The sequence below is a fragment of the Diadema antillarum genome, unplaced genomic scaffold (assembly GCF_040938485.1).
Source record: "Diadema antillarum isolate AM-2024a unplaced genomic scaffold, OU_Dant_1.0 scf00000075, whole genome shotgun sequence".
Classification (NCBI taxonomy): domain Eukaryota; kingdom Metazoa; phylum Echinodermata; class Echinoidea; order Diadematoida; family Diadematidae; genus Diadema; species Diadema antillarum.
The window spans coordinates 4629536-4680742 of record NW_027270964.1 but is presented as its reverse complement, the minus strand read 5'-3'; the positions used below and the strand labels follow the sequence as shown (position 1 = coordinate 4680742).

Here is a 51207-nt window from a genome sequence, read left to right as displayed (position 1 = left end):
CAACGTGGATTTCACAATGTCAAACAAATTATAATACATATCAAAATGATTCATTATACCAATAGACATAGGTTCAAGTTCAACAATAGTTCCTTAATCTATCTCCAACATAATCAACAGAACACACGTACGATGTTAATGACACAACAAATTCAATGTGAATGCAAAATTGAAATGCAGGTACACCTTCAAAGTGAATTTCGTAATGCCATATAAATCCATAGTACATAAATATTCTACAATGATACTGATAATCATGACTGACTAATTGTTTACTTTTTTTTCTTACAAAGTTACACTTGATTGTAAACCACTGGAGTAAAGTGCAGTACTAACTAAATAATGTGCACAGTTGCAGTCTAAGAAGCTGTTAATACTAACAAAAAACTGTACTAAAATTGCAGCTTGATTTACCCACATCATCTTCTATTTCAACTACCAATAATGAAAGTACTGAAGTATAACATCGGAGGAAAATTAAATGACGTCTTTCTTGTTAAATACCTAAACCTGCACAGTATTGTTTCACTTACAGATATCAAATATATCATTAAAAAGTTAAGCCATTTCATTCTATAATGTACAGCTTATTTCAGGGTACACCGAGCACTAAAATGCAGAAGAAAGTAGCACAGAAACGTATGCATGATAAGTATACAAAACAATATTCAAGATTTCTATCTTAGTTTCTCAGTAGTTATATTGTGACAAGGTTTATATTAAAGAAAAAAAAACATCCACATAAACAAGCAACGACAGAAAGCCATGATCACAGTATAACAATATAAACCATTAAAATATTTCTAATTAAGTATTTACAAAGGTTAGCAATATTATGAATATACAGTGCGTTACCAAAAAAAAAAAAAAATTGATTTCAAATTTGTGAAGATTGTGTTAACTTTACACCAGAGTGAGTAGCAACATCTTAAAACCACATATCTCTTCTTTCCAATGATATCTTATTTATTCATACACGGTCATGGATGGCTGAGTAATCATTCTTTTTGGACATAGCGTCAAATTGGACTTGTGACCAAGTTTAGACACTGCAAGAATCAATGCACCTTATTAGAAATTAACTTAGCAAATGAAATAATGAAATTAATAATCGCATTTTACCATTGTCTTCTTTCGGATATCTCTTTTTAACATTACATCACATGCCCCTCAACATGGCCACAATTTCTTTCTACACAGAGATTAGCTCTTTTCTCCATCTCACGCACAACCCTGCGAATCATTGGGGCTTGGTGGCGTAGAGCTTCAAACTCATCAGTGATTCTTCGTCTCAGAGTTGCAATGTCAGGTGGAGGGGTAATGAACATTTGGCTCTTGAGATAACCACAAAGAAAAAAGTCACAACAAGTCAGATCCGGAGATCGTGGTGGCCACTCCACATCATGATACAAGGCAATCACCCGATTTCCAAATATCTCAGCCAATCTGTTTCTTACTGCAACTAGTCGATGGGCTGGTGCGCCATCATGTGCCCACCATAGGCGTCTGAACACACCCATTATTGTCGCACAGGAAAATTTTCCATTAATTCAGGAATCACAAAATTTGTAAGTATCCATTTCCGTTCATGTTGTTTTCAAAGAAGAAGGACCCTAGGAGCAAACCGTTTCCACAAAGTCCAGCCCAGACCAAGACATTCAGCTTTTCTCTACGAAAATCGATGTCATGCATGGTGTAATCGTGGTAATGCAGAAACTAAAACTTGGTCCAAAGTCCAATTTGACCCATTGTCCAAAAAGAATGATTACTCAGCCATCCATGACCGTGTATGAATAAATAAGATATCATTGGAAGGAGGAGATATGTGGCTTTAGGATGTTGCTACTCACTTTGGTGTAAAGTTAACACAATCTTCACAAATTCGAAATTAAATCTTTTTGCGGTTTTTTTTTATACGCACTGTACATCGAAAGATAATACGGGCTTGGGTTCTGCGCATTTATCCCATTTAAAGTATAGCGACAGTGAGTTGTCTTGGGAGAGTACGCGGTGACAAAAACAAAGGCCCTACATTTCTTGCGTTACATGCGAAAAACTTTATCATTGTATCCAGCCAGTTATGGTTTTTGGTATCTTGTAATATAGGCAGCGTAGGACAAAATGGTAGGGTTGCAACGAAAACGCACCTACACTGTAGGATGATTGCCATCTACTCGGCACCCAGAACAAAATGGGATTAATATCGAAGCAGAGGTTATAAAGGCGCAAGAGTATTTGCATAATACAAACAAGTATTTTATTATTAAAGGTAAAGTATAAAGGTAACATAATCTGGACAATCTTTTCATGATGTCCTCTACGCACAGCCAGCTAATATACTATAGGCCCTGAAAGGAAATATGGCTGGTGTGATGGGTTATGTTCTTCATTCCAAAGTTTATTAGGAAACACGCAAAATCCCTATTCCCAGATGTTCGTTCGACGAAAATCACGTAGGATTCCTTAATCCGAACCCCTGTGTCTGTTATACCAAATGTCCGTAATTCCGAACATCACACATGGTTCATTGCTGCGAAGGTTAATGAATCCGAATAAAAAACAAACAAACAGCAACTAAAGGTAAGTTATTCCGAACGTTCATGTATCGAAAACGAAATAATGAAATTCATCGGCAAGTGACACATACACAAAAATGGTGCGCATCAAGGATCCTTCGGCTTTACGAGCCTTACTTCATTTTCGGATTAACAAGCATTCGGAATAAAGAACCTTTATAATCAATTTCTGAATAAAGACGCTTCGGAATGACGGACCTTATGTCATTTTTGAACCTTCAGCATAATGAATCTTCACTAAAACGAAACTTCAAAATATGAACGAGCCTTCAAAAAAAAAAAAACCTTGGGAATAACGAACGAATAACAGGAGTGAGTAGAAAAGTCTGTTCCGCTGAATAAGGAAACCTTGTGATGTAGACGCGAAATGTCACTAGATGACGAAGACGTCTATTGATTAGGTGCATTAAGGTAGATTTGCCCCTCCACGACCGTGGCGTAAGGGTTGTACTCTGGCTGCGGTGATCTCATCGTGGTATAGTCTTCATCCTCTACGCCCCCTTGGTTGTCGTTAGAGTAGGCCTCGTTACGGTACGTCCGGTGATCTTTCTGTGTCGCAGTTGTGTTTTCAGCAGTCCTAGATGGAGGAGATTTCCTTCTAGCACTGTAAGGAAAGAAAGTCGTAAATCAATACACAATAGTCATGTATCATCGTAAAAATCTTAAAGATAATTGAGATGGAAAAAAGGGATTTGTTCTTTGTGTGTTTTTTTAAAGACAATTTCACAACAGAAGGAAACTGAGCTGTTAGCTTTTCATCTGCACACAGCAACTGATTTTTTTTTTTTATAATTATGATATCTTATATACTGTATGTGTATGTAGGATCGATTCATTTAGCATTTTGGTCAATTGCTTTCTTTTTGTCACACATGTCTCTTTGAATAAATGGTAGAGAAGTCAGTCATATATAGAGTGGAAAGCGAATTTGCTGGAAACATGATTTTTCTCAAAAGTTCTGATGATAATATAGGGCTCACACGGGTAAATATTTCCTCATAGAGACATGTGCTAAAAATCATATTTAAAAAAATCTGTAAAATACCTGGGAGAAATGAGGTGTTTTATCTTCACTAACCTTAAAGAGCGAGATATACCCTTTCATCCACCAAATTTCCAAGGGGGTTCTTCAGCTCAAACTCTGTCCAAGGGTTCGCAAAGCCAGACTACGAGTTCTTGTCACTCAAAAAATTACCTATTTTCTGTACATGCACCCAATGAATTTCATAGTCCCTTAAAATTTCATGAGAAAAGCTTTCATTTTCCAACAAAAACGCACTTTGTGGAAGAATTCATACTCAATATCTGCAGCTATTCAGTTTTTTCTTTTGGTCAAACTGCATTTCTGATTTTTAATCATTTTTTTTCCTTCATTTATTTTAGTATCTTTGGTACGAATGTGTGAAGCGGTCAGGGACATACCATTTTATCTACAGGTGTGAGCCCTGTAAATGACTCACAAGGACGACACCTTTTGTTATTCTGTGTTAACGTACCATACGAAAACCATAATTGGGATAGTTGCAACGTGCCCAAACATCGATACGCCAAAGAGTACCCATGGGAGGAGTGAGCACGTAGGAGTTCCTTGGGAAGCTGTAAAGGATGTTGTCAGAAAAACAAAACATTGCATTAGGAACCAGACGATGCAATTATACTGCCTGCTACACTGTGCTCAATATTGAATGACAAAAAAAAAGGGACAACAATTCAATGATGAAATCATGATTATAGGACTAAGGACTTATTAGATTTGCGTGAATCAAGTCAAAACAATGGGTTTTCTGCATGAAAATCATTCATGAACACTGAATAGAAAAGACAACCTCGTGTGAAATGACTGAATATCGTTTTACCATGTATAGGTTTTCTAAGCAACATGTCAACAATTTAATTCGATAAGTCAGAAAAGGAAAAAGTATTTTACATAACTATCTGCAATCATGTCTACTTTTCCTGTATAATACCGTCGGAAAAATATCGTTTACAATAAATTGACTGCAGTATATTTGATGTGAAAGCTGCCTTTTCAAGTTTCTAAGAACGTGACTTCGTACCCTCGTCCTGGGCATTGTCCCCGGGGGTCCTGGTTACTACCACGTTACTCTCTCGGCTCTCGCTATCCTTGTTCCCAGCCGTCATGTAGATGCGATATTCCAGGCCCGTTCCAAGACAAGTAAGAGTGTGACGTGTGACTGAGATGTCATCAAGGCGACGAGCTATGACGTCATCCGAGTGATCGATGGCGTAATAAATGATGTAATGGGTGAAGCCACTTCGGCAGTCCGACTGGGCATTGTCAGGTGACTGCGATAATTGAAATTATACATAGTAAAATGTTTCAGATCAGTTTCAGTTTCATTTTTTTTCTTCACTTGGAAAATTGAAATCTTTAAGAAAACATCAGAATTTTTCACATGAAGATATAGACAAGAGTATTCAAAAGAAATAGATAATTATAATTGTGTGCATGATATCCATACACGTATGCATACATTTTGCACGTATGCATACGTATGCATAATTTTCTGTAAATAGGATTTAAAACCACAACAAATATACGCAATGTTTCTGTGTCTATCATTTCATTTCATCCCCATTATCTTCATCATCACCACCATCATTTTCATCTTCATTATCACATTTTCCCCTCATCATTACCCTGCCATCATCATCATTATCATCATCATCATAATTCACATTACCTTTATTCGTATCTATGCAATAGAATATAAAACATAATGCATTTACAGTGTGTTATATTTTGTAGTATTTCCCCATTCCGCAAACAATAAATGTGTATTATGTAGATAGGTCCCTTGGCTGCCACTTGTTCAAGCTTTTGCTTATAGTGGGAGTCCTTCTTCCGCATAATTTCTCATGTAATTATTTGGAAATTTGGTAATACGACTTATATCTTGTTAATGGAATTAATTTACTCATCAATTTTTCCTTCTTTGAATCAAACATTGTAATTTGCTTACTGATATTCTATGTGATATTACTGAAAAGAATCTTGATTTATGTATAAAATTGTGTTGGAAGAAAAATAAATCAAACACACAAACAAACATTTCATCGTATCTTAAAGCATATTCTTACAGGTGGAAGAGACCGTTATCGATAAGGGATTTGCTCGAGTGGGATAATGGTCTCTGGTGTATAGGCGATGTATAGCAGCTCAAAATTCTCCATTATTTTTAGATACAGAAACAAAACACATACGCACAGATAAAAGATTGAACTTCCAAGTATTTTGAGTATTATAGTAGACGGCGAGTTGTAATGTTCTCAAAATTTTCTGTAGATTTTGATTTTTTTTTGCTATTTCCCCTATTTTGGGGGTGCTGAACACGAATCCACTTGTTGCCATTTTTCTAACCGACGTCTTCACCCGTTGCCATGGCAATGCATTATTCTCCTTAAAAGAACATGTATTCTTCATTAAACGTCATGAAAACATGATGTAAACACCAAAATATGTCATAATAAATCCTTTTTAATCAGACTTGAGAAAGAATACAATTTTCATAATGTCATGGTTACCTTATAGCAATGACGGTTACCATGGCAACAACTATTTATAGAGAAAAATCATATTTTTCATGAAAAAGCAAGAAAACATGACAAGGTTGAGTGGAATATTTATCATAAATTACTATGTAGATTATCAGGTTATTTTTCCACTATGTTAATTTCACATCATTTTCGTTGCTATAGCAACAGCATGACAAAAGCTGCCTTTTAAAGAAAAATAAGCATTGCGGTTGAAAGATGAAAAGCAAGAATACGTCCATAGATGATAAATTTCTGTATAGTGAGATTTTTTGAGCTATTTCCTTTATTTTGTCGGTGCCAAACACGAATCGATCTATTGCCATATTTCTAAATGACATCTTTAGCCGTTGCCATGGCAACAAATTATTTTCTTTGAAATAACATATATTCTTCATTAAACATCACAAAAGCATGCTAAAAACACCAAAATAAGTCAATATAAACATATGCTTCAATCAAATTAAAACTCACAATTCCGACTGTCACAACAACCTCATAGCAATAACGGTTGCCATGGTAACAGCTAATTTTTAAAAGAAAATGATTTTTTATATAAAAAAGCATGATAAGATGAAAAGTTTGAGTAGCATACTCATTACAATTGCTATGATAATTATCAGCTTTTGTCACTACGTTCATGCCACATTATTATCGTTGCTATGGCAACAACTTTTTTCCCTAGAAAGGAGAAGTACCCCAGTAAAAGAAAAACTAGATAAATATTTAATCAATTTTTGTAGAGTTTAATTTTTCGGCCCTTTTCTTTTTACTCTTTTGGGAATGCTGAAAAGGAATCCACCTATGGCCACTTTTCTAAATGATGTCTTCAGCCGTTACCATGGCAACAAATTATTTTCTTTAAAAGAACATGTGTTTTTCATTAACATCATAAAAATATGTTGTTAAGGCCAAAATATGTCATTATATACATTTTTCCTCAATTAATAAAAACAATCCCTTTTTTCAATTACATTGATACCTCATAGCAATGACAGTTGCCATAGTAATAATTCTGAAAAAGAAAATACTGATATTTTAAAGAAAAAATTGAAAAAAATGACGAGATTGAGTACCATATTCATTACAAATTACTATCAGCTCTTGTTTTCACAACGTTCATTCCACATTATTTCTGTTGCCATAGCAATAACATGAGAAAAATGTTTTTTTAAGGATTAAAGTTCTGTAGCAATCTGTAGGAAATTACTATAGAGGAGGTATCATAGTCATTGAAGGTTATCAAATGACTTGGAGACATTAATGCTGTAACAGAGTACATCATGACGAGAAAATTGGAACTTTCGGGGAGGTTTTTAGACATTTGTATTGCTTATTATTTGTATTATATGTTTCCTGAGTATATCTATGGTTTAAAAAAATCTATTCCTTAACATGTTGTTGCGATATAGGAACAGAAATGATGTGAACAGAATTATATATGGCTAATAGTCTTGCTCATTTGTAATACTTCAAAAGTTAGGCCATAATTTCACATTTTTTCTTGAAGATTTTTTTCTTTAAAAATTGATGCATTTCCATGGCAACCATGTTAAATATTAACCATTATTTCGGATATTCAAGGTTTTAGAGGTGCAATGTGATCAGAAATTCAGGGAGTTGACTAAACTTTTGTGTTTTTACTTATTTGTTATTTGTTTAGTGTATTCTTTCCTTCCTTATCTAATGAGTAACGTTAATTTTTTCTTTAAAGAGTAGTTTTCTCATGTTAATTCTATAGCAAAAAGAACGAAGTGGATGACTATAGTGAAAAAAAAAGAACTGACAGTAATTTGTTATAAATATGTTACTCAATCTTGTAATTTTTTATGTTTTTCATAATAAATTGTTATTACCATGACAACTGTCATTGCTATGAGGTAACCATGAAATTGAAAAATCGTGGTGTTTTACTAAATTAAAGAGACATGTTTATCTTGACACATTTTGGTGTAAACAGCATGTTTTCATAATATTTAAAGAAGAGCACATGTTCTTTTAAAGAAAATAATTCGTTGCCATGGCAACGGCTGAAAACATCATTTTAAAAAATGACCACGCACAGGTGCATTCCTGTTCACCATCCCCAAAAGAGATGAAAAAGCACAAAAGATTTAAACTTTTCTGAAATTGATCACTTGTTTGTTTTATTCTTTCTTTCCTTTTTAATGAAACAGTTCTTCTTTCTATGAAAGAAAGTTTTCCTCATGTTTTTGCTATAGCAACGATAATAATGTGAGATTAGCAGAGTAAAAAAAAAAAAGCTGACAATCATAGTTAGACCCTAACTGGTAATGAAATAAGTTTTTCAACCAATCTTTTCATGATTTCATGCTTTTTGACAAAAACAAATCATTATTTTCTTTTAAAAAATAGCTGTTACCATGGTGACCGTCATCACTATGAGGTAGCTGTGATATTCGGAAATTGTGATATTTAATTTAATCAGAGAAACATGTTCACATTGACATCTGTTGGAAATTACAGTAAGTTTTTATAATGTTTAATGAGGAATGCATGTTCTTTTAAAGAAAATAATTTGTTGCCATGGCAACGGCTAAAGATGTCAATTAGAAATATGGCAACAGGTGGATTCGTGTACGGCACTCCCAAAATAAGGGAAAGAACACAAAAAATCTAACTCTTACAGAAATGCATTATCTACGGATTTACTTCATTCTTACTTTCCTGTTAATTGAAATACCTATTTTTTCATTAAAAGGCAGTTTTTGTCATGTTGTTGCTATAGCAACGAAAAGGAAGTGAAATGAACATAATGGGAAAGCGGTGATAGTCATGATAGTAGTAAGCAATCAATATTCCACCCAATCTTGTCACATTTTCTTGCTTTTTCATGAAAGTATCACTACTTTCTTTAAAATAGTTGTTACCATGGCAACCATCTTTGCTATGAGGTAACCATGGCGTTATAAGAATTGTGATTTTTAATTTGATTGAAGAGATGTTTAGATTGACTTATTTCGGTGTTTACTGCATGTTTTTATGATGTTTTTAATAAAGAATACACGTTCTTTTAAAGGTAATAATAAGAAATTATAATAAAATTATAATAAAGAAAAATTGATCATTTATTTATCTAGTTTTTCTTTTAATGGGATAATAATGTGGCATGAACGTAGTGAAAAAAGCTGATAATTATCATAGCAATTTGTAATGAGTATGCTACTCAAACTTTCCATCTTTTCATGCTTTTTGATGAAAAAAATCATTTCTTTTAAAAAATAGCTGTTACCATGGCAACCATTATTGCTATGAGGTTGCTGTGACAGACAGAAATTGTGATTTTTAATTTGATTGAAGCGTGATACGCTTATATTGACTTATTTTGATGTTTTTAGGATGCGTTTGTGATGTTTAATGAAGAATACATTTTATTACAAAGAAAATGATTTGTTGCCATGGCAACGGCTAGAGATATCATTTACAAATATGGCAACAGGTCGATTCGTGTTTGGCACCGACAAAATAAAGGAAATAGCTCAAAAAATCTCACTATACAGAAATTTATCATCTATGGGTCGACGTATTCTCGCTTTTCTTTCAATCGCAATGCTTATTTTTCTTTAAAAGGCAGCTTTTGTCATGCTGTTGCTATAGCAACGAAAATGATGGGAAATTAACATAGTGGAAAAATAAGCTGATAATCTAAATAGTAATTTATGATAAATATTCCACTCAATCTTGTCATGTTTTCTTGCTTTTTCATGAAAAATATGATTTTTCTCTATAAATAGTTGTTGCCATGGTAACCGTCATTGCTATAAGGTAGCCATGACATTATGAAAATTGTATTCTTTCTCAAGTCTGATCAAAAAGGATTTATTATGACATATTTTGGTGTTTACATCATGTTTTCATGACGTTTAATGAAGAATACATGTTCTTTTAAGGAGAATAATGCGTTGCCATGGCAACGGGTGAAGACGTCGGTTAGAAAAATGGCAACAAGTGGATTCGTGTTCAGCACCCCCAAAATAGGGGAAATAGCAAAAAAAAAAATCAAAATCTACAGAAAATTTTAAGAACACCCCAATATTGTGACAACTCGCGGTCTACTATTAAGGGAATATAACAAGAATGGAATGAATCATAGAGACAAAGAAGGGGATACATGAATATATTAAAAAAAAAAATGAGAGAAGACAAGAGATGGTAATAGTTTTTAGTTAGAATGGAGCTGTATCCAGGAAAAAAAAAACCTATTAGTTTCTAGTTAAAGAATAATAGTAATTCCACTCTAAACCAATGTTTATGATCTGTGAAACGAGAATGAATCGATGAGCAAACTTGTCATTCGATTGACACTTACTTACACCTGCATGCTCATATATGCCTGAAATACTTAGAGAAGACTACGAATGAAAATGATCTTATAACTTTGTCTTTTCAAGCTCGGCGTTATAGAATACTTGAAATCCGGTTTGAGAATATTTCACAGATATCTATGAAGTTATCTTCTGCATTAGACTATTGTATAAAGAAAGGAGGAAATGCGTCGCCATATGAAATAAACAACTCAGCGAATAAATACAGTCGCCCTACAGTTACCCTTCCTACGTTCTTCACGTCCATTTATAAATGTGTTCCCTGTATCAGCACTTTACAGTCCGGATGGTAATCAAAACTGTTGGAGTATTTCAAGACTTCAACGAAGTGGATACTGTCGAATAATCAGCAATAAATATAAGACATAAATATTGCAAAACATTTAGCATTCTAGGAAACTGAATTATGTATTATGTAAAAATTCAGCTCTTTAGATCCCTACTCCACAGAGTAGCCTACCTTCCAGGTGACAATCAACTGCTGTGGAAGAGTTTCGTTCGATGACACATTTACTTCCAGAGGAAATCCACTTGGCTCTGTAAGAAATTAAGCAGATAGCTAACATCCTGCATTGTAAAATGGCATTCTTATCGTATCTTAACCAAATGCATCGTCTAAATATCCTTTCTGCATGCACATTGTGAAAGTATCCATCGCAAATATGTTGGGGCCTGGAATTTATGAACTCAATTTTATAAACACCGACGTTCGCTGTCCAATCGGCAAATTGTGTCCTATGAACACTTTTGCAAACTTTAATTATTTATACTTTTTATGTTGGAAAACATTTGGTTGATAAAAAAGAGAAATTAACCGACATGGCGGCTGATCCGCTCAACATATCCCTAGGTATAATATGATTTTTCATATGTATAATATTCTCTTAAACATTTTTTTTTTTATTTCAAGCACCTCTTCTTGCTTTTTTCGTCTCTCTCCCCTTCTCATGATTTTTTTTCACATCCTATTCAATTGTTATCCTATATCTTGAACGCTATTAAAAGTGATCTATGTGTTTATTCTACTGACACTTTTTTTTCCTCATGCCTCGTTATGAGGTCTTCATTTCCGTTTTACCGGCAATAACTGATTTACATAATTATGTCTTATAAACTTCAAGCTAGATAAACTTAAAATGCTCCTTCTAACTGCAGTGAAAGAGAACTTAGTTTGTTTCTTATCTTACTTTGTCCCCACATTGGCACGTTTCACTTGAGACTATTTTGGCAATGAGTAGAGATTGCTTTACTCAACCTTGGAAACAGATCCATTGGCTTCGGCATTCTACATCACTGAATGGTCAGACTTACTCGGGCAGAGTGTGGCTGAGAAGACAGGGGCCGACCTTGTTCCGGTACCTCCAGTTCCCTCTCGTACCGGCGCAACGCTAAATTCGTAGTCCGTGTCCGCGTCCAGGGAGCTTACCGTGACTGACGTCAATGAAGTCGAGACTCTAGACACTTCTGACCACTCCTGTGATGTTCTCCTGATGAAGACAGCATAAGCTACCAGGGGAGGATCTCCTGTATCCACTCCGGGTGTCCATGGTAACCATTCGAGTTCCACTGTCGTCTGGCTAAGACTAATTACACGAGGTGCGTGTATAAGGACTGGTAGCACTAAATCAAAGAAAAGATTATGTGCATCTTTAAAAACAGTGCACAGCCATGGTGACCATTGTATGTATATAAAATATGCAAATCATACAAACACAGATTTATTTGCATGAGACTGTTTCTGATACATGGGTCCATTCTATATAAGACAAACAACGTCGACACAACTTGCGTAAACATAGCAAACGATTTCCCCTAAATATTAATTACATTCGTCGGAAGAGTAACACTGAAATGAGAAAAAGTTAAGCAAAAATGATGCACCCTGTGTTTTTTTTTTTTTTTCCACTCTGTGACCAGAATAAGACGATGCCTAGGAACGCAGAAGTTGCAAAGGTTGAACAACGAGGTCGCTGGACTTGTAATCAAGATCAAATACTCTCCGGTCTGAATGTCTTTGGAAAAAATATTTGAACCAATATTTTTCTCTTCATCCAGGGAATATGGTACTTTCCCAAACTATGGTATTGATAATGGCAGAGTCTTTTTGGAGATCAGCCCTAAGGGGGGGGGGGGGGGGGGGGATGTTTTCGGACATAAAAAAACCGTTGTCAGAATGGACGAGATCTATAGCGAGTATTAACTTTTGAAGCAACTTTTATATTTTTTGTTGTGCATGTCCTTGAGAACATTGGAAGGGAAGGATAAAACCAAACTGCAGGTTGATTTACCATGAAAACTAAGTCGAAAGATGAAGTAAGCAAAGCCAGTGGTTCCGATGACTCCACAACTGTAATTTCCCTCTTGAAGAGAAGAAACCCTAAATATCACAACACGCTCAAGACCCCCTGCCTCTATTGTAGTCCCATTCCTATATATTCCGGTTTGGTCATGTCTGTCGTCCTGGTTCGAATACCTGTAGAGACCGACATCAGTGTCAGAGGGTAGTGGATTGCCACGAGCTCGACAAAAGAGCAAAGCTTGGGAGATGGGATTGACCTGTACGTGCCTGCTGATCACAACAACGCCTGTGAAGACAAACCAATAATGCTCTTCAAAAAAGATGCACTTGTTTATAATATTTTTGTTTGAAAAGCAAAAGAGTTCAATAGAAAGATAAACTACAGAATTCTGTTCCCTTTTTAAACATGAAATGTGACATTTTGGATGTTCGACACCTTTTGCAACGAACCCACTGAACCACTGTTTGGGTGTATGTATCCATGTAATATATTTCAGAATTTTAAAGACAGGTAACGTATTGCTTCGTGGAGTAGGAAGGCTGGCCGGAGCGGATATGTTCGAGAAATCCTAGTAACGAATTGTGTAGAGCTTTATCACTTATCTCAATATGTATACGTAAACAAACAGCAGGGGAATATCGACAGGAGTCGACCGTTACCAATGATTCGATGGACGTATTCTCTAGCCAGAATGTGCCCCGGGCCGTGAGGGCAGCGAATGAATCGTTACCCTGTCTGTAAGAAGATGTATGCGTTTCAGTGATGTCCCTTGTTTTGTTTTCTGCCAAACTTGAGGTTCATTCCACATGATAGTTGTCACATTTGACGTCATGAAATGTAGTAGCTGGATTTCGTTGTATCTTGACTTAATTAGTATCATATCAGGAATACGATTTTCCTCTAAACAGCCATACACTCATTACATGTTGGCAATGACGATCATAAATATCATCAAATGGAATACAATACAGAAGCAACAGAGAACACACCAGTTTGGCAATCTGGTTCAAGCCAATTCAGCAGACACTGGCCCGCACACGACCCCGTCACTTTGTTGCACGCTTCATCCCGGCAATGACAGGCTTGGGCACAATTCTCGCCGTAAAACCCATCTTGACATTCTGCGAGGAATACAAACACGAGCATCATTGAATGTCTTTAACGTAAATTGATCGTTAACTATGAACCCTATCATATTTACAGTCAAAATAATCTGCATCATGCGGAAAACGTGACTCACTACCGCAAGACAATCTCATATGCAACAGTAGAGAGGTTTTCTCGAGTCTAATTACTGTTGGGTACCGTCCCTTGTCCCTTCTTGATGGGGGAAGAATAATAACTGGGCTATTGCAGGGTTCTTTTGGAAACAAGAAGCAAAGGTATGTTTTGTGAACAATTTGTAGTAATGATCTGTATATGGTGAATCTCTGCTTAGAGTAAATCTCTGCTCAGAGTACAATGTATACCATGAACATCAATATTTTACTGAGATAGATGATGAGCGTCAACTAGGTGCAAACTGTATGCTTGTCAACAAGGACAATCTTACAGATATCAACCGTTACTCCTTTTGCTACCGCACTGTCATTAATTTATTACCTGAGGAGCAATGAATCTGTCCACTTTCAACACGATATCCTGCTGCACAGCGCCGTTGAGGGCACTCTCCAGTATTCTTATCACAGGACGCGTCGTTCTCACAGTGGCATTTGTTAACGCACTGCACACCGTAATATCCAGCGTCACAAACATCAGGAACTGGAAAAAGAAAGAAAGAGAGGATCACGTGGTCTATAAAAAACACTGTGCCGCGAGGGTCTGGAGTCGTTTGTTGCGACAAAGATTGTCGCCCCGTGTGGGCGACAATCTTTGACGGAGCTTATGGGGCGCCAAGTGTTCGCTTGAAAATTCCGTCCAAAAAGACACGAAATTACCTTAAAACTACAGAAATCATACACTGAAATCCATTTCGTTACAAAATGAAATTGTACAGACAATTTCGTAACAAAACAATTTCATTTTGTAACGAAATCTGGTTTAATTACAAAATTAGGACGACAGTTATCCATTTTGTTACAAAATGAAACAACAAATTTTATTTTGTAAACAAAATCTCATTTTGTTACCGAAAAGACTTGTGCTTTTTCATTTTGTGACAGAATAACATGGCAAATATAATTTCGTAACAGAATCTTATTTTGTTCCAAAAAAAAAATCATTTCGTGTACGGAATTGAACTACAAAACAATTTCGTGCACGGAATGGTTCTACAAACTGCATTTCGTGTAGAGGGTCTAACAGAACTGAACTACACTCCCTTTTTTGTACGGAATTGAACAACAAAAGTAATTTCCCTGTAAGGTACCATACGAAATGAATTGCGTCGCAGACGAAATGGATTTCGTTGCACACGGAATGCATTTCGTACCATATCAAATGGATTTCGTACTCTCTAAAAAAGAAAGAGTGAAAATGTTCACTCTTGAAGGAGTGAATTACAGAAAAGAGTGAGTTTTGAGTGAAATTGGAGTGAATTTTGAGTGAAAATATCTATTTTCACTCATTTTGGAGTGACCTCAGGGATCACTCGAAAATCTTGGAGTGATCCCTTAGGTCACTCCAAAATGAGTGAAAATGAACATTTTCACTCCAAAATCACTCTAATTTCACTTAAAACTCACTCTTTTCTGTTATTCACTTCTTCAAGAGTGAACATTTTCACTCTTTCTTTTTTAGAGAGTACCATGCGAAACAGATTTCGTGGTACACAGAAAGGATTTCGTGTACGGAATGGCATTCTGTCAGTCTCTGCCGAGTAAGGGATATAAGAAGGACGCTGATTGGCCGCCTTGTTGATCATTCATGCGTCATTAAAAAAACTGCCTGTGTCATTCCCACTAGGCAGGAGGGATAATGCGTGTAGGCACACGTGCCAATATGCACTTAGCTGACTCAATACAGCACTAGTTTATATGAATTTTATGAAAAGAAATAATAAATTGTGCAGGAATTATGAAAAAAATATTGTTTCTGTGTATTTCATTCATAAATCCTCTTCATTTCAAGCCATCTGTAATCGCATCTTACCCACTTGCGAATCGACGTGTCCATAATGTCCTCGAGCCCCCTAGATAGCTCTGGAATATTCCATTCAATGATGGGGGGTTTATTTTGCAACGTTATCTAATAACTCTCATGTAAGCAAGTTCTTGCTATGGCTAATCTATTTTGTAATGCATCATAATCTATCTATGCTTAGATAACCTAATTCAAATTTGCAGAGACATAGAAAAAGATTTGTTTTACAATCGTGATACGTTCAACTACTCATTTACCCTGTGCTGAAATCCGCATGTCTGCTCCGCACATGTTATCACTATCGCTCAAACTTCCATCGCGATGGCTTGTGTGTGTGACGTACGTGTGTGGAGAAGCATGGGGCTGAAAAAACATGCAGCTCCATGTGGTGTGGTAAAAAACAAATCGGACGTTCGAAGTCGTACATTCAAGAGCTAAAACAGACAAATAGCGAATTCAAAGTCCACTGAACAGGTCTTGACACTGTAATGTATGTTCCAAAATCATGTCTGGCTTAGTTTTGAGAGAATTATCTACACGCACGAGATCAGGAATGAGATCGGTGAACTGGCTACAACGTGTGTACTGTGAACATGTGACTGGCTTGCACATGGCTAACTAGGTGAGAGTGCGGCAAGAACGCTAGGAATGCACCCGAGGTGCGGTGTGCTGCAAATTCTTGGGGTGAAATTAGACTTCCTTGTTCAGCCCGTCTAGTATTTATATTTTTTATAATAATTCTAATTCTTCATAAAATCACGATAAAAAGACTTCATATATTCATTATATATTTTAGAAGCGTAATATGAAATATTTTGGGTTTTTTTTAGTCAAAGAAAAAAAATTAAATAAAAAAATAATATTTATAATGTTTCTTGACTCAAGTCTAATTTCCTGCGCCTTCTTGCAGTTACCCCGCAGTTGCCCCACAGAACTGAGTTGCCCATGGATACGAAGCATAAATAATCAGCTGTTTACTGAGTCGTACCAGTGTACCACCCTACTGTTCTTGTTCAAATTGAGAGGATTGTTATTTTATCGGTGGCATTTATAGTTTTATAACCTCATCCAATAAAAAAGACAAATTCAAACATCAAGTGGTGTGACAGTTTTTGTCAGAACTCCTATCAATATCAACTTGTTGCCAGGATAGTTTTCAGATTTCACTTGCTTCATTATCGAAGCTGCTTGACATTTGAAAGAACTGCTCCATAAGAAATCACCTTTCATTTGTTATTTATTTTCACAAACAAGTATTTTGGTCACTTATATATTTTTTATTATTATTTCAATGTCATGATATTTCATGATGGTATGTGTTCTGTCTTAACATGGCAAGATGGGATTTTTTTTTTCCATCCAGCTAGGTCAATGAAGAAAGTGACAGGAAGGAAACAAAAGGATAGGGAGGAAATGAAAAGGATAGAATAAAATACCTGATCAGCAGGCTCTTTTTTATTACAATGGTGAATGCAGCACATCAGAATTTAGGTACAGTTCTAAATAATTTATCAGCAAAGAAAATGGATTTCATCGAGTTCTAAATGAAAACTAAATTGGCATCGCCATTTAGATCTAATATTTACTACAGAATAGACCTGATGCAAACTTGTTGTCAAGCTTTTGGTTGAGTTTCTTCAGAGACACGAATTTTGGTAGCACTAGTCTATACCCGAGTGAATAAGAAAAGGAAAAAAAATATAAATAATGCAGGTCTCTGTAGTCTAGACCACTCCCGTGCACGAGCGAGCATCAGCCCCCGTTTCTTAGTTCAGTGTCACTCTCGTCATTGGCCTAGGCTAGGCTACTCGTGTCGTAGTTTTACTCGCCATCATCAACGTCATGCATGGTTACACGAAATAAATTGCATCTTGCCATCACCTCAACCCAACGGCGTAAATCCGTACTGAGGAGTGGGGGGGATGATTGGCGATAGTCACCATCACCACGATTACAAGCCTATAACCGGACCGGCGCAGCCCGGGGGGGGGGGGGGGGGGGGAAGGGGGTAGCTTCCCCCCCCCCCACACACACACACACTTTACAGGGATCAAATGTCCCACTCTTTTCCATGCAAAGTGGGAGGGAAGTGGCAGCAAAAATATGACGACTTTTTGTTCTTGTTTTTGTTTGTTTGTTTTTTCTTGTCAGCCGACTTTCGGCGGAAAATCAGACCTTAAAAGTATGAAGACTTTTTTGTTGTTGTTTCTCTTGTCTTTTGATGTTCTTTCTTCTTGACTGACAGGCGATTTTGCACCCCCTTTCAAAAACGTATAGCGCAGCCCTGAATAATGCCCAAATAAATTCAATAAAATGCTAATAAGGATATCCATTTCTTGAATAACGTATAGGAGATATTTTGCTGTAGCTATTAATTGTATTCTTCAATTTTCTTGATTTAAGTCAGTAAAGCAATCATCACAGGGGCATCGTTCCGTTTTAATGATGGGGGGGGGGGTAGGGGAGGGACTTTGAGTTTGAATATCTGTGCGAGGGAGCGGAGCGGCCTAGCGGGGGAGGGTGTGGGAGGGGGGTATCCCCCTCCCACACGAGGAAAATTTGGCATTTTCAGACCTCAAATTCAGCGATCTGGTGCACACTTTTGGTGAAATTGGGATCTTTTTCCTATAAAAAAACAAGTAAGAAAAAGAAATATTCATAGATAATTGAATGACTACATCGTGGTATTTCAGCTCTTGCTCCGCCTGTGCGACATCACTGTTAGTCCATGGGCCAGGCCAGATATTGGTACCATCTGAGGTGGCAAAACCTTTTTGGTGTCATTTTGTTTGTCGGGCATAGATATGCTTATCAAGCTATGATAGCATTTCCAAATGAGTAGCTTAGTCATAATAAATGAATTTTTAACCACTTTGGTCTCGTTGTTATATCCCTATACTTCTGAATCGAAACTAATCGCTATACAAAGAAGAGCACTGTCTTCTGTATGTTTCATAGAGCTGTAAAATGCAGCTCTATGGTATGTTCACAGGTGTTCTGTTGTAAACGCGGTGCGCTTAGTCTTTATTCAAGGCAGCGAAGGGAATATCCAAAGGTTATGATGTCCACAGCGCTTAGTCTTTATTCTAGACGGCGAAGGGAATATCCAATGCGTATGATACAATGTATATCCTTTTATCTAAAAACAACAACAACAACAAAAAGCAATTTCTCGTGAATTTTACAGTATTTTTCAATTATTTATCATTTTCCGGCGAAAACGCTATGGTGAAAACGCTAATACCACGCCAATGTCGTTTTATTTCCATCCAACGATATAAGATAATGCAAAAACGATGTACCGGTACACTACGATACATTATAATGAATAATATTGTAAATGAACAGAGTGATTTTTGTTTCAAACTGATGTATTTGTCGATAGGGTAGTATAAAAACAGTATAGATAATCCCTTTTATGAAAAACTTTAGATATGATAACGGTACATTGGTCTAGATAAAGACTATTTAAAGCGCACCGCGTCACAGCTGTGGACATCATAACCCTTTGGATATTCCCTTCGCTGCCTTGAATAAAGACTAAGCGCACCGCGTTTACAACAGAACACCTGTGGACATACAAAAGACAGTGCTCTTCTTTGTATAGCGGTTAGTTTCGATTCAGAAGTATAGGGATATAAAAACAAGACCAAATTGGTTAAAAAATCATTTATTATGACTAAGCTACTCATTTGGAAATGCTATCATAGCTTGATAAGCATATCTATGGCCGACAAACAAACTGACACCAAAAAGATTGTGCCACCTTAGATGGTACCAACAACCCATTTTTCGGGTCTTGGCCCATGGACTATGTGAAGGCCTAAATAGTGGGGCCTATCACTGGCGTAGCCAGGATTTGATCTTAGGGGGAGCGGTTAGATGCGAGGGAGCGATGCGAGCGAGGGGGGAGGGTGTGGGAGGGGGGTTTCCCCCTCCCACAGTGAGAACTTTTGCATATTGATGTTGTAAATGGTGCAACTTGATTTATTTTTTGGCGTGTTCTATCGACTTGAAACAGTCCGACATGTTTAAGGTAGCAGTACATTTTATGTAAATTATTATTGAATAATTTTGCCTATAAAATGGTATCATTTAGAGAAACTTCTTGCCTTAATTCTTACACTGAAGATCATGAGCGCGATCATGAATTTTGACATTGTACAGTCCAAAAGTGGCCGTTTGTAGCTATATACACTGTATATATATTTTTTGGAAATTAAGGGGGGGGGGGCGCACCAGGCGCATTTGCTAGCAATTTAATACTGGCAGCAACATCAGGAGAATGACATAACGATTAAATGCAAGCGAGCAAAGCGAGCGAGCTTGAAAATTTTGACATTTTACAGTCCCAAAACTGCCGTTTGTAGCTACATTTTTTCGCTTTGAAAATTAAGGGGGGGGGGGGGCACCGGGCGCAACTGCTGGCAATTACCCGGCAGCAACACTGATCAGGAGAATATTATAGCGATTAAATGCGAGCGAGCGAAGCAAGCGAGCTTGAAAATGTTGACATTGTACACTCCCAAAACGGCAGTTTGTAGCTATATTTTTTTCGCTTAGGAAATTAAGGGGGGGGGGGGGTGGGGGCGCACCGGGCGCAACTGCTGACAATTGTTGGCAGCAACATCAGGAGAATGACATAACGATTAAATGCGAGCGAGCTTAAACATTTTGACATTTCACAGTCCCAAAACTGCCGTTTGTAGCTATATCTTTTTCGCTTTGAAAAATAAGGGGAGGGGGCGCACCGGGCGCAACTGCTGGTAATTACCCGGCAGCAACATCAGGAGAATGGCATGACGATTAAATGCGAGCGAGCGAAGCGAGCGAGCTTGAAAATTTTGACATTTTACAGTCCAAAAACTGCCGTTTGTAGCTGTACTTTTTTCGCTTACGAAATTAAGGGGGTGGGGAGCACCGGGCGCAACTGCTGGCAATTACCCGGCAGAAACATCAGGAGAATAACTGGCATAACGATTAAATGCGAGCAGGGAGGTGTTTCTCTTCCCACCTCCCTGATGCGAGCGAGCTTGAAAATTTTGACATCTTACAGTCCAAAAACTGCCGTTTGTAGCTATATTTTTTCGCTTTGAAAAATAAGGGGGCGCACCGGTCGCAACTGCTGGCAATTACCCGGCAGCAACATCAGGAGAGTGGCATGACGATTCAATGCGAGCGAGCGAAGCGAGCGAGCTTGAACATTTTGACATTTTACAGTCCAAAAACTGTCGTTTGAAGCTGTACTTTTTTCGCTTTGGAAATTAAGGGATGGGGGCGCACCGGGCGCAACTGCTGGCAATTACTGGCAGCAACAAATATCTCGTAAACACATTTATGATGTAATCTGGGGAAATTTCAATCCCAGAAGTGTATACTATTTTTTTAGGGGTGGGGGGATCCTCCGTTAATTGAAAGTATCTAGATATCTCCTCCCACCCAAGGAACATTCGCATTTCTTTAAATTGAAGTAACAGACCTGGTGCACACTTTGGATGTGTATTAAGTAGAAATGATTGAACGGGGAGGGTATGGGAGGGGTTAGGCCTATCCCTATTTTACGCGAGGGAGATTTTGTATTTTCAGAATTGAAATTCAGCCATCTTTGGGTGAAATATTTAGACAGTCTTCTATCAAAAAAGTAAGAACATTTCCACATCTCGGGAGTTACGAGGAGGAGCAAAATGATCTGTTTGTCCCCAATACCTTTATGGGGGAACCATCACCCTCCCCCTCCATCGACGCCTCTGCATATGAGGGAGCTTTTGTAAGTGAAAGATCTGCTGCACACTCTTCGATAAATATAAGGAAATAAAACGTCAATCTCAAAAGTGTATATACAAAGTCTATCGAAAGGGACCCAGTAGCTTTTGCATATTCATGATTGCAATTCAGCGATCCGGTGCATAATTCTGGCGGTAGTTGTCCAATTTTCCATAAAGAAAGTTCGAGATTTGTCCTCACCTCGGGAATTGCTTTGGGGACAAAATGATTTGTCTCCCCCAACTTCATCCACTGCACACGATTGAACTTTTAAGGCGCTCGGTTTGCGCTTTGTTTTTTTCGGGGGGGGGGGATATAATGGTGTCTTGGCGGAATAACGAAGAACGGTTTCCACAGAAGTCGAGTTGTAGTGGCAAGGTATAGTGACAGCTCTTCATGTAACCCGGGATAACTTGTGACATGCGACAACTAACACACTAGTTTTCCTCTGATCAAAACACTATTGAGAACAAATTGCTGGATAAAGGTGAATATAGTTTTATTCACTAATCTTGAATAAATTTATTCTGCGAGATCAGTTTTGTACATTATGTGTTAAAAACCTTAACTTAAAACAGTAACAAAGCAAACAAGGTTAAACAAACAAGCACAGTTTTTTCTCCGCATGTATCTCTATGACAATCTTTGTGGACTCTAATAACATAATTATGTTCCGTAATTCCAATCGACCATATAGAATATTATCTTTTATGTCTAACCCCAATCCTTTGGAGAGTAAACAATAAACATTATCAGAAACGCAAGGTTATATAAGGACCGTATAGGCGGAGATTGAAAACTTGAAAGTTCATCTCGTATTGAAGGAAATATTACCTTTTATCTTCAGTTACCTCACAAGAATAGATTAAGCAAACCGTACTTTTATTGAAGACAACCCAACGTTTACTAACTATAAATCTCGCAACATAGGCCTACATATCAGAGCACTTCTGAATCTCAGGTCTATCAGATGTTAACATACTGTAGCCTTTGAAAGTTCAAACATCATTGGGCATAATCATGATGCCGACAATTTGAATAATTTCCTGAGATCTTTTCTTAAAGATTCTTTTGTACATTTTATTACCATTTAAACACCATTCATATTTGCAGAAATCAAAATGAGTTCAGCCCTTCCTTTTCGTAGAGATACAGTAGTTCTATTCATTTTGCTCACCTTTTTTCCATCTCTGTCAAGTTAATGGCTTCATATCTGGCCCCTACTAAGCACAATGACATGATAAGCAACGTTATTTTCGAACAACATTACAGGCTCATAAATACAGTTGTAAAATTCATTCAGGATCACGGCACACTTCAGGTTTTATACATTCTTACCAATGTGTGAAAATGATTTGGTAAGGTAAAATGTCCGTTTCAGTACTCAATTCCAAGTAGACCCTATTCACTGAAAAAAAAGTGAAAATCTTTTCGTACTATTCTGGCAAACTGTTAGAATGTCTTGCCTTTTCTGTGGGATTGTTTGATTAGGGATAAAAGAATCAATTTTTCTGTTCGTGAGATGAATGTTGCATATCAATAAAATTGGCTGCGAATAAACTTGTCTTATTAATCTATTGATGTATGTTTGTTAACAGGTGAACTTTCTTGTGTTTTTTGCACATCTCCCATGAAAACAAAAAGAAATCTGGTTAATAGGTCTGAACCATTAATCTAAAGCAATGTTCATTAGATTAAAGGAGGTACTTGCATATGGCAAAATAAGGGAATCGACACCCGTTCCTTTTGTTTTTTCTGGAGGCAAACGAATTATACTAACTGAGCAAAATCACTGCCAATATGGAGAGGGTAAATGTGTTGCAATTCCTACGACTGATGAAACTCGTACAAGGCTGTTAACGAACTCGTTTGTTATCTAGATCTTTGGGTAACTCATGCGGAGCTCGTCGTGAGTCGTATCGCGCTCGACACGGTGCACTCGTTCACGCCTACGTCCATGGCCCTACAGACTGTGTTGCATCAAGGAGGTGGGAAGAGCACCTCCCTGGTTGCATGCAGCTGGTTGCTATCTGGTTGTGTGGCTACTATAGTACATGTAGTTCAACATCCGAAGCATGCATGACGGTCGATATTGCTCTACATGCATTGGCGTGCGAGAGAAGTACGCGAGCGCTGCTAGCACTGTTCAGCAGTATGCTCTCGTCACGAGGCGAGCGTGCGAACGTCATGGCTCATGCATTACAGTATGTAGCCTATAACCTAGGTGGGGATGCAGCTGGTCTGATGCGATGAGACTACGTACAGTGGATGCGCGCGAATACACCCCCTATGATCCAGTTGTTTGTCGTTGTTTTCTTTTTTTTTTGAATCGGTGGCAGTCTTCTTATACGGAAAAAAAACTGCCACCGATCGTGGCGCCTAGCGGACGCGGTAGATGCGTTCACTGTTCGTAGTCTCGCCGCATCAGATGTATCGCTTGGCAAAATCAATTATCTCGCTGCATCTAACGTTTAGCTTAACAGCAAATTACAAAGACAATTACTGCATTCTCCGCCTAGATTATAGGCTATGCAATAATCCATCATGCTGAAATCAATATCACCACATTTCTTTTTGTTTGTTTTTTGTTCCTACATCATTTTCTTGGGAGAATTTCAGGGGGGGGGGGTATTTGTACAGGCCATCCCCCTCCTTCAAAAGTGGGGGGGGGGATATATCCCCCATCCACCCCCCCCCCCCGGATTTACGCCCATGCCTCAACCACAGCAAAACCCTGAATATCACTCCCATCATAGTCACTCTCAGCTCATAAAACACATCAGCAAACGATACAGACATCACAGACCTAACTAACTAGCTCTAAAGATAGTTGTAACTACGCTACGTTTGACACTAGTTGTACACAAAAATGAGACAGAGGTGGAAAACTAGTAATGAATACACGAAGATCATCAACGATGGCATTCTACCGTAGAGAAAATACACAGAACATCTTGCACCGCAAAAAAAAATCGAAGTAAAAAACTACGATGAGGAAAACTAGGGTGAAAACACGATGCTTGGAAGATGAACGATGAAGACACTTTACGGTAAAAATGCTTACACGGAAACAAACGAGTGGGTAGCGCGCAAACTACGATGTTCTCGCACACACGTAGATAAGCTACAACGTGTTCAATCAAAAAACTCAACAAACACTAGGACAAAAACTCACCTCTAAATTGTTGCATATGCAAAATATGGGGCGGAGATTACTCGGATCAACAAGGCGGCCAATCAGCGTCCTTCTTATATCCCTTACTCGGCAGAGACTGACAAAATGCCATTCCGTACACGAAATCCTTTCTGTGTAACACGAAATCCGTTTCGCATGGTACGAAATCCATTTGATATGGAACGAAATGCATTCCGTGTGCAACGAAATCCACTTCGTGTGCAACTCAATCCATTTCGTATGGTACCTTACAGGGAAATGACTTTTGTTGTTCAATTCCGTGCACAAAAAGGGAGTGTAGTTCAGTTCTGTTAGACCCTCTACACGAAATGCAGTTTGTAGAACCATTCCGTGCACGAAATTGTTTTGTAGTTCAATTCCGTACACGAAATGATTTTTTTTTTTTGGAACAAAATAAGATTCTGTTACGAAATTATATTTGCCATGTCATTCTGTCACAAAATGAAAAAGCACAAGTCTTTTTTGTAACAAAATGAGATTTTGTTTACACGAAATAAAATTTGTTGTTTCATTTTGTAACAAAATGGATAACTGTCTTCCTAATTTTGTAATTAAACCAGATTTCGTTACAAAATGAAATTGTTTTGTTACGAAATTGTCTGTACAAGTTCATTTTGTAACGAAATGGATTTCAGTGTATGATTTCTGTAGTTTTAAGGTAATTTCGTGTCTATTTGGACGGAATATTCAAGCGAACACTTGTGACCGTGCACCTCAAAACGAACATAAAGTCGCACACACTGATTTTGCGTGAGGACTGAAAATAAGTGAAATGAGTCACCATAGCCTAACTTGACTTTTTCATATTTTCTGAAAGAGCGGGTCTTCTTTTACATTATGCTAAAATTTGGTATCATAAAACGGGCAGGAAAGTGTGTTTTTTAGCAGTTTATCTCGAACATTTTTTGTAGAATAGTGTGATTAGGTGTGTCTTTAGAATCCCTTTTTCATTTCTGAAAAACCTTGTCCACACTCTTCACTTTCAACTCTAATGACTTTTGAAAGGATAGTGCTACTGCTTTGAAAGTTGGCATTAATTATGGACAGAATGTGTTAATGAGGCATGCTCAATTTCAGTTTAATCTAATAATCCCTTCATTGTTGTTACTCTGGTGGTTTACTTCCTGTTTTTTGTCCCATTCATCGCACAGCCAGCATGGTTTGGTAAAGATTAAGCGCTTGAATAGACACTGTACTTCAGAGCCTCTTTTCTCAGTTCACACTTTTCCTGAGTTTGTGCTTTCTTTCCAATATTTAGATAGGTTAGGAGAGTCCATTTGATTTGAGTTATACATCATTTTAAAGCTTAAAGTCTGCTCTTTCAGAATATGGTCTTAACTAAAAATTCATGTCTGGCGACTTTTTGTTTGTTTTGAGGTGCAGGGTCACACTTGGCGCCCCATAGGAGTTGGCGTCAAAGATTGTCGCCCCGTCATAATTTGTCGTCTGGCGACAATCTTTGACTCTTGTGCATTTCCCAGTTTTTTACCTCGATGGCGACAATTTATAATGGCAAAAAAATTGTTGCGACATAACTGTCAAAAATTGTCGCCCCCCCCCCCTCCCCCCCCCCCCCCCCCCGGTCGGGGTGGTTGCTCCGGTATTATGCTTTGGTGGGATGGGTATGACTGGTAAGTTATGCGTATGTGTGGGTGTGTGTGTGTGTTTGTGTGTGTGTGTGTGTGTGTGTGTTGGGGCTGCATGGTATGTGCTGCATATGATTTGTAGGTGCGTACAATAAGGGACTTGTGTATGCGTTTGCGTATAGCTGTGTGTGTGTGTGTGTGTGTGTGTGTGTGTGTTTGGAGTATAATAATGATATATGTAGAAACTGCATGTGTGGTGGTTGTATAGTGGTAGTGGTTTGTTTGTCTGTGTGTATACGTGTGCCTGTATGCGTACGTGTGTACGTGGGTATATAGTGGCGTATGTGTATATCAAAGGGTGTGTGGTGATGCGTGTTTGTGGGCGCAGTTTTGTGTCTGCATGAGTGTATATCTGAGGGGTTTGGTGTTCGTGGGCTACGTAGGCCCTACGTATGTGTGTTATGTGCGAGCGTTCGTGTGTCTACGTAAGCACGCAGGAGATAATAGGAACGAAACATTCAAGCGACACAATTCCCACAACACGCACAGCGCTCCATCACACACGCACGCACGCACACACGCACGCACAAACGGGCGCTAAATTATCATGTGCGCGCGCACATACACACTTCTTTGAAACCTCACCATGACTTTTTACATGGCATGTTTGCATGGATGTAGCCATGTAAGTTATGTGTTGGTATTTCAATGACTATGTCAAGAACGATATTACCCAGCAAAATGTGCTTCGAGGGCTGGCGACAATCTTTGCCGCCAGCCCTCATCAAAGATTGTCACCAGACGACAATGACGGGGCGACAATCTTTGTCGCAACAGTCGTTTCTTCAGCAAACAGGGAAATCAAGCATGAAAAGCACCTGCATTCCATATCTAATAGAATCCATGTAGTGTGAATGCAGTAAATAAAAGACAGTTCAGTACGAAGGGTCGAGGGAGGAAAAAGCATGTCATGGCAAATAGGCTTTTGACAGGTAACGCCCACAAACTCAAGTTGCATGCATACTAAACGATCTCGCATAATGGACGTCTTTCATCCCTTTCATGTGTCATGTAGATTATTTGTTTTGATCATGTCCCTGCCTGCTGTATCATTTTTCATGATTTATTGTACGTACCTACGGTAACTGGAAAAGGCGACCAAAGGCTGCAATGCCTTCATTATACAAAATAATTCATGGAAACTATCGACATGTATCCTTTGAAATAATGTGAAACTTTAGTAACAAATTTGATACGATGCCGCGATACGATGTCATGATAATATGATGCCGCGAAAACAGTCCATATCTCTATGCTACAAGCATTGACAAGTGTCATTCATTCCCTCGGGTGAAAAGAGATACATTTGGTTGTCCAGGGATTTACACGCCGACGTGCACAGCATTCGAACCAAGTTTTAGAGGCTGCATGTCTCATCCATATCACCACTATGCTTCTACAGGGCCTCTCTTCTACGTTCAAACTATGTACTAATCTATGGGGCGTTTGACAGTGTCAAGCCATTGTGCATCATCATCCCATACTCATTGAAATAGACATTAGTGAGCTGGTTGGTATTTACTTACTCTGGCAGTTTTGTCCCGACCAGCCGCTTTCACAGAGGTTGCTATCTGGAGAGGAACTATCGGAGCATTCTCCCGTGAATCGACTGCAGGAGGGGGGATCCTGACAGTGACACGTTTGGGAGCATCCAGGCCCGAATTTACCGGAGTAACATGCTAAGATGTGCGTAACGATATATACGCATGATACGTTGATACGTTCAATATGGGTATATCGGCCTAGGTAAAACTATTATGTCTTTGTTGATGTCAAAATCACACAAAATGTTTCATAACCTGCTGGACATGTTTATATGATATATGAAATATAATAATTCATATTATGTATCATAATATATATATATATATATATATAGATATATATATATATATATACATATATATATATATACTTCTAGATGGGTCATTTGGAAGACATTTCCATTTGTTTTATATGCAAATTTTAAAATACATGTTCAATGGCAATTTACGCAATGGAGACACGAAAATTGTCTCCTTAATGACCAGTTGTCTCCCTAATGAAGACACTTCCCCCCCAATATGTCTCCCTAAGGTGCCAACTAGGGATATATATATATATATATATATATATATATATATATACATATATATATATAATTATATATATATATATATATATATATACATACATATACATAAAAAATGTGCTAGTCGTATCAGGAAAATGATAAAGCGTTATGGATAACTCATGGTGCAAATGGGAATGGTCAACGTGATGACATTGATGATGCTAGTCAAGGTTAATAATTATTTATGGACATTTCACGTAACGTTTTACTGATCTAGTATGTTGTCAACTACCGAAAGATATAGACACATAATCTTGCACATCAGTAGCCAACTCATTTATATATTTCACTTCATTTTTAATGGACTCTTGTGTTCGTGAATTCGTAATTTTCCAACAGTTCTCGACTTACCAGTATCACACGCCAAGCCCATAACCCCGACGTCACAAGTGCAGCCGTATGGGTCAGGAAGGCAAAACATATGCGGCGAGCAAGCCAGAGGGTCATCATTAGCAGATTCTGCATAAGTACATCGGAACTCACAGCTCTCTCCAAAGCGATTTCCTCCTATAGATCTGCAAACTATAAAAAGGAGAGTATCCTTAAGGGGGGGGGGGGGGGGTTACCATCTGCAGAATGAGTGTACGTGTGTGTGTGTGTGTGTGTGTGTGTGTGACAATGGCAATGTTAACGACAATGACAACGACAATAATTACATTGTTACATATGTTATATCACATATACGTCACTCAAAGAATGGACATTGAAGAAAATCAAACTGAACATATAAAATGAGTTATTAAATATAAAAATATTAGAGAGAGAGAGAAGCGTGACAAACAAAACTGAGGCAACAATAACGCAGAGATAAAAGTAATTTCAACAAGGTTCCGTTAAGATCTTGGATTCATTAAATTAAACGTTTACATCGATCATTTATAAACTAGAAGGGCACTTTGACAGCGCAGATCGTCGCCAAACAGCTCAATTCTAACATTGATCTTGCTTTTCCATAGAGATCAGTGATTTCCTATGCTGAAAGTCGCCCAATTCCCAATACAGAGGGTTTTTTTTTTGTTTACGTCATCAAATTCCACCTGCGTGGCAATACATGGTTGGCACAGCGAAATGTTGAAAGAGTTCGCCTGAACGCGATAAGGATGAATCTAAACACAAATCCGTTTTGAAGATCGTATATTTTATTGTTACAACATGTACTGTTTCTTATCTTAGACTGCCCATTCTGTATTTTTACACAAATCCGTTTTGAAGATCCTGTAATTGATTCAAAATATATTGTTTCTTATCTTAGACTGCCAATTATGTAGAAATGTGTCATGTTGTCGCAAGGGCTTTTTACACTTGTAAAATTTTGCTTAGCCCCGGACCAACGGTGGGGCTAAGGGGGGGGGGGGGCCTTAGCCCCACCGTTGGTACGGGACTATCCTTAGCCCACTTTCTGTTTACACTCGTTTTTGCCAAAGTGGGCTAGCCCCACCGATAGTACGGTACTATCTGGCCCTGCAAAATAGCAGGGGTTAGCACCGCAATTGCGGTGCCAAGCAAGTGAGTGTAAACAGAACGAAAAAATAATCCTGGGCTAAGCGACGGAGACGAAGTCCGACCCTCACTGACCAATCAGAAACGAGGTAATCAAGTGCTGCCGGTGCGTGCGTGTACGTGTACAGTACACAGCGTAATTATGAATATTCATGTGGTTTGGAAAGTCCGGGGCTAAGAAATACGAGTGTAAAAAGGTCAGTTTTCTCCTTAGCCCCGGACAAGAGATAGTACGGGACTAATTGGCGAGTGTAAAAAGCTGAAAAAATTGGTACGGGACTAACGATAGTCCTGGGTCAGAGAAAGTCCGGGGTTAAGAAACACAAGTGTAAAAAGCCCTTTAGTTACTCAGCTCCACTCCGGAGCCTATCTTATTTAAGATAAATTCAGCCTGTCAGTTTGGATTCCAGGGAAAGGTAAGAATATTAGTTAAAAAAACAGAGATTTTTTTTTGAAAATTTTATTGCAATGTAACGATTCATATGAAACACAGACAAAAACTAATTTCAGAGAACATTTTTTTCTTTTTTTTGGTGTCGAGGAAGACTTATACTTTTAATCTGTCTTTCAAAAAATTACTGCAGACATCATATCACTGTTTTGTTAAAATACGCAGTAAGGATCTGCACAATATCTGTAGAACTCTATCTTAGTTATATATGATCTTAAACTTTAACCCTATTAAGCCCAAGCTATTTTGACCCCTCACAGGCCCAACTTTTTTATTATTTGATGTATCATTGTCATATTTGGCACATGGGTAGAGTAACTCGTACTCTACACACTGATCTCCCCTCTGTAAGGGGGGAGATCAGTGACTCTACATGACCGTACTTTTGAATTTTCTCAAGGTCACCCATGGAGGGCGCTATTTACCAAAATATAAAGAAATACATAGGAAATATGCTAAAAAATGATCCCATTATATATGTCTTATTATAGACCAATCATTTTCATATTTGCCACAAATGATAAGCAAGTGGAATGTTATTATTTGTTTGGTTGAAATTTCCCAAGGTCACCACATGGGGGCGCTATTCATATCAAAATAAAGAAATACATTATGAGACCTGAGATGAAATGTTTGGGATGGGTACATGTATAGTTATGACGTTTCATTTTTGCATAATAGTAGAATTTTGTGATTACGAATTGATAGTATGATAAACTAATTAATTTAGAGGCATAACTTGGGTGAAGGAATCAAAATAACACAAATTAAAAGGGCAATCTTTAGAAAATATTCTTGTTTTCAATTATCTCTATTATATCTATTGTTTTATGGATTTGTCACATAAAAACAAAGGAAATAATAAGAAAAACTTTCCAGTACCATAATTACTCCAAATTTTGCTCCTTCAACAAATTTCAGCTAAGAAACATCCATTTCATACACTGTAATGATGTTAAAAGAAATGGGAACAGAAAAAAGATGCAAAATCTGACTGACATGGTTGTCAGTTTATGGTTGCAATGGCAACCAGCAACATCAAATATAGCTGAATTATATATCAAAATGTTCGCAATAAGATTTTAGGGAAAGTCACCAAATTTGGTTGAAATCGGATCAAGGGCGAAGGAGTGGCAAATGAAAATCTGGTGGGGGGGGCACAATGTGCCCCCCCCCCCCCCTTGGGCATTATATGGTTAAGTAGATCGAGCAGCTGCTGGCTCTTATTACTGGTTCCCTTTTGCTACGACGGCTTATTTCGTTCGATTCAATTAAACAGTTCTTGGACAGTATTCTACCACAAACACTGCAGATAACGCGGACTTTACGTCTGGAACACAAAATCAGATTCCCTCAAACCTACTTTCGAGGCAGTTCGGTCCCATGAAGTTGTTCGGGCAGATGCAGTTACCAGTCTTGTCGTCACAAATTCCGCCATTGTAGCATTTATCACACACTCCTAGACAATGTGGTGGGCCCCACTTGCCAGCGGGACATCCTATCATGTTACATCACAGATGCAGAGGCAAAAAAAAAAAAAGAAAAAAAAAATGCAAAAAAAGAATTACACAAAATACACACAAATAAACAAACAAAACAAAACAAAACAGATGCAATAAAGCAATAAGCGACCAAGCAAAGAAAGCCATGATACTACGGACATTTCCTTGAATCAGTAGAATAGGTTTATATGGGCATTTCCGCAGTATAATAGGAGGAAATGACATTAATAAAAAGAAATATTAACAGAAATCATACAAGTCTTTCATTTCAGTAAAAATATTTGTATTTTTTTGTTAAAGGGGAAAAGATGAATATATTTTGATTTTTTGTTGTTGATATTCTAGAGGTCATGTAGAAATAAAGGGTCAGATGACCTGCGGAGTTCCTCCGTGCCAAACATGCTTTTGGGGTAGGCCTATAGTTAAAGAAAAAAATATTAGAACATTTGTCATGATTCTGTAATTAAAATGAATGGGACACTTTCCTTGCAATAACTTGCACTTTTTGTCATTAGACTTTTTTTTCATATATCATTTTTTGTAATTCACCAACTGACCCTTTAAGTAACCAAGGCAACCGTGGCATTCGTTTTATTGTAATTTATTCTTTCATGTATCATAAACCTGGGAAGAATAAACAGGTCTGACATGATTTTGACTCGAAGTGAATAGATAATGATTTAGTGATGAAAGCAACTAGGTATACGTTACCAACCCTGGAATTGCCCCATACATCCTTATCTCTGTCATTTCTATGCTCGATTCCTAGTGTCTTGTCTTTAATTAACTTTTTTTTTTGCCTCATATGCTTTGATATAAATATCATGATGGCACTGGTGCTGCAATGACTAATGTCGCGCAACCCTGTTCCATAATGAGACTGATAATGAACACCTGTTTTATGAACTAAGACTCACATAAACAATGTGTAACGTAACAAAGACTTAATGTTTCATTCAAATAGTTGTATTCAGGCTACTGTACAGTTAACACTATTGTAATGTGTGAATGGAAAGGTACCCTGCTATTTGTTTTCTTTCCAAGTGATGAAAACAGTAATTTATCGTGAAACCATTTTCCTATCACTTTTTTTTTGTTCTTCGTAATTGTTGTTGTTGGGTTTTTTTTTTTTTGTTGTGTGTGTGCGTTTGCGAGCACTTTCTGAAATTAGAATAGAATAAATGCATTTCGGAGTAATAAAATTACTTTAAATCGGCAATCTGGACATAATAATCATACAAATGATAATTATGTCTATCATGTCTAACCTCTGACAATGAGGCGAAACAGGCCACCTTTTCCAGTATTCCTCTCGTTTTCGTAGTAAACCTCGAAGACACCTCCGTCAGACGGACGAATTGGTCCCGTGAATGTGAAATCGGTCAACCCATTCTGGATAGCAATCGGCTGACCACCATTCTTGCGCCAGTTGATGACCCCTCCTTGATCCGAAGGTCCGTGTAATACGTCCATGTTGATGATCACACCAGAGTCACCAGCATTGACGGTACGAGTGAACACCCCTTCACTGGGAACGAACTTAGCTAATGACAACACGGCAAAATGCCATTAGGAATAGCTATGCCTACAAGTTTATTTACTATGAAATCATTCCCCCTGCATACCTCCTTTATTCTTGTTGGACTGATGAAAACATCATCACTTTCATGATTCTAACTACATTCAAACTTTGAAGCATTTGATATCGATATTGAAGAAGTTTGCAAGTTAGACATGTTTTCTTTTACAGGTGGAAAATATAAGGGTTGATATAGGACAATAAACTAGAAGGAAATGCCAGGATAGTTAACATGCGTGGGCACAGAATGTAATAATTGTGCTGCGGCAAGTCGACAGAAAAATCTTGCTTTGTTGTACGATATAAAAAAACGGAAGTAAGAAATAATGTTTATTTCACAGAATTGATAGCAAGAGTTATCCTGTTTTATTCATATGCTTGGATGGATGATAGATACTCATGAAATTATTCAATGTGTGACACAAATTACATTGTACGTTTCACCTGAAGTCTCTATCGTATGTTTCACAATTCAAACATCAGCAAAGGGACAACCAAACCTGTCGTTGTCGAAACAATGATAGATATATCCGCCATAATAATAATAAAGTCCGCCATAATGAATAATGATATCTAATGATCCCTTGATTTCAATATCGACCACATCATGCTTTCTTTTACATTATCAGTTTGTGATCGTTAGGGTTTTCATGCGAATTTGAAACATATCTTCCTGCTCTGAAGCACCGATTTGTGATATAGGCACCCTATTTACCAGTACACACTGTATTGGTCTTCCATTTAGTTTGCTAATATACTCCTTTTTTCTCTCTCTTTTCTCGTATAATGACATTAGTTGATGAAAGACGCATGTGACTGAAACATGCATCTAGATGTTGCTTAAGCAAATTTAAAAGGTTTTAAATATAAAAGCTCAGCTTATTAGAAAGCTGTTTCATGGTCTTTAGTCACTTCGCAATTTGTTTTGTATAAACTTTAAGTCATTACATCCCTAACAAATGTCCGTTTTGATTATCATTGAATGTATAGCTACAAAAGATGTGCAAATAATCGATTGTCATAGCCTTGTTATCAGTGGCGTAGACCAGTCCTCAGACCTGAGGGGTGGTTTGCGGCCAAGAGAGACGATCACTTCTTTAATTTCTTTTAAATTTCCTTCAAATATATTGTGGAGGTGTCGTGGCCGAGTGGATGAGAGCGCACGTTTCTGAATCGCATGCAATGGCATGAGCGTGATTTAGGTTCGTGGGTTCGAGCCCCGCAAAGCTCTCCACCCAGGAGTAAAAATGGGTACCCGGTATAGGATGAGAATGTTAATATTGGTTTATCAGCATGTGGGCACCTGTAAAATGGCGACTGGCTGGAATGCTCCCCAGGAGGGAGTGGAGAGTGAGCACTGTCACAACTGGAGAGAAATACAGGTATCCAGACACCGGGGTAATAATAGATGTATATGCGCTTTGAGCACTCTACAGAGTGGATTTAGCTCAATAAAGATTTATATCATTATTATCTTTATTATTATTATTATTATTATTATTATTATTATTATTATTATTATCATTATTATTCTTATTCTTATTATTATCATTATTATCATTTCATCTTCATTTGTCACACATAAATTCACAATAAACAATCCGTTCTGGGTTCAAAGTGAAACATAAAAATCCACACATTGCAGTATTTGATGCCATAATCTCTCAGTTTAACACCAACACTGTACCCACACACTCACTCACACACAGCCCCACACATACACACACTCACTCGATTCCGCCATCAGTCCGGATGAAACACCTTATTATCAGTTACCAAGTTGCCCATTATAACCATATATATCAAAATAAAAGTCCTAAGGCACTTATATTTCAAAAATAACCTTTTCCCATGTCATCAAATAGCTTGATAAACCTTATCTGTTTCGTTTTAAAGCAATTTCTTTTCCTTCATCCCGATATCCTATTAGATTCTTACAAACTCCTTTAAATTCGAAAATGATATAATATTTCCCCCAAAAATTATAGTATTACAATATTTGGGGTAAAAAGGTCATTTCCTATTCAACAGATATGGATATCTTTCTGCTCTGCAATCCAAATGTCTGTCAACTCATACTTGTCTAGAATTACTGCCATAAAGGCTTAACATACACGCAATCACAAAATAAATGTTTATATCTTTCTACCATTTCCTTGCAAAGGGAGTATTATTATTTTCGACAAAACCAAAAAAAAAAAAAAAAATCTAACTTGTATAAATAACTTCATGTACTAATTCCTACTGAAGTTCCATGACTTTTGTCAACAGCCATGACAGCGTTGCACTTCTTGGTCATAGTAAAATACATGTGATTTTTTTTGTTTGTTTGGTTTTATTTTTTTGGTTGAAAATATAGAATCATTTTAACCATCTTTAATTCGTTAAGTGTACGCCTATGGTTGCCGTAGATTTGTTATACACAGTTCATGCACCTCTCTGGATGACACATCTTGATAGATATAAATAAATATATATATATTCAAAATAAACAATATATACACGAATATAAATATAAATATGATATCATATACAAATATATATATATATATATATATATATATAGTTATATCATATATATTCAAAGATTTTCAACAAATAATGTAATTCTCTTAATCAACCGAACAAAATGTGTGTATATTCTCCTATACTTCCCGGTTTTTAAAACTGCGTCATGTATTTCCCGAATTTTTAGTATATTTTTGCTATATATCTAATCCTATAGCATGATAACGCCGCCGCTCTTACATGATATCTATCCAAAATTTGCTCCACTATAGAAATGTTTTGTTTCCCATACAAATCTTCATAAAAAGCTTTTTCTTTTACATAAATATCCTTAATATTAAAAAAAGATTGGATTAATCTTTCCTCCTTTAACATTTCCTCTATTCTTCATATCCTGCCATGCCCTTCACATTTCGAAATAAACAACAGTGTTTTAATATTTGATAGCGTTATACCATAATCAGAAACACATACACACACACACACACACACACACACACACACACACACACACCCACACACATACACACACATGCATACACACAAATAAATTTCCCCCATATGTACTGTCCTAGATATGATAGAAAATATGTATCCCATTTTTGCTCACATATAGAAGCGGTTTAACTCACATAGTTCTTTGAGTCTTAACAAAAAAAAAAAACAGAACAAAAAACAACAACTTCAAAATCTGTCATTCTGAGACCACCTTTGCCATAATCCTGATAACAAACTATACTCAGTAACTTTGTTTTTGTTCGATTTCTTTCATTCCATTATAAATTCTAGACAAATCTTATTGATCTCTGAAACTACTCACTTTGGCACCACTTTAAACACATTGATACAGACAATGAAACATAATCCAATTTGGACAAAGCATATATTTTTAGCAATGTAGGTTCAAACGCACACACAAACACATACAAACACCCACTCACATTTCACAAACACACATACACACACACACAGTGACACAAACAAGCGTCGTTATCTTGCAAACACACAATGAAAAACAGTATAGCGTTGGTCCTTTTTCAGGATTAGGACAGAAAACTTGGGGGAGAGTAGGGCCTACGTGGAAGGGAGCGGAACAACGGAGCGAGTAATGGTACTGTACGTGTCGGCAAGGGGAATCCCCTCCCATAATGAGGGATAATTTGCATTTTCGGGGGTGATTATACATGTCACCTCCATTGTGAGCTGGGGGATGCATAACTCCCACCCCAGCTACGCCTGTCTACGCCCCTGCTTGTTAAGTTTCGCTAAATTCCTTGAGCCAGAATTATCCAACATCCTGGGGGAGGGGGATCACTTTGGAAAAAAATTTACCATCATTATTCTGGAAAAATGTAGAAACCGTGGTGCCTTCATCTCCGCTCACTGTGCCCTGTCTTGAAGCGTGACAGTAAAATACGCCAGTCCAGTCAGCAGGTGACAAAAGTGAAGATTGTGAAAAAGTTATGTTGAGAACGTTATTGTTGGGATAATAGAAGTGAGGAACTGGTGCCGGAAGGTCAGGTGCCGATGAAGACGTGGTCTCCACAAGACGGCCGAAGTCAAGGGATACATCGTTTTCTTCCAGTTTGCGATAGCACTGATATCCTACGGAGCGTCCAGGTGGACCGCTAGTCAGAAGGTATCTTTGCGCAAGTACAACGATGTGGGTTTGTTCCCCTGGACAGAACAGATATCATTAAGCAAAGGAAAAACACATAGGACAGTTGTATCAAGTATCTAATGTAAAGATGAACTAACTCAGCAAGGAGACATCACCTAGAGTAAGAAATTCGGATTCAAGAAGACATCAATCTCATTCTGACTACGTTACAACCATTGGGCTCTTAAGAAATCATTCAACTAGGCCTAAATACAATACTGATACATGGACTGTGTTATGAAGTGCTTCTTTGAATGTCCTTTTGACACCTGAAAATAGTGAGGGATGTCGTTGTTATTTCAGTTCAGTTCAATTCAAATTTATTTCATATTTACACTTTTTCGATGATGAAATTACAAAATGATCGGCAGAAAAACAACAAGTAAGAATACAAAGATATAAACAACCATGCCTTTCGATAGACAAATGTATGGCCATAATATCATGATAATAAGGATGCCACAGGGAAATAGCAGAAATATGATGGGGCCTACATGAAAGCTATAACGCTTGTAAAACCTTAGGTTCTCGAATTCATAGGCGTGGAATGATACGGAGAACGGATATGTTTTTCTTGACCAACTGAAATTATACCAGTACAAAAATCAAGATAAGGAATGAACTAATAAATCACAGGAATATTGCTCAAACCAGACTGTACGGATCTCGCCGAGTTTGAAAAAGAATGATTTGTATTTCACATGAAGTGTGTTCAGTTCTTATAATCATCTTTTTCTTTTATACCGAGTTACGTCTGTATTATGCCATGCATGAAAAACCGAATAGTCAACTTGTACCTGTTATACCATGTTATGCACACTCCGGAGTGAAAAACAGTGGTTCATGATAGGAACATACTGCCCTGAGGTAGTTGCGTAAATCGTAAATCTTTCCAATTTCAAAAGAAGGCATATTGATTGCAAAGACGTATTCTCGGAGGCATAATGAGCTTGAAAATATCTTATACACTGTCCACAGAACAACACTGAAAACACTGAACAGTTGCCCTGAGTGTTTTGAAACGCATATAACAGGGGACATTGATGTAACAATGAGGAACGAGGAAACGAATATTTATAGAGATCAACTTCCTCCTGCAGACTGCAGAAAATACTCCCTGTCCTACAACTTACCCATGACTCGTCTTCCCGCAAAGAGGACCAACAAACATCCCAGCCAGCCGGGGAGATACCACACACAGTCTTCACATCCACCAAGTATTGTAGTAACCCGCGCTAAGATGGTTTTAACAATTTGCACAAATCGAAAACTATACACTAAGTGCACATAGTCGTTGCAGGATGATACCACGAAAAATAAGCAAAATACACAGTCCCCCCCCCCCCCCACACACACACACTCACGTACGCATACAAGCACAAGCACCCACGGCAAAAACAACAAGGGTGTCAACAACATCAAAAGCAAAAACAAAACGAAAACTGGCATCATTCAGAACGTGTTGATTTCGAGTTTCAAGATACAGTTGTGACTTGTATCTTGAGAATAACGTATAACCATTTTTTTTTCTTTTCAAATCATGTTCATGATGTATCAATTATTAAATCTGTATTTGATAGTCACATCCAGTATCAAAACGTACCGCTCTGTGACTGAGAAAACAGCCATCTGCAGTGTGGACATATTAATATAATTATACGCATCTATAATATAAGAGTAAGAACATCTTCTGTAGACGATCAAACGCAATTTCAAAACCCAGTTATGGCAACTGAATGGATTTCGTTCTCCTACCTGCATGCCCGTGGCCGGTACACTCGCCGAACTGTAAAGACGATGGTATCACACATCTCCTCAACTGGAACTCCAGCTGTATTTTCAGTTATGACACTATCACAGTCCGAAGTAGATATAACACAAAACGCCATCTTAGTCTTCAAAAAATGTTATCGATGCAGTCATGACAGCGTATATTCCATACCATTAGGGAGGTGGAAAGAGAATTGAATAATTCTGCCTAGTTAGTGCACAGGGATAAACTGAACAGTGTATGGTCTCAGTGGCAGCTGACTGGTATCGAGGAAACCCGACTAACGAATTAAGATAAAAACACAAAAACAACATTACTCCCCCACCCCCACCGAAGGGCCTGGATGGTATGTGTATGTGTTTCACAGTGATTTTCCACAGCAGACACTCTGCCGAGCGAGAGTGCAATGTCACAGCACTTTCCCAAGATCGACGCGGGGACGTGATCAATGCACATTTGATTTTTCTGATAAACTGCGTTGATACCATCTTTTAATGTCCCCTGAAGATCATACTATAAAGATGTAAGCATTGATTTCATCCTACATAATGTATTTCCAAAATTTACAGTTGTGATTACATGTACATTATATCGAATGTGAGATGAGCGAGGTTCCTTCGTACAGCAGCGAACGTTAGCCCTGGAGCTAGTAGCTCCATGGTTAGCCCATGAAAGCGGCAACCAAGCAAGCAAGGCGAGCCAGAGAGCAATACGATCACCATTCCACGTGGGCTAACTGCACGGAGGCACGCGGTGTGTGCGCGTTTTTCTGTTTCAGTAGCGATAGCCTGACAAATTCAGGCCGGATTGAATGAGGCTAAGTGGACAAAATTTTCGAACATGTTGTGCTATGACAGAGAGCGTGTGAATTTTGCTCCCCGCGGATTATCCTGCAAAAGGGTCTATGAAACAAAAGACTAATAATCTTCTCTCTGAGGGAAAACGAGCGCAATCCGCGGGGAGCAAAATACACGGTGTGTGTTTAAACACACGCATGTCGAAGCGGTTTTGTCGGTTCCCATAGACTTTACACGTGAAGGCGATTCTCTTGGCACTGAGCCAAGTTCGGCGAGCTCGCTCGGTTCTCCCGTTTTATCCTCTATTCTTGCGGTCGGCTACACGTCACTTCCGGTTGACTGGAGTGAAAACAAACAGCTTGCAAGCGCTAAGCCTGCATAATGCGCATACTGCATGCTGTGCATGTGCGACGCGTATAATTTATGTGCAACTCTACGCAGACATGGGGACTGTTTTTCATTATTCATTTTGTCATTTGTGCCATCATGCATGAGATACATGCATCATGTCTTGCCAGCAATATTCTAATAATCTGGATCCTGTCGATCGATCGGTCCCGGTATTTTGCCAAGTTGAAGGCAGTCGGACTGGACCTGTGCCCGTATGAAATCGCGGCAGGACTCTGGATCAACGACCCGACAAAATGGCCAGATGTGCAGTAGAACCTCTTTGAGTAGGCCCCTACCCCGATATCTACGCTTACTTAGTACCTCATAGAAACTTCAGGTAGGTCTACAGGCCTAACGTTAGTACTGTAGTAGGCTTAGGGTAGGGCCTAATTTAGGGTAGGCCTAGGGCCTAATCCTGCCGCCCGCACAGCTACAGTAGTACAGCTTGCGCTAGCGCTATGCTCGCGGGGCGCCCCGGCAGAAGACACGTACAGCGTTACCACTCCAGGCTCACGCGACTGTTTGTTTTCACTCCACCGCTATCCATGACCCCGTGACAAGCAAAATACCCGGATGTCCGACCATGAGAATAGGGTATTTCGGCGTTATCCTTCACAGGGTAGTTGCTTGGACTGATAAGGTACACAAATAGGCCATGGGGTGAAGCTAAAAAGAGGCTTAGAAAATGGGTTTCGTTCCAGCAACACTGGCACTACTTTCTGAATGCGGAAATGTGATGTTTTGTACATCCTAAATATACAGTAAAAAGTTCTCCTCGAAATATCCTGTAGTTTTTGCGAAAATCCATATTTTATAAACTGCGACCAACAGCCCAATACACATGTTTTTCTTTTCTTCTTCTTCTTCTTCTTAAGAAGCTTTAATATATTTAGATCACATAGCAATCATGTTCATGAAATATTGTACAGTACTTTAGAAAATTTAATCTTCATAAAATTTCCTGAAGTTTTCATTGCTATCATTAGGTTACAACATGGTGGGACACTACCTCCTTTCATGTAAGATAGCTCAAAATGATAATCAGTCAAATTTTCTAGTTTTAATAAATTTCCTGGAACATTCCATGGTTCAAACATCCTTGAAAGGGTGTAAAAGTTTTGAAAAATGCCAATATATAAAATAAAGGCAAAATTATAGTTTACCCATTCATGAGTGAAAACTGTTGGATTCTGTATTGGAGGCAATGTGCACCTGAAAATCTTGGAGAGAATAAAATAGGTTTGGCATTAAAAGTTATGATAACATTGCAATTAACTTCCAATATCAGAGGATCTGTGCAAACCTGACTCAACTTATGCACAATTTTTATTTGGCTGGTATTAGTTTTAGCAAACTGATTTTGTACTCACACCTACATTGTACTGACCTTTCTACATGAACATTCTGTTTCAGTATTAATAATAGTTAACATTTTTTTTTTCCAGAGTGGGAGAAACAAATTTTAATTGTAGTCATTCAGTTTTATGAAAAAAAAACACACTTAGGAAAACATCTTTGTTCTTAAAATAATTCAACCCTAATCAAATCATAATAGTAGGCAGAAATGTTTGCTACAGGGCGAACAATCACATACTGAGGCAAGGAGTCAAAACATGTTGCATAAACATTGGCATTCAAAATACAGGAAACAATCTGTATTACAAAGACATTTTATCACGCACAACTTTGGTAAGATGTCAACTCTTGAATATTAATCACATTGACCAAAACATTGGTGCATATACAGTACCTTCTGTTGTTTCTGAAATGTGCACTGAAGTTCTTTGTGTATGTGTGTGAATGTTTCAGTGGTGTATATATATTGCTCCATGTTATCATGGACAACTTATAGTAACATGACATTGTTTTCATGCTTCAATTATTAATCATATTGACCTATTTCGCTTGGCAAGTAATGAGCAGGTTGACTCTGTTGCAAATGATGCATTTTACAGGCAACACAGCAGAACCTGAAGAGCTTCCAGAAGAAAATCTTGATCTTGATGAGAGCGTCTTAGGGGAGGAAACAGATGCTCCTGCTGACGGACCAGGCTCCTCCTTCAGCTTTCGTTTCCTAGCGAGATTCAGGCGTTTGCTATCTATCTCTTGTAGCACGTTTCATGGAATCCTATTTAATACAATGGAGAAATGAATAGCAATGATTAGCCGTTGGATTTTGTTAGGGGGGAAAAAAAAGGCTAAAACGCTAGGGGAAGGGGTTGAACATTACACTCAATAAATGTACGGTAGACTATTGACTGCCAATATTTGAATCTTGTAATTACCAATAGGCCCTACTACTATGCCAGGTATCAGATTAACCATAGCAAATTAATCATTAACAACTCATGATCATTGTCATCATCAACTACTTCAACTTGTAGTTGCAGTGCAATTACTGATTTTAAATTACATCTTCAGCTTTCAGCACCTGATCACAATATCAATTATCATAATTATGAATACAACTGCCTTATCATCATTAATACTAGTAATCCTTGGCCTTTCACTATCACCACCACCCACTGCTTTATAATCTGGCACAACATAATGGTACCGGGTAATCATATGTTTTAGGGAGTTTAATTGTTGAAATTATGTTATTGTCATTGTTGGTTTTTTAGACCTATTTATATCAAATATTAATAAGTTAATTTAATGAGATGCTAAATGTGTGTTTTGAGGGGGGATTCGCCAATTTCGGGGTGAGAGAGACAAGATGGATTTTTAATATTAATACTCCATGGCCATGATTATGAAAATATAAATTTACATGCAGTTTAGACCTTTTTTCAATCCAGTCCTCACGGGCTGTGTGTCAAGATTTTTACAAAACAATATCACTGATAGCTACATCAACCTAACCTGAGCTGTACATAGAACAACATGTAAAATTACATCTAGGCTACATTATAACGGCGCTATGCATGCCAAGGTGAAAGTCAAGATATCTAAGACATCATGCCATGGTAATTAACATTACACATATGAGAGAGACTGCACTGCAGTGTCGACTGCTACGACTGTACGCACGTAAACTAACCTGTAAATTATCCTATGTAGGTTGCAGTCAGTCCCCCTGAGCAGCTGAATCACTAATTCGTTCTGGTCTGCGATTTCACGGTCTCCTCCACTCAATTTGATCCACTCTTTGGCACACAAAATAGGTTTCGTCTATCTTAGATTTGTCATAGCCGTGAAATTTTCAAACTTCATCGATGTTACATGCATAATAACGCATCTTAAAAGTTTCGGCAGAGCAGACGACGTAGACGCGTCGACAGGCTCACAGGGGGCGGCCATTTTGACTCGGAAACAATAATTCTCGATTCGGATTGGATAACATACATCACATGATCGTTCGCGAATGAATATCGTACACGGCAAAGTGTACTTTCAACTTTTCAACTTTCAACTTTATTTTCACCTCCATCAAAATGAACAAAGAACTTTATGTACATTGCGTATACACGGGATATTTGTGATACAGAACAAAACTTGAAAAGGTACATAAGAAAATTATGAAAGTGAAAAGTAGATGTGATTACATCTTTGTTAAATACATAAAGCGTATAATACAAGTCAACTAAGGATGAGGATGGAAGTGGAGGGTCCCACTAAGAAGCAAAGCTTGTACGATATGGGACCCTCAGAAAAATACACAAAACATCAATATAAAACACAATAAACGAACCGATGTCAACTGACATCAATATGATTGGGAAGAGGAAAAAGAGAGAAAAGGAAAGGAAAAAGAAGAGGAAAAAAAGAGAGGAAAAAAAGGGAGAAAAAAGAGGGAACTACAGCATGTGCCATCGTGGACGCAAGCAATCTGGATTTCATAATGTAAAATAAGTGATAAAATACAAGCTGGATTGAATGTAATGCAAAACATTTTTTATACGTAGTTATGTTGGTAAGAATGCAGGAGAAAAAAAAACCACATCGTTATATTTAGAACACAGAGAGGGACATAGTTTAATAGGAGGACTTATGTAAAAAAAAATGATGACTTGACTGAGATGATAAAGGGAAACTAACTCTGTTGGATGTTGTAAAGTTTCAATAAAAATGGTTTTAATTTATTCTTAAAGGAATTCAGAGATTGAGCAGTAGTAATGTTACTGGGAAGTGAATTCCAGTACTTTGGCCCATCGTAAATAAATGTGTTTTGAGCCAACAAAGTTCTCAGAAATGGCAAATGGAAATCATTTGATCGCCGTGTTGGATAATTATGAATGGATTGATTTCTTTGAAACATTGTTTCAAATATATTTGGGAGATTATTTTTATTATAATTATACATAAATTGTCCTAGATTAAACAAATACAAATCATTAATTTTCAATATTTTATGCTCATAAAATAGTGGGTCAGTATGGGACAAAAATGCAGTATGACATATAACACGGAGTGATTTCTTTTGCAATAAAAGTAATTTATCTAAGAATGTTTTATATGTATTTCCCCACGCGAGAATACCGTAACTTAAATGTGGCAATATTAAGGATGAATATAATACGAGCAGGGACGACAAAGGAAAACAAAACTTAAGCTTGTTAATTATACCAATATTACGTGAAATAATTTTACATATACTGTCAATATGAAATTTCCAGGACAGCTTATTGTCAACTGTTACTCCAAGAAATTTTATATGGGAGACATTTTCGAGTGGAGTACCATCTAAAACAATATCAACAGGTAATGCCTCAGTAGAATTACTAAAGAGCATATATTTTGTTTTTTGAAGGTTAAGAGATAGCTTATTTGCTTTTATCCACTGGGCAACATTTTTCTAATTCTAAATTTATTGTATTAACAAGGGTAAAAAGATTATTGTGTGAAAAAAATAGATTTGAGTCGTCTGCAAAAAGAATAAAAGAAAGAACATCTGATGATCTACAAAAATCATTTATGTAAATAGTAAACAACAGTGGACCTAATAAACTTCCCTGTGGCACCCCACATTTAATATTTAATATTTGTGAATTACAACCATTTAAAGAAACATATTGTTTCCTGTTCATGAGGTAGCTCCTGAACCACTCCAAGGCCTTCCCACGCACTCCATAATGGTGTAATTTGTTAAGTAAAATATCATGATTGATGGTGTCGAAGGCCTTGGAGAAGTCCAGGAACAAACCTATCAAATGAGAAGATTTATCGATAGCATGTGCCACTTTTTCTATAAAACTCAATAATGCATGTGTGGTGCTATGTTTCTCCCTAAATCCAAATTGAAAATTCGTAAATATGTGATTAAATTTAAAGAAATTAATAGTTCTTTTATAAATAATTTTTCAAGAATTTTTGACAATGCACTTAACAAAGAAATTGGTCGGTAATTATTTACATCTAATTTGTCACCTTTTTTAAACAAGGGGATGACTTTTGCTATTTTCATACTTTCGGGGAAGGTGCCATTAAAAAGGGATAGATTAAATATATGAGCTAAGGGATCCGCAATTGACGATATTACCCCCTTTAAAAGAAAATTGCTGATGTCATCGTGTCCAGCACTTTTTTTGGAACTGAAATCAGAGACAATATTAATTATCTCCTGAGTGTATGTTGGATTAAAAAAATATTGAACTAGAATTTGGGGGACCCAAAAATTCGGAAAAATGTTTTGTGGAGGGAGGAATATTACTTGCCAGGCTTTCCCCAATTGAAGAAAAATGGTTATTCAAAACATCACAAATTTGTTGAGAATCTTCAAGAATTTCACCATCAAATCTAATTTTTGTAATATTTGACTTAACATTTGATATATTCATGGCTTGCTTTAAAACTTTCCATGTATTTTGCATATCATGCCTGTAAAATTGTAACTGATTAGTATAATATTTTTTTTTTTCTATTCGTATAATTTTCGTCAAAGTATTTTTGTAACTAGTGTATTTCAACTTTGATTGCTCAGTACGTTTCATTTTAAATCTGTAATATAAATTATTCTTTCTATTTATTGAACGCAGGAGCGATTTTGAAATCCATGGGAGCCTGGGTATTTTTTTGTAATTAGCTGATTTTTCTCTACGTTTTGGAATACAAATGTCCAAATGTTGGATAAAAATCTTCATAAAATATTCATAAGACAAATTAACATCATCTGTATCAAAGATACAGGACCAGTCTGCGGTGTCTAAGCTAGCACCTAGCCTGGCTATACTTTCATGAGTAATTCTTCGTTTAAATATATTGTTGTTTTTATTATCAACTGCTCCATTTAAAGAAAAACCAGTCGAGATAGGGAAATGATCGGTGATATCTGAGAGTACTACAAAAGAATCAGGAGGAGGAAGAATGTTACAAAAAATGTTATCAATTAAAGAAACAGATTCATTAACTATACGTGTGGGTTTAGATATTAAGGGTAAAAAAGAGGCAGACAAAAATATTTCCAAAAAATCTTGCGACATATTATTCTGTTTTAGCAAATCTATATTAAAATCACTCATTATAAAACAATTTTTGTTGATAAAAAGTGGGTTTTTAACCAGATCGGAAAAATAATCTAAAAATGATTTAGTATTCGCGTTTGGTGGTCTATATACTACACCTATGATTATATTTTTGCTGCCTGGAACTGTGATTTCAATAAATAAAGACTCAAAAAAATCAGTCATACTGGTGAACTCATCGCGGACTACATAATCATAATTTTGTTTAACATATATGGCAACGCCTCCACCTACCCTATTTTGTCTGTTATTAACCACTAAATCGTACCCGTCGAGAGCGAAGGGAAGACTGGAGTCATGAGAGAGCCAGGTTTCGGTTAAACCTACCGCCGAGATATTATGCATGATGGGACTATTTAAAAATAACCTCAATTCTTCAAAATGCTTATTAATACTTCTAATATTAAAATGTAAAAGAGAAAAAGTAGTACTATCATATTCCTTGACAACATTGGTAAATTGGGATTGAGTAAGATATTCAGAAGACGGACTTTGCAATTGGTTCTCTGTGTCAAAATCATAGTCTAATTCTTGCGGCGATGAATTAAAACCGTCAGAAACATAATTATCAAAAAAATTGTCATTTTGATTGATATTTGATTCGTTTTGTTCAAAAGAAGGTCCTGCCAAATCAAAAAAGTCATCATCATTAATTGAATTGAATGCTGTGTCTATAGAATTGCGTATTAAAGGGTGAGCGTGTTGTCCGTTGCTTGAGTCCACGAGGGCACCTGTAGAGGGCAGTATAGAACAATTTGACTGTGGAGATTGTTGCAATATTGCAGTTACACATTTTATCGTTGTCTCGTAATATAACGTTGTCTACAAAGGAAAATAGGATCGTCCTATACATAACATTAATACGATCTAAGTAGGCACAAACATAAAGAGAACAGTTTGCCATAAGCATGAATACTAATATTCAAAATAAGTTATAATAAAACTCCGGTAATTGTTCTATATCCGATCAATAGAGGGAACACATGTATGTAATACGTATTGTGTTATGACAGAAGAGAAGACATCTCAAGTCTTATAGGGACCGCCAACCGCCAGTATATAGAGCAAATACTAGGTTCCCAAGGGCAGCTCTAGGAAGGAAATCCTTACCCGAAGAATCAATTTTACAAGAAATGAAAAAAAAAAATAACCGTTTTTATCATTAATTCTATACGGATTCCTCCTCTCCCATAACTGCAGCGCAAAAGATCACCCGTCCCTATGCCCCAAAAAGACAAACACGCTGGGACCGCCGACGGCCAGTATATTATATAGGGCAAATACATGGTTGCCAAGGGCAACTCTGTAGCGAACAAGGCACACACCAAATTCGAGCAAGTTACAAGTTGACATAATATATTGTAATAAACTGTATTAAACTGTGCAGCCGGTCCACTGCGTGAGTGGAGAAGAATACAATACTCGGCTGATACTGTCAGTTCTGATGGCACCCGTTGGCAGATGCCATCCTGGACAAAAAGAACATGTAGGGCAAATACACGGTTGCCAAGAGCAACTCTATAGCGAACAAAGCACACACCAAATTCGAACAAGTTACAAATTGACATAGTATGTTGTAATAAATTGTATTAAACTGTGCAGCCGGTCCACTGCGTGAGTGGAGAAGAATACAATACTCGGCTGATACTGTCGGCACCCGTTGGCAGATGCCACCCTGAACAAGAAGAACAAACTGAACAATTCACCCTGGATAACTATACAACCTGTATAAGATGCTTAAGCGTGTTTCAATAATGATAATGAAATTTAGCTTGTGTACGTTGACTGCTAAAAGGTTGAGTAATTTGGGAGCATACCTAGATATTTAAAACATCAGCTGATTGAGTTCTGAATTGGTATGCCAATTAATCAGAAAAATATTTCGACCAAGAGAGAGTGAGAGAGAAAAAGAAAACACCCAAACACATTTTATTAACTTATTGTCGTTATCGTAAAGGGTATATATCAACAACAACAACAAGATCCACACGCTGGGACCGCCAACAGTTACTACATAGGGCAGGTACACGGTTGCCAAGGGCAACTCTAAAGCGCAAGGCACACGCCAAATTCGAACGAAATGCAGGTTAACAGAATTATGTAGGGCCTATTGTCACGCCAATTGTATTATAATACACTGTGCAACCTGTCCACTGCGTGAGTGGAGAAAAATATAGCATTCGGCTGATGTCAATTAATCAGAAAAAAAACTATATCTCAACAAAAGGATATAACTTACTATCATTATATCTTAAGGGTATTTATCAACAACAACAAAAAAAAAAACTTTAATTGCAGGTGGGTTTGATGAATATTGAGAATCATAACAAATATCTCTCACATGGATAATGCGGTAGGCGTGGATTTGGTTGTCACGGACCATATCCCGTGCTGGATCTAATCGCAATAAAATTCCGGCAATCATATCAATATATTTATCACATACACTATGATATAACCATAAATTTAACTACAATGAATCCTAATCCCGTGCAGGCTCTAGATTACAATAAATTGATCTGACAACCATCATGCCTGCAGGGTACAGATCTCAGGCAGCTACAGCGTAAGGGAATCCTTGCCCGAGGAATCAATTTGGAAAGAACCAGCAACGGGCTTGTTCACAAGGAACATCTATGAATAAACCGTTTTTATCATTTATACGGATTTCTCCTGTTCCATAACTACGGAGCAAAAGATCACCCCATCCCTATGCCCCAAGAAGACCAACACCCTGGTACCGCCAACCATCACTATATGGTGCAAGTACACGGTTGCCAAGTAAAACTCTATAGCGAACAAAGCACACACCAAATTCCAACAAAATACAGGTTAACATATTATAAATACATTGTACAGACAGCCGGTCCACTGCATGAGTGGAGAAGAATATAACACTCGGCTGATACTGTATTCAGTTCAGATAGCACCCTTTGTAGATGCCATTCTGAATAGAAAAAAAAAACCAGACTGGACAAATCACCCTAGTTGACTAAACAATCTGCATAAAATGCTTAAGCGTTTTGCATTAATGATAATGAAGTGTGTATAGCTTGCGTACGTTGACTGCTAAAAGGTTGGGTAATTTGGGAGCATACTAATACATGTAGCTCTATTTTCAAAACATCGGCTGTTAAGGTTCTGAATTGAGCTACTATTGATTGAAATATATATGTGTGTACATATATATATATATATTTATCACTTCATACATTTAGATTTGGTTGGGATGGATCATGACATCGTGCAGACTCTAATCACAATGAAGTGACTTGACAACCGTCATGTCGGCCAGGTAAAACTCCTACAGCCTAAAAGGAAACCTATACTTGAGGAATCCATTTGGAGGAAACCAGTAATGGACTTGTTTACCAGGAACATATATAAGTCAACCGGGTTTTTTTATCATTCATTCAATACGGATTTCTCCTCTCCCACAGTTGGAGAGCAAAACATCACCCACTCCCTATGCGCCAACAAGACTAACACTGAGGAACTCTTTACATGATTTAGGATAAGAACAAGGTTGCCAGGGGCAACACTAGTAACCAAAACGCACCAAATTTGAGCAAGTTACACCTGCTGTAATACACTGTGCAGCCGATTCATTGCGTGAGTGGAGAAAAATGTGATACTCGGCTGATACTGAATTCAGTTCAGATGGCACCCATTTGCAGATGCCATACTGAACAAAAAGATTCGACTGTATAATTCACCCTGGGCAACTATACAAACTGAATAGTCATGCTTAAGCGTGTTTCATTAATGATAGTGAAATGTAGCTTGCGTACGTTAACTGCTGAAGGGTTGTAATACACTGTGCAACTGGTTCAAGACACAAACCAAATTTGAGCAAGTCACACCTGCTGTAATACACTGTGCAGCCGGTCCACTGCATGAGTGGAGAAGAATATAACACTCGGCTGATACTGTATTCAGTTCAGATAGCACCCTTTGTAGATGCCATTCTGAATAGAAAAAAAAAAAACCAGACTGGACAAATCACCCT

At 37.5% G+C, this 51207-nt stretch overlaps 1 protein-coding gene across 1 annotated transcript; it reads right to left on the bottom strand.

The window, feature by feature from the left end:
- Positions 1 to 2966: 2966 nt before the first annotated feature.
- LOC139717491 (uncharacterized) lies at positions 2967 to 33787 on the bottom strand. Its single transcript, XM_071628997.1, has 12 exons — positions 33298 to 33787; positions 31891 to 32025; positions 28928 to 29098; positions 27990 to 28142; positions 14380 to 14538; positions 13767 to 13898; positions 12951 to 13062; positions 11789 to 11964; positions 10938 to 11014; positions 4634 to 4883; positions 4073 to 4172; positions 2967 to 3180 (listed from the first exon to the last, which is right to left on the bottom strand). Exons 1-12 carry the CDS (start codon positions 33500 to 33502, stop codon positions 2967 to 2969), a joined length of 1884 nt encoding a protein of 627 aa, XP_071485098.1. The 5' UTR covers positions 33503 to 33787.
- Positions 33788 to 51207: the final 17420 nt, after the last annotated feature.

Bases quoted from the DNA above. Each gene is read 5' to 3' on its own strand.
- LOC139717491 (XM_071628997.1), bottom strand. From the start codon at position 33,502: ATGGACGTATTACACGGACCTTCGGATCAAGGAGGGGTCATCAACTGG. The intron at 32,026-33,297 runs GTTAGACATGAT...GTAACATGATAG, and splicing joins GTTTCGCCTCATTGTCAGAG to GATGTCCCGCTGGCAAGTGG. The intron at 4,173-4,633 runs GTACGAAGTCAC...CATCCTTTACAG, and splicing joins GGACAATGCCCAGGACGAGG to CTTCCCAAGGAACTCCTACG.